The 72,089-nt window shown below is 40.3% G+C and overlaps 2 protein-coding genes and 1 long non-coding RNA gene across 3 annotated transcripts in view; 2 read left to right on the top strand and 1 right to left on the bottom strand.

The window, feature by feature from the left end:
- Ca2 (carbonic anhydrase 2) overlaps window positions 1-13,684 on the top strand; it is a 14,735-nt gene extending 1,051 nt beyond the window's left edge. The window contains exons 2-7 of the mRNA XM_038347490.2: window positions 199-396; window positions 6,901-7,019; window positions 7,464-7,556; window positions 8,782-8,844; window positions 9,926-10,081; window positions 12,940-13,684. Coding sequence (XP_038203418.1) covers window positions 199-396; window positions 6,901-7,019; window positions 7,464-7,556; window positions 8,782-8,844; window positions 9,926-10,081; window positions 12,940-13,059 — 749 coding nt within the window. The 3' untranslated portion in view covers window positions 13,060-13,684. The remainder of the gene's footprint in view (window positions 1-198; window positions 397-6,900; window positions 7,020-7,463; window positions 7,557-8,781; window positions 8,845-9,925; window positions 10,082-12,939) is intronic.
- A 20,251-nt stretch (window positions 13,685-33,935) lies between these two features.
- LOC119826470 lies at window positions 33,936-53,562 on the bottom strand. Its single transcript, XR_005287430.1, has 4 exons — window positions 53,498-53,562; window positions 49,022-49,120; window positions 47,699-47,903; window positions 33,936-34,489 (listed from the first exon to the last, which is right to left on the bottom strand). It is a non-coding gene; the product is annotated as an uncharacterized LOC119826470 (long non-coding RNA).
- Window positions 53,563-61,381: 7,819 nt separating this feature from the next.
- On the top strand, window positions 61,382-61,830 carry LOC119826629 (60S ribosomal protein L27-like). Its single transcript, XM_038348050.2, has one exon. It carries the CDS (start codon window positions 61,382-61,384, stop codon window positions 61,790-61,792), a length of 411 nt encoding a protein of 136 aa, XP_038203978.1. The 3' UTR covers window positions 61,793-61,830.
- Window positions 61,831-72,089: the final 10,259 nt, after the last annotated feature.

Raw genomic sequence — 72,089 nt, 5'->3', positions numbered from 1 at the left:
AAGACTTGAAATATTACTGCTTCATGTTACTAATATGGAGACTGAGGAACATTTTGTTTTTGTAAATGTTACAGTGCTATAAAGTGTCACCTCCAAATTTGGAACTGAGCAGACTATCTCTAGAATTACTGGTGGCTTCTAGTTGCTAGTGTCCCCTTTCCCACACTGATGGCTTCTCGGTGTCTTTTTCACTTTCAGGACCAGATCACTGGTATAAAGACTTCCCCATTGCCAATGGAGAGCGGCAGTCCCCAGTTGACATTGACACCAAGACTGCCCAGTATGACCCTGCCCTCCAGCCTCTGAGTGTATGCTATGATCAAGCTACTTCCAAGAAGATTCTCAACAATGGCCACTCCTTCAACGTTGAGTTTGATGACTCCCAGGACTGTTCAGGTCAGTTTCCGTTTTAATGGAAGATACAGGGACACTGACAGGAGGCCCTTGCCACCATGGTTTGTTTCTAGAAGCTAAGATGTCATGCTGATTTCTTTATTATGTTCAAGAAGCAGGCAAATGTGAACTATCCTGGGGCTGTTTGCTACTTTGTCAGATTGTGAGATCTGTAGGGCATCAGGCAATGTGCCTGCGAGAAGTCATAGAAGGCAAGCCAGGTCCTTAGCAGTGCCGAAACCAGGGAATTTTTGAAACTTTTAAACTTTTAAGATTCTCTTAACTTTTAAACAGCTTTTAAAACATTTATCCTCCCGAGCTGATGATGTCTATCCTCGATAAGTATGTCTTTGGTGTCTTCAAGTAAGCAGTATGGAAAGTGATGTGTCTGATGACTTAAAATGTTGAGGTTCCTGGTAAACATCCTGTGTATTGGCCAGTATCGGCATATTGTGACAAAGGCAGCAGTGTCTCATTCAGAAATTTGCTTCACAAGTGAAGAGTTTTCAGAGTTAGTTGGCTATGCTTAACCAGTTACTGAAAAGCCCAGTTACCATAATTTATTTGTAATTGGGCTGCTGACAGGATGTTGGTGAATGCTGTTCTTTATTTAGAAAGAGGACACTTCCATTTAGACATGGTAGCTGTTTTGATTGCTCACTGACTGATTTAATTGCCAGTGTCCTATCTTCCTGGGTGTTTACCTTTGAAGGTCACTGAATGAAATAGACCTGTAATGCATTATGTTTGGTGGTAGTTTGGAGAAGGGTTGGGTTAGAGGAAAAGAACAAAGACAGAGGAAACAGTTACTATTGCTGTCACAGGTGAAAGTAATGCCTCTGCTAAATACTAACATGTATATGATGTGTAATTAAAATATTATGTTTCAGTAGCAGCAGAAAAATCTCAAATACTTCAGACAGAAGGAACAGTTGAAAAAGGTGCACTTATTGGGGGGGGGGGGGGTGAGGTCGCATACATATACAGCAGATGCATGGAGAAAAGACCCTCGACAAGAAAATGGAAAATTCAGAATGCCAAAAGGAAAAAAAGCCAGTCTCTTCTTGAAGGCAGGTTTTTTTTTTTTTTTTTTTTTTTTTTTTTAAAGCCTCTGACGAATTTTCCTCTCCTGACTTAAGGTTGGTCAGTTTCAAGAAAACTAGGTGGTTGATTGGCCCACAATTGTCTGGCGGGCCTGTCCTGAGCAGCCCTTGGGACTTGTTGAGTCAGACGATCAACAGGGGCCCTGCTGGTGGGAGACAGAAGTCTTGCAGAGCCTTTATTTTTATGTCAAGTCACGGGGGTGATGAAGAAGCTGGTCACCTTTATTACCTAGCTATGGCCTCTTCCCCGTGTCTGCCTTACTATGAGTCTTTCTGTCAACATCACTAACAACATGCCTCCTTAAGATAAGGGTCACGAGGGCAGTTGAGGTCTGATTCCTTTCTTGTATCCTCAGAGTCCAGAATGTACGGAAAACGTCTCAAATAGAAGGCTATAAAGATGGCTATAAAACAATAGGCTTTGACGGTAACCTCGATGCATGCAAAAGTAAACTGTTCAAGGAACTGATATAGGATCCAAGGGTCTTGAAATGGATTGTTTCGTTTAAGAATTCTCTGAGGAGTGTTTAAGACCCGAGCAGAAGCAAACAACATGGAAGAGTGTGTGTGTGGGAGGGAGGTGGGTGTTGTTTGAAGAGAGGAATGAGGATTCCGGTGGCACAAGTCCGGGTTTGCGAGCTCTTGGAAGATAGGGTAAGGGGGATGGTTTCGAGGCAGTAGCTTGCCCGCAGGCCCCAGGCAGGGAAGTGGGTAGGGAACAGGATACGTGGCTACCAATACTTTTTTTGATTTAAATTTGTTCCCCAGGTGGGAAATCCTGACATTTGGAAGTCTGTTAGCTGGAGACTCACAGACAATGTTCTCAGTTGGGTATCTGTCAGTATCTGTGAAAAGGGAGGGCTGTCACTTTGGTACTTGCAAAAATGATGTGAGAAAAATAAGAAGACTTAGGCGTCCACATGACACCCCAGTAAATAGTTCCCAGAGTAAATTCCGTTCCTTCCGAGGAATAAATGATTGGGTTGTGCTTTAAGAGACTCCAGCAAAGGGAATTAGGAAACTCCAGGGGGTTAAAGAGAGAACAGAATGTGTGTCTTTGTGCCCTAGATAGCAAAAAGGTCTAGGAAAAACAAGGGTCAGTGAAGATTAGAGGGAATTGTTCTCCCTTACCCATGAAAGATTCTTTTGTACTTTTGCCAGCGTCTCCTATCTCTTTCAGTGACTTTGGTTAAACAAGAATGTAGAATGTATTAAAATGTTGATATAAAAGGAAAACCCACTTACAGAATAAGTTAAAAAGTTATGCAGCGCCTGGAAAAATACTCTTTAGATTTTCTTTTTAATAATTCTTAAATTCTCAAAGTAGAAGAAATGGTACTGCTGCTCTAGTCAGCCCACAATATGAAGAAAAAGAACCATTTGCTGAGGCTTGTCCTTCTCAGCACCACTCTCCCGTGAACTAGTGGCCTTTAATATTTGTGTATATGAATACTCAAATGATAAGCATTGTCAATGTTTAATTCTACATACCATATTTTTTAAAGGTGATGTAATTTTTCTGTACACGTAAGTCTCAAATGAATTCATTTTGGTTACTTTATATTTTGACAATTAACATTGAAGATTCTTTGTTGAGCTATTTTTAATTTTTTGCATTTACATGCATCAGTCATTTACCCTGACCCCCACTCTATTTATCCCACTGAGATTACAGCCTCATAGAATTAAATCTTGAATTCTGGCCTTGAAGTATGTTCTAAATGTTATCTTACACATAGACTTTAGTACCTGGTGTCAAAACTGAACTAGCTGAGTTTGATGTTGTGTCTTTTTACCTGGAGGTATTTCTTTTAGCACATGGAAATAATAGGTCTTAACCTGAAACTCCTAGTAAAGTTTTCAAAATTCCTTTAAAGTCAATAATCTTAAATTAATGGAACATTTGCTAATAATCCCTTTTTAAGTTCTTTTAAAAGGTATTATGAAGGAATAACCTCTGCTTGATGTTTTCCTGCCAGCTTTTTCTGGTACTAAACGAGTGAAAGCATTAACCACTTCTAACTTATTAACTCTCGTTAATAAGTTAAAAACTTTATTTATTTATTTATTTAAAGCTTTATTGCAAAGTTACAGAAGAATATTGAGTAATGTTGGAATTTTTCGGTCAGCTCACACATCATATTCATTCCCGTTAGGGCTTCGTTTTTTTTTTTTTTTTTTTTTTAAAAAGAGAAACAATGTTTATTTGTTTATGCTAGCTCAAGAAGAAAGAAGGAAGCTGAGTCGTTCCCCAGTGTGCCTTAAAGCTGGCCATTGTCTGGCTAACATAATGGAGCTTTGTACCTGGGTTCTGTTTAACTTTGCAGGGACTTAGTTTTGAAGCTGTAAATTTACCTTCCACAAACAATCATAAGCAACCAAGGAAGGTTCCATGTGTGTGGTTAATCATGTCAGCAGAATCTCTAATACTCAGAACACTGATCATTGTTTCCTAAGCGCACTGAGTAGTGGTGCCACTCTCTCCTAAAAAGGGTCAGACGTAAGCCTAAGTAATCCTACATAACTTAAGCTAAAACAATTGATTTTTCACTGTGCTACTCTAATGAAGTTGATAGCTAAATGTTTTATTGCTTAGCAGAAATGGAATATGAGCTCCTCTCAGATATGCATGCATGACTATATATAGTCTTAGGATTATTTGGTACTGTCAATGGAAAAGTATGTATAGTTTAATAAGTACTAAAAATTACAAGCATGGATTAAAAAATTTCGCAGTTTATGCAGAGAAAAGTCTTTAAGTATTAACGTTGACATCTTATCTGTGGAAACTTTTCATTTGTCTGTTTGGACAGGAAATCACTAAATGTTGGTTTATGTAAACCGTATTGGGATGTTTACTTATAATTTTGGATTAAAGGAGATTACTTATCACAGTGGTCTTTAGTTTGTTGTTCAAATACATCCTAATTAGCAACAGTGACTAGGAAGAAAAATAGTGAAAAATGGTAAATTTCCAGTTATTTTATATGGGTTTCTAATTGATTTAAGCAGTATAGAATCTCCTATTTTGACAAAAATATGATTTAATAATTTATCTAGGTATTCAGCATAAGAAGACATTATTATATAGTGTTATGGTATTTATACTCTGTTTAACTGGTAACAGATTATAAAGTTAAAATTGGGACAAGTTCTGGTTTTAAGAGTTGAAATTTAATTTGATATTTGAAAGTCTTGAGTAAACAAGAATAGAGCACCCTTTATCCTCCCGCCTGGTGAACAAGTTTCTGTGGCATAGCGAAAGTATGAACTCTTTGGAAACCCCTTCCCCCCAAATACCTGGATTTTTACAGAGGATAATAGAATTACAGCTAGTAATTTCTACCACACTGAAAATTGTTTGCATGAGAAAAGCAGGCAAGACATTTTTAAAAATGGGGTATCATGGTCAGAATAAATAAATTTATTTAGGAATATAGTGTAAATTAATTTTTAACAAAGTGTTATAATTTTTATTTCTTAGACAAAGTGATACATGTTATATTTATCCAAGATAAAGGCATTGTAAGATTCTGAAAATGTTTTCCAAGGATTTAATCAACTAAATTCCATGTTAACAATTTCTGAAACCAGAACAGTTGCTGTCTGTAGCAATTTAATATTGAAGATTTAATAATCTTTACTAATGGCAATGGATTTCTATTCTACATAGCAACAAGTTTTATTTTAATGTGGGTTAAAACTACTGGGTATATTTAACATTGACTCATTTCTTCTAGTGTTCACAAAGCCTTTAAAAATAAAAGTGCACCCAAAACATATTTGTGTTTAAAATATTCCCTAAAACAAGTTGATGCAATTTCAATGTCTGAAAAGGAGGGAATAAGAAATAGTGGGAAAGTATATTCACTTTAAAATATGAGGTGGCAGTATGATTTTCCTCTCGTGGAATGCAAATATACTTAGATTGGTGATGCCTAATGCTTAAGGTAAGTTCATTGAATTGTATTAGCCCCTTGACTGATCTAATGACATTATGCATGACATTTGCTGCATATGAGCTTTGCAGAATCAGGGTAAAGAAATCTTTTTTCCTAGCACTAAATTGCTTCTTCAAAATGATGGCATTTTTAAGTGTGTATTTGTGATGGTGTATGTCTGGTCTTATTGTAGTTTGTGATGCTGTATTTGGTTGATATCCCTGGATATCTTGTTGGAGGGGAGGTAGAGGGGAAGTGTGTGGGGTGGGAGGTGAATCTGGAGGAGAGGGGAGGTTGTGGGGAGAGACTGGTGGGAGGAGAGAACTACAGTCAGGATAAGAGAGAAGAATAAAAAGGGAAAAACCATATCCTTTCATTTCTGAAAAACATAGCATAAAGGCCTGGTCTCAATACTTTCTTTCCACACTCATCAGATAAATAAACACAGTCACTTCTGTGCTTCAAGGGACACAATCTCAACATAGTACATTTGAGTTCATGTTTCTTCACATATGAGTAATATAACACCATTTATGATTCATTTTTTTTTCTGTTTTCATTCTTATATTTTCTTGGTCCATTGGTAAGTAGCCAATGATTGCACAGTTACCGTGGAAAGGCCACCCTTTACTTTGAATAGATGAATGGGCCTTGCTACAGGCCAAATGTATTTAAGTGAAATGAAGCAAATGATATTTATTGTACAGACTTTGCCCTTGTGTTTTACAAAGCCCTGTGAATTTAAGTTCATTATGTTATAGAATTATATAGTCCAAGGCCAATAAAACGTACCTAAAGCAGCGGATGCTTTTCATCCTAGAAAGAAAGACTAGTAGAACAAAGTTACTTCTGAAACCATCTAACTGTATTGTTTAAAGGGCATAGATGCATACACTAAAGTAAAAGTTTTAGTTTGTTTGCTTCTATTGTAACCCTCGTTCAAAAAACACTTGTCAAGTGTCTCTAAATGACGCAGTCCAAGCCTGTGGCCTCTAGGATGATTTGTTGACTAAAATGAAGTTAATTCCAGGATAGAGAATCCAATAGTTTCTATAATTTAAATTTCAGCTTCTGCAATATAATAAAACACCTTGCACTACACATAGAGATATTGGATAGGTTATTATTAATGAAATAAACAATTGAACTACACATTTTACAGATTAGAAAGTTCCAGAGGTTGGATACAGATTTTCAGGCACAAAGTTAGTTGGCGTAAGCACAGTTAAATTTTATAATATTTTGAATTCTTTCACAAATCTGGTGTTTGGACTGTCAGGACAATATTTGGGCCACATGGGAAGATAGGTCCCTAGATTTGCAGATCATTCCATTAGTCCTTTGGCTAACTGTCCATCAAATCTCCCCTCTCCGGGCCTGAGAGCTTACAGGAGACATACCAATGTGCCTGGCAAATGTGTGTGTGTACCTGGAGACATTATATGCATGTATTGTCATTTCAGTGCTGAAAGGAGGACCCCTCAATGGCACCTACAGATTGATCCAATTTCACTTTCATTGGGGCTCATCCGATGGGCATGGCTCTGAGCACACTGTGAACAAAACAAAATATGCTGCAGAGGTGAGATCATTTCTTTGTCACAGTGAAAAGATTATTTAGCATAAATTTCCAAGACTTGGTTTTATATAAAGTCTAACACATACCAAGTCAACAACCTCTTCGCAAAAGACCTTTATGTTGGTTCTTTAGGGGCTTTGTTACCATCCAGTTAAGTCTGTCAGAACAGCACTGAGTTTATTTTATTGTAAATCCATAAATAAAATCTCTGCCTTTTCTTTATTCTACATTTTCTCATCTTAGAGTAGTTTTTAAGGTGATGTATTATTATAACAAATATAGCCAGAAGCAAATCAAGTTTTTTTTCTTAAAATTATCCACATTTTCTTTTTAATAAACTTTTTAATAAAGCTATAAAAAGAAGAGAGGGAAGAGTAGCCACTAGATGAAATCTGTTCACTTTTATCATGTGAATCACGTACTGTGGTTTTTCTCCCCTGACTTTAGCTTCACTTGGTTCACTGGAACACCAAATATGGTGATTTTGGGAAAGCTGCACAGCAACCAGATGGACTGGCTGTTTTGGGTATCTTTTTGAAGGTTAGTTAATGGCCCAGTTCTTTGTTTCTCTGTGTTCAAGAGTGATTGGCTAGACAGACTACTGATAACAGGAAGAACATTCTACTAAAATTCTGAGAAAATGCTTTTGGCACTAAAGTATTTCCAGGCTCAATTCTCTCTCCACCACTCCATTCTTTCCTTATGGATATCTGAAAGAAACTTTGAGTGTGCCAGTTAGAAACCAGTTAGATATTAATGTGATGAAAAAACAGATGTAAACTGAGTGTGACCAGTAGGATATGATTTGCTTTAATTAAACTGTCAGCTAAGGTTCCTACTTGATTAGTTTAGGACAGACAGTGCTAAAGTGAGATCAAGTTCTGGTGGGGTGGTGCTGGGGTTCTGGGTCAGGTTCTCGATGTTGGCTAATTTCAAGAACTGTGGGCTCTCAGAGTTGAGCTGCCCCTCGCAAATTGGAAAGGGAAGTCTAGAACACTTTGGGATGAACATTCAAGAGTTATGCCCCACGCTGAGGAGGAAGATGCAGCAGAAGTTCATGAAGCTCATCCAAAGGATGCTCATGCAAAGACAGAAGAAAGAGATGATAAAAATGCTCAGGATATAATCCTGAGAAACTGCTAATGCGAGAGGCCTTTAAGCCCTGAGAACATGGTTACTAATGATTGAAAAGAAACATAGGAGTTGAGATAGGAAGGCGAGAAAATGGGGAGAGCAAAAGGAGAATTTTTATAAGGAGGGGTAGGCAAGAGTGTGAGTTCCTTCAAAGGCATCAACTGACGTCAGCTTTTGAGTTCATTCAGCTTAGCAGTTGGAGGTGATGGGGAACAGGGCAAGGCAGTTCAGGGGAGCGAGTTACAGAAGCAGAGGTAAGCTGAAGATTCAGTGACAGCTGAAATGCTATGTTGTCAATGTTTACAAGGCACAAATGACATGTGGCATGTCTAAGGAATAGCTTCTTCTTCTTCTTCTTCTTCTTCTTCTTCTTCTTCTTCTTCTTCTTCTTCTTCTTCTTCCTCCTCCTCATCCTCCTCCTCATTCTCCTCCTCCTCCTCTTCCTCCTCCTCATTCTCCTCCTCCTCTTCCTCCTCCTCATTCTCCTTCTCCTCCTCTTCCTCCTCCTCATTCTCCTTCTCTTCCTCTTCCTCCTTCTCCTTCTTCAGAAATTTTATGATTGTGTTGCTCAAATCAAAACTGGTGAGTGCCAACTGGCTTATAGGGTCTTGTAACTCCTGCTTTTCCATAGGTTGGACCTGCTACACAAGGCCTTCAGAAAGTTCTTGATGCCCTGAGTGCCATTAAAACAAAGGTAACTCTAGATTTTAAAATATTCTTTTGATCAGAATGAGTAGTGTTTTTGATGATGTGGTGGTTGGATGAAAATTTCAGTGAAGGCAAATAATTGCTTATATTATTTTTCCTTCTGCAAAAATGGATTCTAATTTTGGTAAATAGTTTGTCTTGTATTGACTTTCTATTAGAAGCATACATGTTCAAGACCCAGAGGACATTAAAGGGCCAGAAAGATCATCTGAACAAAGCATTCAGTGATTCACACAGTATTTGTGGGAGGCTTGCTATGTTATGGTCTCTATGTTAATCTAGGAGATCCAGAAATATTTGGGGTGGACAAGCTTGCTCTATGGAGATTCATATTCCATGGTCTGAGTTCATCCATTCTGTGTATAAACCCTCTATGCAGCATTGATATGTTGAGGTTTTGGGGCATCTGCTTATGTGCAACATTCACTTGCAGTCATTGGCCATCCCTATGGAAGCCTGGTTGCACAAAGCCATCTTCAAACAGCACTCAGCTTATGAAATGCACACCCCCCCCCCCCCCGAATCATATATGATAAGACTGATCTGTCTTCTTCACGGTCCTTGCTAATTATCCTTGGTTCCCTTCATTTCTTTTTTTCTAATATCACTTCATTTCAGCAACAACTTTGAAGTGCCATCCAGCTACTGGTTTAAAAGTGCTGCATCAAGATCTGAAGATTTTGATTTCATGTAGCTCTGAAATATTATAGCAAAACCATCTTTTTTTATTACCAAAGATCATTTATTTCTGTTCATATTGCAACCTAAGTATGTTTACCATTTTAGTGGTAACAATATAGTTTTAAATAAATGCCATATATGATCAGTTAAGGGCAATGGAAAACTTTGTTTTGATGACAAGATGAAGCACAATTTAATTTGTCATGATCTCACTAGGCAATCTATGTTTTCAAATGAAATGCCTTCTGTTAGTGCTCTTCATTTTGTCTGTCACTAAAACTGGCACTTCTGTACAAAAGACTTCCAGTGAGAACTGATGAGGCCTGTGGCTGATAGTCTCCTGCTGTAGATCTGGTGTTGACTTTCTTCTGTGCTTTTGCCTGCAGGGGAAGAGTGCTGCCTTCACTAACTTTGATCCTCGCTCCCTTCTTCCTGGAAACTTTGACTACTGGACTTACCCTGGCTCTCTGACCACTCCGCCTCTGCTGGAATGTGTAACCTGGATCGTGCTCAAGGAACCTATCACCGTCAGCAGTGAGCAGGTTGGTTTTCTAGGGAGAGTTCTCATTTAGCTGAGGCAGAAAAGCTGCTCTTCCCAGTTAGACCTGGGATATAAGCCTCCTGTGACTTCTCACCCTGTAGCTAATGTCGCAGAAGTGTTTGGCAGTTAGTAAAGATTTGCTGTCATTGCCAGCACCGCAGGCAGTTCTTAAGCAGTTTGTTTAATCTGTGATTGTTGGTTATTGTGAGATTTACATGAGAAAGATGTCTGCTTATTAATGTACTGCTTTTGACAGCTAAGAGGAAATAGAGGCTTTGAAAAATGAGATTTCATATTGAGGGTTACATAGATATCAGTGATAATTCCTAGCCTCCTGCTCAGTGATGAAAGAGCTTAGTGGAATCCTGTGCATGTGAGATGCCCTGGAGGTGCTTGGAGAAAAAATATCTCTCAAAACACTCTACCCAAGCTTGCTTCAGAGGCTCATGCCAGACATTCTTACATTTCCTGAACAATTTGTGATGTTTGAGTTCTCGATGCAGCCCCTAAGTCACCAGTGAGCACCCATACATGCAAACACAAATGGGTGTTTCTTCTGACTTCCTCAGCATATTCTGAGATGTGGAAAATAGACTTTTCTCAGGAATCACAAAAGGTCAGGTCTTGGTAATATAAAAAACAACTGCAGTCAGTTTTGAAGTGACAATTATTTGAATAACTGTAATTTAAATTTGAAAAATTTTTGAAGTCATGAGGGTTCAGACTTGCAGTATGCAAGAGAGATCACATTGCCAGACTTTCTTATGTCATCATCTGGGATCTGCTGATTAAAAACTGTAAGCACAGGAAATAACAAGTGCATTCCACCCAGTTTTTTTGGGCAGCTCCAGCTATGACTGGGAACATACTTTCTTTTCGGGACTCTCTTTTAGAATATTAATGTATTAATTTTAAGAATAGTTCACATCCAATCCTTGAGGAAATCAATATACAACTAGAAACTCGCATGGAGTAATTTCAAAATGGGCCACCCAATGGCATGGTTGGCTGGTATATGGCTTGAAAATTAAACTGGGAGTTGAAGAGTTGAGCAAGCGTCCTGAAGTAGCACGAGGGAAAGGTTAAAATGCCACTTCTGGCTGTAGATGTGGAGCTTGAGATACAATGTAGAAAAACATCAGCGTTCTTCTCTCTCCTCCACTAAGAACAACTTATATCAGCTCAGAATCTGGTATCAATAGCTGCTTCAGCAGGTATATTTATTGTCTACACACATTTTAATACCGGTAAGTACAGTCAATGAATTTCCCCTTTGCTGTAGAAAATGGTATAAACTACAAATATGAATAGCATGTTTTGGTGAGATTCCATAGTAAGGGCATATTTGCATATCATGGAACACAGGATCTGGAAGTCTTGTCATGATCAGTTCAGAGCACAGCTCTGGTTCTTCCTCCAAGACTTCCTTCGCTTTGCTATGCTTCTTGGCTCTGTACAACCTAGGTGGTTGAAAAACCTCTTGAGCCTCACATCTTCCGAGGCAGCCTCCACTGCTTCCCTGCCCTGTTCTAAAGATCAAAGATGCCCAGCAAATCCTTCACATCTCTGACTAGCATTGTACTGCTTGTTCATTTCTAAGCTATAGTTTAGGAAGAGAAAGTGTTCTCATGAAATTTTCTATATGTTGCCTTGTCTTTGATTCTAAAATGATGATGAGTCAAATTTACCAATATTTGAACACGACATGAGTGATGGAAAGGGACCATAGTGTGCTATCCATCCAACTTGATACAAACACTTTAGGACTGAGGAGATGGCTTATTCAGGCTCTGAAGTACTTATATCAGGACCTGAGTTCAAACTCCAGAGAACACATGAAGAAGCTCAGCATATTGGTGTTAATTTGTATTCCCAATGTTAGGGAAATGAGAACTGAGTATCCTTGGGGCCTGAAGGCTAGCCAGCCTGCTTTAGAAGGCAAGCTCTGGACAATAAGAGCCTTTTTCTAAAAAAAAGAAAAAGAAAAGAAAAAAAAAGCGAACAGGTGGTTAGCACCTACTAAACAACAGACCTCCCCACGCATGCGCACACATGTGTATATGTATACCTCCCCCACACACACACACAATGCTCTGGAGACTGTTATAAGCAAAACTTGCACATTTGAGTCTGCCTGTGTCTGCCTTGAGACAGGAAACCAAACAAGGCTCAAAGGAGACTAAAACTGAGCTAGTTTCCAGGGTCAGAGCAGCCCGAGTGTCTACGATGTATGAAGCAGGGATCCAGTCTTTCCGGGGAGATGGTAGCCTGGCCCTTTACACACTTGAGCACTTGCTAAGTTTTGCCTTCTCCGAGGCAGAAACCAAAACTTTAAGAAAGATCTAAAACTGTTATCATTGCTTCACATGTCAGAGGTATTAATTTACAGACTTTTGATGTTTTCTTTAAAAGGAAAACAAGAAAAGCAAGCTGACAAAAAAGTTTATTGGAGAAAGACCCCAGTGGCTTTGTGTAATAAATAGATTTCTCATGAAAGCATATGTCTCATCTATCTACATGTAATATATAACTTCGAAATTCATGATAGTGTGAATATTGGATGCTGCATTTATATTTTCTTTTTTCTTTGTGTGTGTGTGTGTGTGTGTGTGTGTGTGTGAGAGAGAGAGAGAGAGAGAGAGAGAGAGAGAGAGAGAGAGAGAGATTCTCTGTACTGGAACTCGTTCTGTCAATTTTACTAGCTTAAACTCAGAGAGCTGCTTGCCTCTGTGTGCTGGGATTAAAGGTGTATGCTACCACTGCCAAGCTTTGGAGGTGTCATTTAAAGATAAAACATGAAACATAAGTACGTAATATTGTGACACTATTTATTTTTTTAATTTCTTTGTGTCTTTTAAGATGTCTCAGTTCCGTGGACTGAACTTCAACACAGAGGGAGAACCTGAAGAACCGATGGTGGACAACTGGCGCCCAGCTCAACCACTGAAGAACAGAAAGATCAAAGCATCCTTTAAATAAAATGGTCCTGTAGCGGGAGTCCAAACAATAGAAGTGTGGCCGCCTCTCTGTAGCTGAGCACAATTCTACCTTGGTGATTTGGATCCCACCTTTGCATCTCTCACCTGTTGCGCTTATTAATCAAATGTGAAGAAGACTCAGGTGTCTCCCATGGTGGAAGTGTGGTGGTGGCTGACTTATGGCACACCCAATCAGTCATAGCAATTTAATGCAAAAGACAGAAATGGCTTCTTGCCTTTCTTCACAGCCATAGGATAATGAGTACTCAGGCTTGTTTGCTAAAATGCTATTTTTAAAACATAGGAAACTAGAATGACTGGTTACAAGTCCATATCATGAGACAAACTGAGATAATTTAAACAAATCAGGTAAAATAGTTACAGTTTTATGATTATAAATTATATAAATGTTCACTGTTTCAAGATGTTATATTAGAGAAAAACTTTTAATATGCTTATATATTTGTAGCAATGTTATCTTAAATTTGAATTATGTTGTAACTTAGTGACATGAATTTTAGAGATGCAAATAAAGTGTAAAATTGGTATAGTTGTGATACAGAGTATATCATAACTTAATGGATAATGTATTTTAGATATATTCTCTAATAAAATTCAAAATTATATTCTGGGTTGCCATGATTGTATGCATTACAGGGACAGAAATGAAAGAACAAATGTCTACTTACAGGGGCCTTGTCAGTTCAGATGTGATAGTCAGCCATCACAACTAGCTTAAAACTGAAGGAAAGTCCCTGGAGCCATTCACGGTTTGCCAGCTCTACTTTGGCTGTTTTCTGAGCACTTGTGTGATTCTGTGACATTCCTGTGGAATTCATCCTGCAAGAGATGCAGGACTGACTGTGCTAATTCTCACAAGGAGGAAGGAAGGGTCCCTCCCGCAGTCTATACAAGCTCATTGCAAATAAAGCCCATGTGTTTAAAAATTGATACCTGGGATTCAAGCTGAGGCTTAAAACACCAAATTGTATCTACTGCAGACAGGGAGAAGTAAGCCAACCATGTAACATTCTCTCCCTCTTATCCCTTCTTCATTTAGTCTTCTGCCTTGACCATGAAATGTTTGGCTATGAGTTATTCTGGAATGCCAAATTTAACCTGCCTTGGGCTCTATACTTAATATACAAATACCTCACCATTTTGGACTGAAAAGTTTCATTTTTTAAACTCAGGTGAATTTCCTTCTAACTTAACTGTTTCTCTTTCTTTCTTTCTTTCTTTCTTTCTTTCTTTCTTTCTTTCTTTCTTTCTTTCTTTCTTTTTTCTCTGTAGCTTTGGAGCCTGTCCTGGAATTAGCTATTGTAGACCGGCTGGCCTTGTACTCACAGAGACCTGCCTGCCTCTTCCTTCTGAGTGCTGGGATAAAAGGTGTGCATCACCACTGCCCAGCTTTAACTGCTTCTTAAGCTTTACTCTAATTTTGTGTAGGAGCTGGGTGATAATCATCCAGCTCCAGTTCTCCCAGACTCTCTGGTCCAGCAGATAGGTCCTCATTTATTCACATAGTGCTCACTTCTCATCTCCACATTTCCTCAGAACCACATTGTCTGTAGTCTCTGCTTAGTGGAAGGAAGCTGGAAGCTATACTATTAAAACACTGCATCTTAATCAGGTGGAAGCAGCTTCTCCAAGATTCTTCTTAATCCCTACAAATACCAGACCTCATAGACGGTGCCCAAGCCAATGGGATTGCTCCTTTGGGAAGGTGACTCCAGAGCCCTTTAGGTTCCTGCTGTAGAGTAATTGATTTGTGCTTGCCACAGCTTGATTCCCATTCACATCTTCCCTGGTGTTTGGAGGCACCATTAGCTGAATACTGATCATTATCACTAGTCTAGTAGCAGTCTTGTGCTCTCTTCTCAAGACTGAAGGAAGTACCCAGTGGCACATAGAAGCCCCTGTCACAATGGTAAGGGTCATCCAAGGACAGTCTTTCTCATCTGAGCAAAGTATGTTGCTTTGCCTCAACACCAAGGTCTGAGGAGGGGTGGAGACCAACAGGAATATTAGTGATTGGTTTCTGTGCCTTCTAATTTTTACTTCTTCTGTGTCCCAAGTCAGGGAAAGTGGGCCATCTCTTCTGGTATAGTGCTTTACCTTCTACTTTGTTTCTTCCTGAAAGCAATATATATTTGGTTCCTTTCCCAGGAACATAGCAGATACAAGATATGGGTGGAAACCAGTCAACCAACAAACACTGCCCCTCCCCCCCAAATAAAACCACAAACCTACTTCACAACAGGGACAATCCACTAGAAATTATCTCCATACTAGTATCCACATGACTTTGGTCATGTTCCTGGCAAAGATCAAATGCCTTCAGCCTACTTAGTAAACTAGAAGCAATTTAACCTGTATCCCTGTATCCATATCCCCTCTTAATCTCCACCTTTCCTTTCTGTTTGAGAAAAGATACCAGGGTAGTTTGGATCTAGGCTGTCCCCCATAGATGGATGTGTAATGTTTGTTCCCAGTGTGACACTATTGGGAGATGATGGAAACTGTAAGAGGTGGGGCGGGGTGTGAGGTCACTGAGAGATTTTAGTCTTTTCCTTTTGCACTCTTTGCCTCTCATCTATCACAAAAGAAAGTGCTTTTTCCCCAAATGCTCATCTATGGTGTCTTGCCTTGTCATATGGCCAAAGCTGTGGATGAGGGGGTTAACTAACTCTGGACTGGAAATCTCTGCAACTGTGAGCAAAGAAAACATTTTGTTTTGTCTATATAACTAACAGGTAGCTTGCTTTTCAACTTGTAAGCTGGCTGTCTTATGGACCAATGGGTTAATAAAAGAGAACTGATGATTCTGAACCTGAAAGATTTATTTTTCACAAATAGAAAACCATACGATTTTCTGTCGATGTTCTGTCATGCTGGCTTAAAAACCGAAAGAAAAGAAACACTCCCCTTGCCTTCCATTAAGTGATAATTTTGTAGAACTTCAGGGTGTAACACTGGTAAGGACTTGCCTCAGACATTAGGGAAGCCTGTAGGAAGGGTTGAGAATGGAAGGTGCCCTTTCTGACAGAGGCCTAAGGTTGCAAATGGAAAAAAAATTTGAATAGTTCAGGTAACCTTGTATACTCTAGGCAAGGCCACAGATGTTGGGAGTTTCCCACCCACATCTGTTTTTGGTAGGAAAGTTATTTATTGGAGAATGTGTGTACCTCAGTTCTTAGCACATAATGTTGGTTTGTTTGATAGAGACTGTGTCCATCCAAGAAAAGGACTGTTCAGTGCTTTGTTACAAATTATTCACTCCCAAGTCCCTTGCTCTTGAAAGCGTTAAAGTCTGTATGCTTCATGGCCCAAAGTCAACCCTTCTACAGGATTAATGATATCATTCAGCCAAGAAACCTGAACATTTAATGCCTGGAGAAAACCAAAAGCAATTTAAACACACACACATACACACATACAGTACAATTGGCAAAATGTGTGTTTATGCTATTTAAGATTTTTATATAGTGTATGGCTCTACTGGTTACTTAACTGCAGTAGGATTTACCATTGTGTTCATACCTTTTTCCAGTCATATCCTACAGCAGAAGATCTGTGCATTTTAAATAGGGCAGTGTGGGCTGCAGGTATCCAAAAGTAGTGTGGATGTACTCCACACATGTACAATACTCTGTGGCCCAAACTTCATTTACTAACAGCTTCCTTTCTCCTCAAAAACTCTAAGCTTACCTTTTCTACAATGCCGTATACTTAGGGTATTAGCTTGGCCTCATTCTCTGTATTTGTGACACATATACATTTGTTTTAATTTGCTTACTTTTAGGTGATTTTGCTGAGTAATAACAAAATGGTCAATAAAGCCTTAATTTTACAATGTGCGTTATTTTAAAAATGCTATTGCCTTTACAGTAATTATCTTACATTTAATATATGTATTTATTTTTATGTACATGTGTGTGCTTGTATGAGTTTATATGCATCACATGCATGAAAATGTGGGCACTGATCTTCTGGAACTGGCGTTTTAAATGCTGGTAACCTGCCATATGTTTTCTGGGAGCCAAACCTGCAAGAGTTTTTAACTGCTAAGTCATTTCTTTATCCTTTAATATTTACATAAACATTAAAATGTAATTCACATAAATATTTACATAAATATTAAAATGTAAAATGCATTTAAAATGTATACTAGTAAGATTATTATATCCAAGTTTGCAGACAAAAGAGAAAAAATTTATAATAGTGTTATATATATAATAGCTATCATTTTACCCGATGGAATTTCAGGATGTTTTGTCTGTGAAAGAGTTTTTTCAAATACATTTTCAGATCTGAGATATGCATACACTTATTTTTAAGATATTCCTTGATCATAGTTTGATGTTACTACTTGCTAACATAGTATGGAATCAAGAAAGTCAGTATAAGTAATCTGTAAGTGATGGACTGATTCAGGTTCCTGGTTCCGGGTCTACTACCTCTGCTACTAGTCAGGGATGAGGACTGAGAACCATGGACGTCTCTGTCAACTTCGTAGCTTCCAGCAGAACCTGATAGCTACACGGCCTTCATACCTACATCCTTTACTCAGCTCAGCAACCTGGAGGGTTGTTCTTGACAAACAGTCGCATCCTATCTTTTTCTGTACTATCATGGCTGTGTGTGTCCTTGGAACTGTATGTGCTAGAATGCTGCAGGTCAGTTCTTTCAACATACACACGGACATGCACACACGCACACACACACGTATACACAGCATCATTGGTTGCTAAGGTTCTCCACAGCATGGGTCCATAGGATCCACACTCTCTCTCCTCACAGCACTTGCCCTGTTATGGTACATTCTGGTTTTAATCACTTTTTACTGCTGTTGTTTTGGAAAACTGGAATCCCAATGGAAGTCCGAGTTCCCATGTCTTTTTCCACAGGTAGGAATATTTCAATTGTTACAAAACCTAATTTATTTTAACATATACAGATGAGAATGTCCAACTCTGCTCCACAGTATACCAGTTTACAATCTTTTGGATTCACAGGGCAGAGGGTAGTCCTTAAATCCACACCCCAGCAGTGCTTGGCCATCTGTACTGGTTGGCTAGGATTTCTGCAGCAACCAGCTACAACCTGAGTGAACTAATACAGCTTTGTCTCACAGGTGGGTAGACTGGAGGTGTGAAGGGATTGGTCAACCCTCTGAAGATGGTCGAGGAAGGCTTGTCTCATGACCTCCCACTTGAAACCTCATCTGAATAAAGATTCACTCAGATTGGATTTCCAGCATACCTTCCCAAGGAAATCTAAACAAATTGACACCATTTGCAAACAAGGGAACTCTTGGAGAAGCAGAGAGGACTTCAGCTCCAGTACTTTATTTTTTATTCTTAGACTGCAAGTCAACATCTAATACTGTCTAAAATAACCTTTTTTAAAAAAGCTGTTTTACATGAAAGCGAAGTTATAAACTATATTCCCTACTAACTCCTAAGTAACTGATTTGTTACTTTTTGAGAAAAGTTTTTTATGGATTTTGTAAGATAAATTTTAGTCACAGCAATAGAAATCCAATATTAAGTGTAAAAAAAATGTACATTGTAGTGCTCTGTGCATTTATATTGTATAAACTCAAGTCTTTTGCCACAGGCAAAATTATTCAACAGAATATTTGTGTAAGTACCATGCTAGAAATAACAACATTGCCAAGATATACTCATATCCCTGACACCTTTAAATGTATTTTGCTACACATTTTTATGTTTTGTAAAGCAAAGTAGGTGTCTCTTGCCTGTATCTTATGCCTTACCAGCTTGTCAGTTAAGGACTACATAGCTAGGAGATAGGTTCTTTTCTAATGAGGGCAAACTATTTCTATAACATGATCATATGACATTACTGCCAGTTTGTGAAGTAAGGCCCTAAGAGTCTTGTTAGTTAACAAATACATTTTGTTTAAAGTCAACAGAAATTTGGATTTGTACCAACTCAGTATAGGAAACCTTCACTTTTGAACTTTTTAAAAATCCTGATATATTGAATAAATAATTTAAATAGCTTTCCTTTGTTCTACCAGAACAAAAATTAAAGTGTCAAACTTGTACTGAAAAATGTGTGTAAAAAGTTGACTAAACAATGTTCCATGAAGAAGTGAGCGTGCTGAGAAGACCTCCTGTATGTGCTGGGCTGGAGACTAGAGGATTTTCTAGACTAGAGGATTGTCTAGTAGAGAGAGAATAAATCATCATGCAATGCCTATAAGACAAAGGCCAGTAGCACCCAGGAGAAGCTAGTCCTTAGAATTTTCTGGGTTTCTACTCTTTGTATTCTTCTTTGTGAATTAAGGTGGCCTAGGTTGTTACTGTTCCATGAAGTGTGCCTACACATACAAGCAGATAGCATTTTATAATAATGGTCAGGCCTTCCATGGACTCTGAAAACACTGTGCCCTCATGAGAACTGAGTTCTGAACTGGGATGGACAATCTTCTCTGTACACAATCAAGAAAAATCTGTTAAGATAATTTTTTATGTAAACAGAAGTCACTTACACGTGTAGCTCCCACTAGCATAGTGCAGAGGTACTATTTCCTTCCTGTCCCTGTGTTCCTGACATTTGAATGCGCTTCAGACTGAATAAGGAGTAAACACTTTCTTCCAATATGTATCATGGAATCCCATGTGACAAACAATCATAGCTAAAGGACAGTGCATACAGTTTAGCAGAAGTCATATAAATTTTCACAAAATTGCTTTCTTCTCAAAACAAAGAAACAAACAAACAACAAGCCCACCAGGAAGTAAAGTAACATGTCATAGCCAAATGACAAGATTTTGCTATTTTGGCCATTATATTATTCTTTATTGTTATAGTTAAAATTTGATTTGCCCATGAATGCACTGACTCTGCACGTCACATATTATTTTAGGGAACTGACTAGTCTAAGTCTTACTTTTGCCATGTTGGAAAATGTAGAAAACTGCTTTGAAAGTCCTTTTGTGTGAACTGAGAAGATCATGGATTTTAAAGTGCTTTTCTCTGTGTTGGAACATATATGAGTAATAATTTTTATGTTCCCTTCTTTCATGTTCTTCCTTTTCTTGATATTAATAAATTCTCATTTGTTCTTAAAGCCTACTTTCAGTGTTGCATTTAAGAACAACTGTCCCAAACCTAAATGGCAAAGCAATTTATTATTCCGAGATAGTCCTACTTGGTATTGTGATTCTCATGGGATGAGGACCACACCTCCCAGAAGGATCAGTTTCACCCCTCCTGACTGAAAGACTACATTTCCCAGGAACACCACAACAGACAACCACACCTACGCGGATTCTTATATATACCAGTGTTAAATCCATCTCCTTCCCTTTTTCCTCCTTCCCTCCACCCGTCCCTCCCGCACTGTGGAGCACTCCCTTCCCTTAATAAACAATCCTCCCATGCATGTGGTCGCGTCCTAGGCCTCCTCTCTCTGACTCCGCGATACACACCACGCCGGAAAAGAACAGCATTGGTGCCGAACCCGACGGCTGTGTCCCCCAGATTTCGGGACTGGGACTCTGGGCTTGGCGCCAGCCTGGTTCCCCCGGACCCTGCCAGGACTGGCTGAGGACCTAGAGATCTAAGACCTGAGGACCGGAGACCCTATGGACTAAGCCCACTTGCTCAACATCTCAACATCTGCCTGTACGCGGCTCTGCGACCAACATCGGCTTCAACCGTGAGTTTATTCCCTTCCAGCTGGTCGAACGACCCTGGCCCACCCACTGGTCGTCACTGAGTGCTCGATGGCCTGTTGGTTATTTCTAGGGTCGGGGGGGACTTCTCTGATCCCCTTCTCCAGCCTTCAGTCCGGCTTGCGTTCTTGGCCTGCCCGTGCCTGAGATGGCAAAAAAGCCTCTCACTCCGCCCGCACCCGGGGCTCAGGGCTCCCAGCTTTCTTTTCTTCTCTTTTCTTCCTTCCCCGCTTCTGACTCTCCACGTGATCACTACGGTGTGATTCCCCCCGTCCAGGACGGTAGCTTGGTCTTGCTGCACCCCTCCTGTCTGAGGAACGGTCCTCTTGTAGACTTGAGGGTTCAGCCAGCCAAGCATAACATTCCGCGCATGGCACCTGGACGCTGGGTCATGTGCCTGAATGTTCATTCCATCTTCACACACTTCACCTACCAGGTACGGTCCTTGTAAGGTTTGGGGTGCCACGGTTTTTTTGAGGGCGTGTTCATGGTCTAGCTATGGGAACCAAGCCATCCAAACCGATTCCCCCCTCATCCCCGCTGGGGCAGCTCTTAGAAACACTCAAGCCCCACGCTCTAATGCCAAGTGTTCGCCTAACGAAGTTAATATGTCTATGCTCAAAGAAATGGCCCACATATTCCTTAGAGAGAAATTGCAAATGGCCGCCTAACGGCATCTGTGACCCCGATATTTTACGGGAGTTAGCCAATTACTGCTATCGTACAGGCAGATGTAAGGAACTAATATACATCTGTGCTTTCTTTTACCTAGCTCTCAAGACAGATTCTTCTGCCCTTTCCCGTTCGTCTGCCCACATGTTTCTAGCTATGCCACCTGCTGCTAATTCAAAACCAGCCACTCCCACAATGGATCCTGCGGATGAACCCCCACCTTCCAGGCCCAGGAGAACAGCCTCCCTTCGCTCTGCCAAGCAGACGACACTCCACCTAAATCCCCTAAGGTCTCCTTCAGGTCCAAGGAACGACCTCCCGAGGCTAAAAAATCTTCACCTAACCTTGCTTCCTCCAGGTCCAGACGTAACAAAACTCCACCTAAACATTCTTCTTCCCACCCCTCTCCTCCCAGCAGGTCCTCATCTGGCTCCACCAGCTCCTCCTCCTCCCCCTTCCCTCCCCCCTTTGCGCAGACGGTCCCGGTCTTGGTCTCGGAGAAGATCACGTGGGGCTTCAGGTGCTTCATCCTCCCCATCGCCCGCCCGACTCCGCCTCCAGGTCTTCTAGTGATGGAGGAGTGTCTATGTGTTACTTTCATTATTAATAAAGAAAACTGCCTTGGCCCTTTAAGAGAACAGAAAATTAGGTAGGCAGAGTAGACAGAACAGAATGCTGGGTAGCAGGAGTGGGGAGACGCTTCAGGCATTCACCATAGTGAGTCTCCATGCTTCTCCTCTCCGAGATGGACACAGGTTAAGATCTCTCCTGGTAAGCGATCCACCTCGTGGTGCTACACAGATTACTAAATATGGGTTAAAGGAAGATGTGAGAATTAGCCAATAAGAGGCTGAAACTATGGGCCAGGCAGTGTTTTAAAAGAATACAGTTTCCATGTAATTATTTTGGGTAAAGTTAGCCGGGTGGCGGGACACGGCCCCACCGTTCCTTCTACAGATTGGCGCCCAACGTGGGGCTAAACCCACTTAAAAACCTGAGAGGGCTTTAAATAAAGGAGAGAGAGAGAGTTTAATACAGCTTTTTGCTGTTTATTAGGACGTGCCGTAGAGAGATTTCCTGTTTCGGCAACAGCAACAGAGAAAACGCTGAGTCATTTTAAAACGTGGCTTCCTGCGCTGTGCCGCCAGCGTGAACTCTGTCTTTAAAGCATTTCAATGGCTTTTATGGGCCTGGATATTTGTGTTCCCGCTTGGGATAGAAAGGAGAATGCGCTGAGACCAGGCCAATGGCTCAGAGCTCCCCGCCTGCACCTGAACAGATGGAGAAATCAGGCTTAGGCGAGCGGGAGAACATGGCGGATTTCTGCCACCATACAGAGAGATGTTTTCAGACTACACAGTGCTCTGCATGTCAGATTTGATTGTAACTTGGATAAAAAGAGTTTCTGTGCCGCATGCTCAGTTTCAGAGTTAAAATGCTTGTAACTGTAATACTTGCTTGATAACTGTTATATGTAATTTTGCTATGTTAAAGTTGAAGCCTTTCTTTTTTGTTTAAACAGAAAAAGGGGAAATGATGGAGGAGTGTCTATGTGTTACTTTCATTATTAATAAAGAAAACAGCCTTGGCCCTTTAAGAGAACAGAAAATTAGGTAGGCAGAGTAGACAGAACAGAATGCTGGGTAGCAGGAGTGGGGAGACGCTTCAGGCATTCACCATAGTGAGTCTCCATGCTTCTCCTCTCCGAGATGGACACAGGTTAAGATCTCTCCTGGTAAGCGATCCACCTCGTGGTGCTACACAGATTACTAAATATGGGTTAAAGGAAGATGTGAGAATTAGCCAATAAGAGGCTGAAACTATGGGCCAGGCAGTGTTTTAAAAGAATACAGTTTCCATGTAATTATTTTGGGTAAAGTTAGCCGGGTGGCGGGACATGGCCCCGCCATTCCTTCTACATTCTAGGGTATCGCGGCGCTCTCCGCATTCCCACGCTCTAGCACCTTCATTCACCGGTCCCCTTACACGTGCGTGGGCGGTCATGGGGCCAGATCCTGATCCGGATCAAATTAAGCCTGCGGCCATCCTGCCGCTGCGAGAGGTTGCTGGCATAGACAGTCTAGTAAAGGTCCATGTTCTGTTCTCATTGTCCGAGCTCTCTCACGTGGCTAACTTACTTGGGTCTTACACATCTAACCCTACCACTTTTATTAAGGAATTTTAATATATAACACAGTCTTATAATATGACATTCCACGACGTGTACACCATATTAGCCAATAATCTCCTGCCCAAGGAACGCAGATGGGTTTGGGAACAGGCAAGACAATACGCAGACAAGGTTCACCAAACTCTAGCATCACATCCCCTTGGAGCAGAGGCGGTTCTGGAACAGGACCCCCATTGGGATTATAACAGCCCAGGGGATATCCTGGCCAGAGACCAATTCGTAACATGTCTCCTGGCAGGCCTACGTAAGGCTGCCCTCAAACCGGTAAATTATTCTAAACTCTCAGAGGTCATTCAGGATATGAAGGAAAATTTTCTTCATTTCTGGACCGTCTCACAAAGGTTACAGTTCACAAACCTAGACCCCGAGAGTACGGAAGGCAGAAACATACTAATGACTCATTTTTTTAATCAGTGCTATCCAGATATCAAAGCTAAACTCAAGCATTTGGAGAATGGCCCTTTAACCCCGCAGGTGGAAGTTCTAGAGGTAGCCTTTAAGGTATATCACTCGAGAAATGACAAGGCCCACGGTCACTGCCACGTGGTAACCGCAGCTGCTCAACCGACCGACATGATGGGCTATTCGTCCCGCCCCAACCGGGCACCACCCCCGCCTCCCGGAAGGCGTGATTCACTGGGTCCATGCTTCAAATGTGGTAAGATGGGGCACTGGGCCCGAGCATGCCCCAATCCCCAACGCAGCCCCAAGGTGTCACAGGGAAGGTCACTGGTCTGTAGATTGTCCTCGTGTGCTCGGTGATGCAGACATGGAGAATGCCCAAGTGGACCTCTTGGGTCTGGCCTTGGATGACTGAAGGTGCCCGAGCTCCACCCCAACTGCCATGGTCATCTGCAGCCAGGAGCCACGGGTACTTCTCACTGTATCGGGAAGGCTCATCTCATTCCTCTTGGATACTGGAGCTACGTATTCGGTTCTGAGGGAATTCTGGGGGCCAACCTCTCCTTTAAATTCCCCTATTGTCGGGGTAGGGGGACAGCCCTATTTGCCCCAGCAGATTCTGCCACTCAATTGCATGTTTAGAGGTATTTTTCTCACTCATTCATTTTTAGTCATGCCAACCTGTCCCGTGCCCTTAATGGGAAGAGATCTTTTAGCTAAATTGGGAGCCTCCATTTCTTTTGCTCCCCCACTCGCTTTGTTCCAGACTCGCCAACGACACAGTTACTGCTGCTCCTGGCTCCCCAGCCTTCTGACACTAATGCCTCTCTTCCTCTTCCAGCCTCCCTGGTGGATCCTCTGGTATGGGACACTCAAAATCCTGCTGTTGCTAAACACCATTTCCCTGTGGTCATTCAATTACAGGACCCCACCAGATACATTACTCAAGCTCAGTACCCTCTCTCTTCCCAGAACCGTAGAGGACTTAAACCGATTATCTCTGACCTTTTGAGGAAAAGACTGCTCCGCACCACCTCCTCCCATTTCAACACCCCTATACTGGCTGTTAAGAAACCTAATGGGACTTATTGCTTGGTCCAGGATCTCCGGCTTATTAACTCAGCTGTTGTTCCTCTTCACCCAGTGGTTGCTAATCCCTTTACACTTTTATCCACTATTCCTCCAGGAACCTCCCACTTTTCAGTTCTAGACCTTAAGAATGCCTTTTTCTCCATTCCCCTTAGCCCTCAATCTCAAAACATCTTTGCCTTCACCTGGACTGACCAGGACACTAATTTCTCCACATAGCTCACCTGGACTGTCCTTCCCCAGGGATTCTGGGACAGCCCACACCTCTTTGGCCAGGCTTTGGCCTCTGATCTGCTTTCACTGTCCCTGCATAAATCAAAAATAATTCAATATGTAGATGACATTCTCTTATGCAGCCCGTCTTTGGAGATCAGCAAGACCCTATTAAATTTCCTGTCCAAAAGGGGCTATAGAGTCTCATCCTCTAAGGCCCAGCTGTCCACTACTGAGGTAACGTATTTGGGTTTAACCATAACCCCAACACAAAAGGCTATTACTCTAGACAGAAAAAAACTAATTCAATCCCTTACAGTTCCTTCGACCAAAGAGGAGGTCTTATCATTCCTGGGAGTGGCCAGTTTCCTGCGTTCCTGGATCCCTTCCTTTTCCCTTTTAGTTCGTCCCCTGTACGAAGCAGCTCTGGGCTCCCTGTGTGAGCCCTTACCCCATTCGATCATAAAGCCCTTCCAGAGACTCCAACGGGCTCTCATTCAAGCCCCAGCTCTTCATCTTTCGGATTTAACTCGTCCCTTTTCTCTTTATGTAGCAGAGAAGGAGGGATACGCCCTCGGGGTCTTAGGACATCAACTGGGACCTTCTTTTGCGCCTGTAGCATACCTGTCAATGAAGATGGACCTCACCACTCGGGGCTGGGCACCCTGCATACATGCGCTGGCGCTTCTGATTCGTGAGTCAAAAAAACTGACCTTTGGAGCGCATACCACAGTCTTCTCTCACCATAACTTGTCCAATCTCCTAACTTACAAAGGCTTACAAACCCTACCCCCTTCTCGAGTTCTTTCCCTACAGGTGGCGCTGGTGGAAGATGCCAGTCTCACGTTTCAATGCTGCCCACCTCTTAATATTTCAAACCTTCTACCTCGACCTAAGGTTGATGACTCCCCATCCCACTCCTGCATTGAAATCCTAGAGGATCTACTACCTCATCCCTCACATATACAGGAGGGCAAACTGTCCCAGGCCACTTACACCTGGTACACAGATGGCAGCTCCTTTTTATGTGATGGGACTTGTAAAGCGGGTTATGCTATAGTATCAGATACAGAGATAATTGAGGCAAAGGCACTCCCTGCTCATACTACCAACCAGCAGGCTGAACTAATAGCTCTCACCCGTGCCTTTCAGCTAGCGGAAGGACAAATTTTAAATGTTTACACAAACTCTAAGTATGTATTTCATATCCTCTTATCCCACGCAGCTATCTGGAAGGAGCATGGGCTTCTTACGACAAAAGGTGGATCCATAACTAATTCAGATCATATCATGGACTTATTAAAAGCCTCTCATCTCCCTAAAGCTATAGGAATTATTCACTGCCGGTCTCATCAGTCCGACAGTTCTACTGTTTCCAAGGGAAACAATCGGGCTGACAGGGCAGCTAAGACAGCAGCACTCCAGAGCCCGGATCTACCTCAGGCTCTTACAGTACAGCCCACACTCCCACAGACACCCGACACCCAGCAGATCCTGTCCTACCTACACTGGCTCTTGCACCCTAATAATAAGGCCCTGCTCCACTTTGTTAAGGCTCATCTCCAACCTACTCCTGAGGATATAAGATTTCTAAAGGCCATGACTACCTCCTGTCAGATCTGTCAAAAGTCAGATCCTAAGACTAAATACCGTAGCTTCCCCTTTCCTACCCATCAGGCTAGGGGCTCTCTTCCAGGAGCTGACTGGCAGCTGGACTTTACTCATATGCCTACAGTCAAAAGAGTTAAATATCTTCTGGTTTTGGTGGATACAATGTCCGGGTGGGTTGAAGCCTTCCCCACTACTAACAAGAGAGCCCAGACAGTCTCCGATATTCTTCTCTGAGAAATCATCCCCCGGTTTGGGATTCCAACCTCTCTCCAATCAGACAACGGTCCTGAATTCACCTCCCAGATTTCTCAAAACCTGTCCAAGGCTCTCAACATTCCTTGGCATTTTCATATCCCGTACCATCCTCAGTCTTCAGGTAAGGTAGAGCGTGGCGACCACTCTCTAAAGGGCACCCTTCTTAAGTTGTCACAGGAACTGCATCTTGACTGGATAAAGCTCTTACCTTTGGCCCTTCTTAGACTCAGGGCCCTACCAAAGAGCCCGCTGTTTATTTCACCCTTTGAACTCATGTATGGACGGCCAGTTCTAACCCCTGGCCTTCCACCTAAAACCTCCCCTCTACCTGATCACCTGCTCATGCCATTACTAACCCACTTACGCTCGCTACTGTGGGATTTCACTGATCACTCATTACCTCGACCATGTGCTAATCCATGTCCACCTCCAATTAAGATTGGCGAACAGGTACTATTTTCTCCCCCAGGTCAACGTCCCTCACCCCTTTCCCCTAAATGGCAGTGTCCCCTCAGAGTAATTCTTCTAACTCCCACAGCTGCCAAGCTCATAGGACTTAGTCACTGGATTCATCTGTCTCACCTTAAACTGTTTACTCCTCCAACTCAAGAAGATTCCTCATTCACAGTAACTCAGACAGGACCTTGCTCTCTCAAGTTCCAGAGGACACCAACTTCAGTCCAAGAAAAATAACGGTTCCATCTACACTTAACTCTTTCTTACACTAACACACCCTCTTCCTTTTCCTTTTCCTATGTATGACCTCTAAATTCTAAATAATTACTTAGTTGTCATTACAGGAATCATCACCACTCACAGAGACAAGGGATTCAGGTGATAAATGCGGTCAAAAAAACTTATTTCTCTTTTAAGGCATTTTCTTTAAGTTCTAGGAAGCCAGCTTGACACACCTGAATGGACTGGACACGAACAAAATAAGTATTCAAACAAAATAAGTATCATTTAATTTTTTATCACTCTTGGCCTCAAAAAAACCCTAAAGCCCCCCACTACCTCAAATCCTTAAGCTTCTTAAGCCTCATATTCCCCCCCCCTTAATCTTTCCTTTCCTAATGTGATTCTTGTTTTCCAGCACCTAACAAAAACCCAGTTCCTCAAGACACCAACGGATGCAGTTTCAATCAGCCATCCCTGGGACACGGACCACCAGGACATCCCAGGACGTCAGTAAACAGGACATCATTACCAGGACACACCGGAACCATCCCAGGACGCCAGCAAATGGGACCAGGACACCAGGACATCAAACACCCCCACCAAAAAAAATCCCTCGACTCCCACAAAGTCAGCAGGAAGCAGCTATGAGACCGGGCTACGCCCCCATTCCCTACCCACTAAGACTCTCCCCCCAATTTTTTCAATAAACCAAAAAGGGTGGAGATGTGATTCTCATGGGATAGGACCACACCTCCCAAAAGGATCAGTTTCACCCCGCCGGACCGAAAGACTACATTTCCCAGGAACACCACAACAGACAACCACACCTACGCGGATTCTTAAATATACCAGTGTTAAATCCATCTCCTTCCCTTTTTCCTCCTTCCCTCCACCCGTCCCTCCCGCACTGTGGAGCACTCCCTTCCCTTAATAAACAATCCTCCCACGCACATGGTCGCGTCCTGGGCCTCCTCTCTCCGACTCCGCAATACACACCACGCCAGAAAAGAACAGCAGGTATTACATTCATTTCATGCATGGTGTATACACTGACCTTAAGCAGAAGCCAAGAAGAAACCATTTCTTGGATGTGTGCATCAGACATGAGCTTTCAGATGAAGTTTGATGGTATCACTTTTAGCTTGGCTTCTTCTACAATTAGTTAGGAAAAGAAAAATATTTTTTTTTTCTGGAAATGGCCCCAACTATACAATGTGCAGTTGTTTTCCTTATGGTAAGTGTGGGTCTTATCACAAGCCTGTACCATACTTCTGCAGTCATGTCTGAACCTATCTCAGCTGGCAAGCTGCTTCTCCAACAACTGATTCTGATACTTTCTCAATTCAGAAAACTGTGAGGATGACTGCAGTATTGTTGCTTTATGAAATTAATAGTATGATGCCAAGTCAGCACTTAGGAAATACTCTAGATATCAACCAAATAGCTAAAGGCTTGTCAGAACACTGGAGGGTGTAGTCTGCCCCATTGCCTTGAGCTCTTTCACACCTGGGTGAGTTTCATCATCAGGTATCCAGCTGAGCCTGCAAATCTGTGTCTTCCTGGCAGATTGTGGTAGTGCTGTCCATACTTGTCTTCACTTCCTCATTCCCTTCCCTCTGTAGCTCACTTAAGTGAACATTCTGCTGCACTGAATCAATTAAATGGAAAAGACCATAAATACATAAAGGAGATAGCTCTTGTTCCACTATCCTCTTCCTTGTCACGGCATACATCTAATACTGCAGTGGTTAGTCTTTCGTTTTTGCTGCTGGTTACCATGTCCTTTTGGGACAAAACAGTAATTTGCTATCTATTTCATATTAGCCTCCATGACTAGCCCCTTGTTCTGTTGAGTCAAGAGGGCTCACGCAAAGATGGGAACACCACCAATGTCCCTACCAGCGGGACATGAACAGAACCAGATCTGCCCTGGAGGGGAGGAATGAAAGGGACAAGAGACACAAGAAATGGACAGCAAGTCTGTATTCTGATCAAGTTGCCAACTTTATTTTTCCTTGGGAGCATTATATAGCAAACAGGCAGAAGGTAGATGCAGGAATATCAGGTCTGGAGGCATCCCTAGCTGAGAGGAAGAGATAATGAGATGCTGGGGGTCTGTAAATATTTACAGGGGGAAATGCTAATCACTTCCAGTGCCTGGGATCCACAGGTCTGCAGGCATGTAGGCACTCTTACCTCACAGGGAGATAAGAAGGCTTCTGAATATCTTATTTAACTTGTGATGGCTATAACCAAAATACAGGTTTTTGCTCTCAGCAGGTCCGCCCTTTTTATAAGAATTAGTATGAGGTGAGTTAAAGGTCATCTAGTAGATGAGCAGGCATTAATCAGTTGGGGGAGGCAGAGGCCCAATTCTCCCATGTTTACTTGGTGGAAGAAATTTCTTTCCAACTTGGTGAAGGAAATTTTCCTTCAAAGTCACAGGTGTCTTTTTGGGGAGGAGAGGGTCTAGGTTTTTATATCAGTACCTCTGGACATCAACCTCTATGCAATCAGTCATGTTCCTCAGGAGACCCAGAGACAGAATGCATGGTCCTCTCCCTGCAGTGCTTTGCCTTTCACCCCTTGCTGATGTCCATGTCTGTTGTGGACAGACATATCTCTGGGTTTTATGTGGCTCCAATAAGAGACTTGCTCTCAAGGGGCTCTTGTTGTTCTTCTTTTTCCTTTGGCGTGGGGTGTATCGCGGAGCCGGAGGAAGGGAGACCCAGGACGCGACCACGTGCGTGGGAGGATTAAGACTTAGTAGCTGGATTGCGGCGAGTTAACGGCACAGACACAGAAAATAGACATAAAGCTTTATTGAGAGAGAGAGAGAGAGAGAGGGAGGGGGAGAGAGAGAGAGAGGGAGGGGGAGAGAGAGAGAGAGAGAGGGCGCGTGTGCACACGCAAAAGGGGGCAGTGAGAAGAGAGAGAGAGGGAAGAGATTCAGGATGACTCCAAGAGACCAGAGGTCGCTGGGAGTGGGCGTGGAAAGGGGCGGGGACCAAAAGAATAACATTCTCGGGTATTTCTTACAATAAAAAGCAAAAATTAGACATCACTGTTTGAAGGAATTGGGGCGGCGAATTCTCAAGACTGCTTCCGGCTGATTGTGGGCGTCGTCTTTGGGTGGGGGTAACCCGAGAGAAGGCTGGGTGCCGGTCACATCCTGGCATAGCTGGTCTCTTTGCTTCTGACTGGTGTCTGTGGCATGGAAATGTCTGGTGTCTCTAAGGTATTGGCAGAACAAAGAACAAAGTTAAATAAAGGAAAAAAAAATTTTTTTTTTTTTGGACCAGGGAATTGAGCGGGTATCTGACCTGTTTACGATGGATTTTTTAATTTGACTCCCTGGAACTCACAAGAACTCCTTGGGTTTGTGAAAACAGAAGTTTTAAGAGATAAATTTGTTTTGAAATTTGTTTGGTGAGGTGACCTGGTAAAACCTCAACCTGGTAAAACCTCTTAGCTGTCAAACTGTCAGAGATCTTTGAGAAGGATAAGATTTTACTTGAGTTACCGATTAAAAAATGACAGAGAACTTACTTGGTTGGCACCCAGAGCTACTCTTTTTAGGTCCTCCATGGTCGCTGAAGGTTGTGCTTGACCTTTTTTATTTAGCGCAGTCCTGCCAGGTTCCAGAAGACTCTGTGGGCTAAGAAATCTGTAGGAAGACAGGCCTACCTTGACCTGAGCAGCTAGGCTGTCAATTCCAGTGATTCTGTCCACGTCTGGAGGTCTTTGGATGAAAGGCAGTTTTGCCTAATGGTCAGCGCTTGGCAGTTGAAGCAAACTGCAGGACGTTGTTTCGTGCGCGTCTGTCTTCTTTGGAGGGAGCAGAGAGCTGCTGCTAGGAGCCAACCTGTCTCTTTTTGCTATGAAAAGTTTTTAATAATTAAATATTTAAATATCACATTCCCCAGATCTCTGAACAGTTGAGGGCTGGATTAAATATATAGCTGCAGTATACTGGCTCTTAACAGGTAAGATCCAGACTTGTAAAAAGGCAGAAAGAAACTGCTGGCAATGGAAGGTTAATGTCAGAATTGACAATGGTAGAGAACAGCTTAAGGCATTTTTGTAAGAGACTTAAAAGTACATACCAGTTTAAAATATGAGATTTAGGATTTTGTAATCTGAAATGAGATGTAATGAACAATTATTATACATAGAGTGAACAGGAATTGAGCAACGTGGATGACTCTGATGGGCCCTATCAGAGACATACCATTTGCACAAAACACATGTAGCAGAGTTAACAGGAGAATTTTAGTGAAGACCTGGTGAAGAGGCAGGGTGAAATTGGGAGAGCTTGGTCACCTGACCTGGCTCTCAGCCAAGATGGCGACGAGTCACCTGATCCACCTGGCCCTCAGCCAAGATGGCGGCAGCCACGTGTTGCGGGGAAAAAAGTTACAATTTTTGAGCTGTAAGGACTTTAAGTTTAATGAGAGGGACCTAAAGGCATGATCTGCTCTGTTGCTGAGCCGCCATGACATAACAGAAGCCACAGAGGGGAGGGACAAAAGGCTGAAACCAAACGGCTTGGACTGCTTGGCTCCCATAGCTAGACCGTGAACACGCCCGCAAAAAAACCGTAGCACTTCAAACCTCTAGGACCGTTCCTGGCAGGTGAAATGCATGCAGATGGAACGAACATTCAGGCGCGTGACCCAGCGTCCCGGTGCCACGCGTGGAATGTTACGCTTGGCTGGCTGAACCCCAAGTGTACGAGAACCGTTTCTCAGACGGGAGAGGTACAGCAAGGCCAAGCCTCCGTCCTGGACGGGAGATCACACCGTAGTGATCATGTGGAGAGTCAGAAGCAGGGAAGGAAGAAAAGAAAAGAAAAGAGAGCCGGAGCCCCGGGCCCCGGGTGCGAGCGGAGTGAGAGGCTTTCTTGCTGTCTCAATCACGGTCAGAGCTGGGAACGCAAGCCAGATTGAAGGCCGGAGAAGGGGTTCAGAGAAGTCCCCCCCGACCCTAGGAACAGCCCACAGGCCGCCGAGCGCTCAGTGGAGACCAGTGGGTAGACCAGGGTCGTTTGACCAGCTGGAAGGGAACTAACTCACGGTTGAAGCCGGTGTTGGATGAAGAGCCGCGCACAGGCAGGTGTTGAGATGTGAAGCAGGTGGTTTAGTCCATAGGGCCTCCGGTCCTCAGGTCTCAGGTCTCCAGTTCTTCAGCCGGTCCGGCACGGTCCGGGGGAACCAGGCTGGCGCCAAGCCTGGAGCCCCAGTCCCGAAATCCGGGGGACACAGCCGTCGGGTTTCGGCACCAATGTTGTTCTTCTTTTTCCTTTGGCGTGGGGTGTATCGCGGAGCCGGAGGAAGGGAGACCCAGGACGCGACCACGTGCGTGGGAGGATTAAGACTTAGTAGCTGGATTGCGGCGAGTTAACGGCACAGACACAGAAAATAGACATAAAGCTTTATTAAGAGAGAGAGAGAGAGAGAGAGAGAGAGAGAGGGAGGGGGAGAGAGAGAGAGAGAGAGAGAGGGCGCGTGTGCACACGCAAAAGGGGGCAGTGAGAAGAGAGAGAGAGGGAAGAGATTCAGGATGACTCCAAGAGACCAGAGGTCGCTGGGAGTGGGCGTGGAAAGGGGCAGGGACCAAAAGAATAACAGCTCTTCTAGCCCTTGATTAGCCAGATCAAGCCAGTGATAATGAACTTGAAGTCAAGGAGTTCACCTGTTTGGAGAATAAACCTAGTGACCCTATTGAAGGCCCATGCTCCAAAAGCTATCAATAATAAAAATCCTAAAAGGGGTCCCAAAATGGAGGGTAAGAGGGTGATGACCCAGGGGGAGGTGGAAAAACCAATTTTTAAACCATCCCTCCTTTTGCTCTTTCTGCTTTTTTCTATGCTCTAATCCTTTCCTGACCTTAGTCATACTGTCTCTATTCCACTGTGATCAGTATAGAAGCAACATTCCTCTTTTAAGGCAGCACAAAGGATCAAAATCTGAAATTCTTAACATTAAGCCCAAACATTTACAAGGTGTGTCAAACTTTTTTCAACATCTATAAGCAGTTACAAATATCATTAGGTCAATTTCAGTAAGAGTACAATGACATTGCTGTTATCAAATACCAGTTTTAGTCTCTGAACAGCAGTTAAACCCTTAGTCTGCCCCCTTTTTAAGTGAAGAGAAGTTAGTTCAGTCTGAATTTCAGCTCCAAAGCAAAAGGGATTTAAACTGTGGAAAATTGTAGTCACTGCAGTCAGGTCATCTCAGCAGGGCCTCTGGGTCTGTATTCCAAGTCTGGAAGCAGCTCAGCATCTGTTCCTCAGGGCAGGTGACATTCCTGGGTGAGGTGAGCTGGATTCAGCTACCAGAAGCAGGTAACACATCTCGGCAATTATCTCAGCAGGGCCTCTTTGTCTGGAATCTCCGGCAGAATGGAACCCTGCAGTGTAGAGTATCTAGTAGCAGGTCCTGTGATTAGACACTCCTCTCCTTGGGGGCAGGAAAGACTGGATCATGAATTCCTCTCCAACTGTTTCTCGAACTCCTCTATGGGGTGTTTGCAGCTATGATGTTATCATGTCTGTCATTCCTTTGCTGTACATGCAGTCATCTTATTTAGCTTTTATTTTCTTTCTGTGTAAAAAGAACATAAACACATCCATGACTCCAAATATAGGCCGGGTCTTTTTATAATTCATTGCAAGGGCTTCTTTACCTTGCCTTAGCAAAGGACAGCTTGGTGTCATTATGTCAGATCTGTCTGCAGCAGATCTGTCTGCAACTTTTATCCCTTAAGTTGTTTTCAAGGAGCCATGGTATGCTCCACAATTCCTTTTCATTACTAACCATGTATGCAGTTCTTCCACTGGAAGAGCCATTTGGAAAATTTAGCATAACATCCTTTAAGGGATATTTAGCTATAACATTAGCAAAATACAGTTGCATCAATTGCAGCAACGCTCATCTGGGTAAAGATTATTATTACTCTGGCCTTTGAATTGAGCAAATATAATTGTCTAAAAATTATTATCTTAAAAATGCTCAAACATAACATCCTTTAGCCATTAGAAAAATGCAAATCAAAACAACTCTGAGATTCCATCTTATCCCTGTAAGAATGGCCAAGATAAAAAAAATTGCTAACAACTTATGCTAAAGAGAATGTGGGGTAAAGAAAAAAAACCTCCTCCATTGCTGGTGCAAGTACAAACTGGCACAGCCTCTTTGGATCCTAGTATGACAAATTCTTTAGAAAATTAGGCAACAAACTATCTTAAAACTCAGCAATACCCCCTTTGGGCCTAAATACAAAAAATGCTCAACCATACCATAAGGACATGTGCTCAACTATGTACACAGCAGAATTACCTTATCATAGCCAGAATCTGAAAACAACCCAAATACACCTCCTCTACACATATGATAAATAAGAGACATCATCTTATACAATACACATAAGCACTATAAAATATTTTGGAATAACTTTAACCACACAAATGGAAAAACCTGAATGATAAGAACTTTAAATCTTTTAAGAAAGAAATTTAAGACATCAGAAAATGGAAAGATCTCTTATTATCTTAGGAAAGTAGAACCAACATAGCAAAAATGACAATCTCACCGAAAGCAATCTACAGATTCAAGGCAAATGCCCATTAAAATCATAGCAAAATTCTTTAGAGACCTCGAAAGAACAATCCTCAACTTTATAAGAAAAAATAAAAAGTCAGGATAGCCTAAACAATCTTTTTTTAATTTATTATTTATTATTTATTATGTCTGCTTGTATGCCTGCAGGCCAGAAGAGGGTCCCAGACCTCATTACAGATAGTTGTGAGCCACCATGTGGTTGCTGGGAATTGAACTCAGGACCTTTGGAAGAGCAGGCAATGCTCTTAACTGCTGAGCCATTTCTTCAGCCCCCTAAACAATCTTAAAATCCTATACAATCAAGGAATTTCTGAATGCATCACAGTCTCTGATTTTAAACTTCACTACAGAGCCAGAGTACTGAAATCAGTCCACCTTGGGTACGGATTCACATGTCTACAAACAGCAGATTTTTGACAAAGAAGCAAAATTGTGAAATGAAATAGAAGCATATTTAACCTGCTTATTTATTTTTAATTGTCCTGAAATTGCAGCTCTCAGAGGCTACCTTATTTCTTTTTTTTTTTCAGTTTGCTTACCTTCTAGATGTAGAAGGAAATTTTAATGTTATTTTAATATCTGCATAACATGTTTAGTACATTTACATTTTAGATCATTTACTATTTAAGTAGTTGTGGTGCTGGACACCAAACCTTTGCATACGCTGTGTAAATCTTGAGTCACTGAGCCGAGCTGTCCATCCTTCCTTCCTTGTGGGTTTGTAATTCAGTTTGGCTATAAGACTGCTACCAAACAGGATTAGCTTAACTTTTCTCAATCATAAGGAGAAATGTTTCCCAAGATAGGTCAGATTTTTTTTCCTCATTTTTTTATTAAAGATTTCCATCTCCTTCCCTCCTCCTCCCCCTTCCCTCCCCTCCCTTCCACCCATACCCACACTCCACCCCTCTCCAAGACAAAGAGCCATCAGGGTTCCCTTCACTATGTTAAGTCCAAGGTTCTCCCAGCTCCCCCTAAGTCCAGGAAGGTGAGCAACCAAACTGACAAGGCTCACAGTGAGACCGTCCATGCTGTAGAGTTCACGTTCATTGCCGTTGTCCTTGGTTTCTCAGTCCTCCTCCACTGTCAGCCACATTCAGAGAGTCCGGTTTGGTCCCCTGTTCCATCAGTCCCATTCCAACTGGACTTGGTGGTCTCCCGTTAGATCTGTCCCACCATCTCAATGGGTAAACACACTCCTCACGGTCCTGACTTCCTTGCTCATGATCTCCCTCCTTTTGCTCCTCATCAGGACCTTGGGAGCTCAGTCCGGTGCTCCTATGTGGGGCTCTGTCATTTTCTCCATCCAATGCCAGGTGAAGGTTCTATGGTGATATGCAAGATATTCATGAGTATGGCAATAGGATCTGGACATTTCTGGCACCCTCTCCTCAGGTGCCCAAGGACCTAGCTGGGGGCATCTTCCTGGACACCAGGGAACCCCTCTAGAGTCAAGTCTCTGCCAACCCTAGAATGGCTCCCTTAAGTAAGATATATAATTCCTTGTTCCCGTATCCACCCTTCCTATATCCCAACCATCCTATTCCCCCAAGCTCTTCCCATCCTCCACTTCACACTTTTCTCTCTCCATACCCCCCTCCCCCCATCACACCCCACCCCCAAGTTCCCATTTTTGGTCCGGCAATCTTGTCTACTTCCACTATCCAGGAGGCTAACTATATGCTTTTCTTTGGGTTCACCTTCTTATATAGCTTCTCTAGGATTTTTTACGAATTATAGGCTCAATGTCCTTTATTTATGGCTAGAACCCAATTATGAGTGAGTACATCCCATGTTCATCTTTTTGGGCCTGGATGGTGTTTTCTATTTCCCTCCATTTGCATGCAAAATTCAAGATGTCATTGTTTTTTACCGCCGAGTAGTACTCTAATATGTATATATTCCACACTTTCTTCATCCATTCTTCCACTGAAGGGCATCTAGGTTGATTCCAGGTTCTGGCTATTACAAATAATGCTGCTATAAACATAGTTGAACAGATGCTTTTGTAATATGATTGGGCATCTCTTGGGTAAATTCCCAAGAGTGGGATTGCTGGGTCCTGGGGTAGGTTGATCCCAAATTTCCTGAAAAACCTCCACACTGCTTTCCAAAGCGGTTGCACAAGTTTGCATTCCCACCAGCAATGGATGAATGTACCCCTTACTCCACATCCTCTCAGGCAAAGGCTATCATTGGTGTTTTTGATTTTAGCCATTCTGACAGGTGTAAGATGGTATCTCAACGTTGTTTTGATTTGCAGTTCCCTGATTGCTAAGGAGGTTGAGCATGCCCTTAAGTGTCTTTTGGCCATTCGAACTTCTTCAGTTGAGAATTCTCTGTTCAGTTCAGTGCCCCATTTTTTAATTGGGTTCATTAGCATTTTAAAGTCTAGTCTCTTGAGTTCCTTATATATTTTGGAGATCAGACCTTTGTCTGTTGCAGGGTTGGTGAAGATCTTTTCCCAGTCAGTAGGCTGCCTTTTTGTCTTAGTCACAGTGTCCTTTGCTTTACAGAAGCTGCTCAGCTTCAGGAGGTCCCATTTATTCAATGTTGCCCTTAATGTCTGTGCTGCTGGGGCTATATGTAGGAAGCAGTTTCCTGTGCCCAAATGTTGTAGAGTACTTCCCACTTTCTCCTCTATCAAGCTCAATGTGTTCAGATTGATATTGAGGTCTTTAATCCATTTGGACTTGAGTTTTGTGCATGGTGATAGACACTGATCTACTTTCATTCTTCTACAGGTTGACATCCAGTTATGCCAGCACCATTTGTTGAAGATGCTTTCTTTCTTCCATTGTGTGCTTTTAGCTCCTTTATCAAAAATCATGTGTTCACAGGTTTGTGGGTTAAGATCTGGGTCTTCTATTCGATTCCATTGGTCGATTTCTCTATTTTTATGCCAATACCAAGCTGTTTTCAATACTGTAGCTCTGTAATAGAGTTTGAAGTCAGGGATGGTAATGCCTCCAGAAGTTCCTTTATTGTATAAGATTGTTTTGGCTATCCCTGGTTTCTTGTTCTTCCATATAAAGTTGATTATTGTCCTCTCAAGATCTGTGAAGAATTTTGATGGGATCTTTAAGGGGATTGCATTAAATCTATAGATTGCCTTTGGTAGTATTGCCATTTTTACTATGTTGATCCTCCCAATACAAGAGCAAGGGAGATCCTTCCATTTTCTGGTACCCTCTTCAATTTCTTTCTTCAAAGACTTAAAGTTCTTGTCAAATAGGTCTTTCACTTCCTTGGTTAGAGTTACCCCAAGATATTTTATGCTATTTGTGGCTATCGTGAAAGGTGAAGCTTCTCTGATTTCTTTCTCTGCTTCCTTATCCTTTGTATATAGGAGGGCGACTGATTTTTTGGAGTTGATTTTGTAACCTGCCACGAAACTAAAGGAGTTTATCAGCTGTAGGAGTTCTTTGGTGGCGTTTTTCGGGTTGCTTATGTACACTATCATATCATCTGCAAATAACGAAAGTTTAACTTCTTCTTTTCCAATTCAAATCCCCTTGATCCCCTTGTTTTGTCTTATTGCTATTGCTAGAACTTCAAGCACTATATTGAAGAGATAAGGAGAGAGTGGACAGCCTTGTCGCGTTCCTGAATTTAGTGGGATGGCCTTAAGTTTCTCTCCATTTAATTTGATGTTAGCTGTTGGCTTGTTGTAAATTGCTTTTATTATATTTAGGAATGACCCCTGTATCCCTAATCTCTCCAAGACTTTTATCATAAAGGGGTGCTGAATTTTGTCAAATGCTTTTTCTGCATCTAATGAGATGATCATATGGTTTTTACCCTTCAGTTTATTTATATCATAGATTACATTGATAGATTTTCATATGTTGAACCAGCCCTGCATCTCTGGGATGAAGCCTTCTTGATCATAGTGGATAATTTTTCTGATGTGTTCTTGGATTCTGTTTGCCAGTATTTTATTGAGAATTTTTGCATCGATGTTCATGAGTGAGATTGGCCTGTAATTCTCTTTCTTGGTTAAGTCTTTGTGTGGTTTAGGTATCAGGGCAATTGTAGCTTCATAAAAGGAATTTGGCAATGACTGTTCTGTTTCTATATTATGAAATACCTTAAGGAGTATAGGTATTAGGTCTTCTTGGAAGTTCTGGTAGAATTCTGCATTGAACCCATCAGGTCCTGGGCTCTTTTTGGTAGGAGGTTTCTGATAACAGTTTCCAATTCTTCGCGACTAACAGGACTATTTAGAGAATTTACTAGGTCCTGGTTTGACTTTGGTATATGGTACTTATCTAAAAATTGTCCATTTCTTTTACATTTTCCAATTTTGTGGCATACAGGCTTTTGTAGTAGGATCTAATGATTCTCTGAATTTCCTCTGTTTCTGTGGTTATGTCCCCCTTTTCATTTCTGATCTTATTAATTTGTGTGTTCTCTCTCTGCCGTTTGACTAGTTTGGCTAGGGGTTTGTCAATCTTGTTGATTTTCTCCAAGAACCAGCTTTTTGTTTCATTGATTCTTTGGATTGTTTTCTGTGTTTCTATTTTGTTGATTTCTGCCTTCAGTTTGATAATGTCCAGTCTTCTACTCCTCCTAGGTGAGTCTGCTTCTTTCTTTTCTAAAGCTTTCAGGTGTGCTGTTAAGTCTCCAATGTGTGCTTTCTCCATTTTTTTTAAGTGGGCACTTAGTGCTATGAATTTTCCTCTTAGCACTGCTTTCATAGTGTCCCATAAGTTTGAGTATGTTGTGTCTTTATTTTCATTAAATTCAAGAAAGACTTTAATTTCTTTCTTTATTTCTTCCTTGACCCAGGTGTGGTTCAGTAGTTGATTGTTCAGTTTCCATGAGTTTGTAGGCTTTCTGGGGGTAGCATTCTTGTTGAATTCTAATTTTAATCCATGGTGATCCGATAAGATGCAGGTGGTTACTAATATGTTTTTGTAACTGTGGAAGTTTGCTTTGTTACCGAGTATGTGGTCAATTTTCGAAAAGGTTCCATGAGCCGCAGAGAAGAAGGTATATTCTTTCCTATTTGGGTGGAATGTTCTATAGATGTCTGTTAAGTCCATTTGGTTCATTACCTCTATTAAGTCTCTTAATTCTCTGTTAGGTTTCTGTCGAATTGACCTGTCCATTGGTGAAAGAGGAGTGTTGAAGTCTCCCACTATCAGTGTGTTTGGTTTGATGGCTGTCTTGAGTTCTAGTAATGTTGCTTTTATATAAGTGGGTGCTTTTGTATTAGGGGCATAGATATTCAGGATTGAGACTTCATTCTGATAGATTTTTCCTGTAATGAGTATAAAGTGTCCCTTTCCATCTCTTCTGATTGATTTTAGTTTGAAGTCAACTTTGTTAGAAATTAGTATGGCCACACCAGCTTGTTTCTTAGGTTCATTTGCTTGATAAACCTTTTCCCAACCCTTTACTCTGAGTAGATGTCTGTCTTTGTGGTTGAGGTGTGTTTCTTGTAAACAACAGAATGTTGGATCCTGTTTTCATATCCAATCTCTTAGCCTGTGCCTTTTTATAGGTGAATTGAATCCATTGATATTAAGTGATATTAATGACCCGTGGATGTTAACTCCGGTTGTCATTTTTTATTTGGTAGTAGAGATTGTGTGTTTCCTTTCTTTGCGATGTGCTGTTGAAGGGTCACTAGGTGTCTGAGTTATTTTGGGCAAAGCCGGACTCCTTTGTTTGTGAATTTCCTTCTATTACTTTCTGTAAGACTGGATTTGTGGCTATGTATTGTTTAAATTTGTTTTTATCCTGGAATATTTTCTTTTCTCCATTTATAGTGAATGAAAGCTTGGCTGGGTATAGTAATCTGGGCTTGCATCCATGGTCTCTTAGTTTCTGCAAAACATCTATCCAGGACCTTCTGGCTTTCATGGTTTCCATAGAGAAGTCAGGTGTTAATCTGATAGGTTTACCTTTATATGTTACTTTACCTTTTTCCTTTGCAGCTCTTAATATTCTTTCTTTATTCTGTATGTTTTGTGTTTTGATTTTAATATGGCGAGGGGATGTTTTTTTTTTTTTTTTTGATCCAGTCTATTTGGTGTTCTGTAAGCTTCTTGAACCTTAATAGAAATATCTTTTTTTAGGTTTGGGAAGTTTACTTCTATAATTTTATTAAACATATTTTCTGAACCATTGAGCTGTATTTCTTCTCCTTCTTCTATACCTATTATTCTTAGGTTTGGTCTTTTTATTGTGTCCCAGATTTCCTGAATGTTTTGTGATGAGAATTTTTTGGATTTGCTGTTTTCTTTGATCAGTGCATTTATTTTCTCTGTGCTATCTTCAGAATCTGCGATTCTTTCTTCTATCTCTTGTATTCTGTTGGTTATGCTTGTTTCTGTAGTCTCTGTTTGTTTACATAGATTTTCCAAATCCAGCTGGCCCTAGGGTTGTGTTTTCTTCCTTCCCTCCATTTCAGTTTTCAAGTCTTGCACTGTTTCCATTATCTGTTTGATTGTTTTTTCTTGGTTTCCTAGGATATCATTTACGGATTTACTCAGTTCTTCAAACTTTTTGTTATTCTTCTCGTCCATTTCCTTAAGGGAGTTTTTCACCTCCTGTTTAAGGGACTCTATTACTTTCATAAAGTCAATTTTTTCTACTTCTTCTTGATTAGTGTGTTCAAGTCCTCCTGTTATAAGTTCGCTGGGTTCTGGTGCTTTCATGTTGTTTTTCAAATTGTTGGAGGAATTCTTGCATTGGCGCCTGCCCATTTGTTCCTCTGAATAATCCCCTTTGGGTCTTCTTTTAGAAGTCCAATTCACCCCAATGAATTAAATTCACTCACCCCAATGAATGATGGATCCTCTGGCAGACTGTCAGGTCTCCTTGCAGGCCAAGCAGCTCACTGACAAAGGGCCTACCTTGCCTCAGGGAGGGGACCTCCCACCGGCCTGGGTGCACTCAATTCCAGGTCCTGGTGCCCAAACAGGCTGAGCTGTGGGATTTTGTGGCTCCAAAGACGGGAGGATGAGGGGGGGTGGATTCTGGGTGCAAGCTGGGAAGGGACAGGAAGAGAGAGGCAGTATCGGTTGAGAATAACCCCTGTAGGAAGAGCAGGAAGTGTGCGGGTGGTGGTGGGGGGTGAGGGGAGTTGGGGAATGTCGGTGGTCCCTCTCTGGGCAGCTGCCAGGGTTCGGGCACTCACTCCTCACTCACCCCAAAGAATGATGGATCCTCTGGCAGACTGTCAGGTCCCCTTGCTGGCCAAGCAGCTCTCTGACAAAGGCCTACCTTGCAGCAGGCAGGCTAATGAGGGAGGGGACCTCCCACTGGCCTGGGTGCACTCAATTCCAGGTCCCAGGCGCCCAAATAGGCTGAGCTGTGGGATTTTGTGGCCCCAAAGACGGGAGGATGAGCCGGGGTGGGGGGTGTTTCTGGGTGCAAGCTGGGAAGGGACAGGAAGAGAGAGGCAGTATCCGGGGAGAATCAGGCTACCTTATTTCAAACCTGCCTTTCAGCTTCCATTTGAAGCTGTGCCACAGGGCAGGGGGTAGGACAACAGCTCTCTCCATCTGCCAGCCTGCTATCCCAGGCTCTGGAGGGTGGATTTTTAACTATCTTTTTAAATTTAATTTGTAATTATAAAATTAAGAAAATTTTTGAATATTCTCATTTGTTCTACTGGCTGACTTTGGGCTGACTGTGTGAGGTTAAATTTGTTGTCTAAACTTACTCTGTCTTTTGTTTGCTTTTTACCCGTTGGTGGGTTACATTCAGGTGGCTACTGTGCCTACCTGTTTAGCAAGCAATAAAAGTTGCATTTGTGCATCTATCACACTTACAGATTCTAAATATCTCTACCTTTGTTTCTGCTCCACTCTAACTAAAGCTACCAACATGTATAACTGAATACTTTTTCCTTTAGCATATATATAACTATTTACAAATCTTTACTCCCAATTTAAATTTTGTCCTGCTTCCCTATACTGCTTTAAAATTTATTTTCTATTTCTGAGCACTCAATACTCACGTATTCAGCTGTGGCAAAATTTTCTTTTGCCGGTTCCTCATGTCTGGTCACTTCTTTCTAGCAAACTTTATTCCAGAAACCAGATCCCAGGAAAACCAGGAGCAAACTTAAAAGTAAAAAATAAAAAAACACCGCGGGGCACAGATGCTCATCAGCTAGTTGAGACCACAGCCAGAGATGGTATTTGTTGGGCTGTGGCAAAAGGCCAGTTTTTAAACCCACTTTTTATAGTAGGGCACCAAGCATTAGGTCTGAACAAAGGAATTTTTATGATCTTGCCCTGACCAGTTAACATAGACCCTAAGGAGGGGAGTGAGTTTTAATGCCAATGGGTAACTAGGCAGCAATCATGAACTATGTTTCAGAGTAGATTACAGCGAAAGTCACTAATTGCAAGAAAACAGTTGTCTTAAGCAATTAGTCAGAAAAGGGACTGCTAGTAATACAAGAAGGTTGATAAATCAGAATAATTGATTCTTAGGCTGAGAACTTAAAAGATAGCATAAAGCTTTCCACACTTTTCCAAGGTAAAACTCAGACACAGATTGCCATACTTTACAACCTCCATTATCAGAGCTCATTAATCAAACCTGTGTTTCTACCTTGTCCAGTGTGTCTCCTGGTACCTCCAGGCAGTGTATACTGAAGCCCTATGCCTCCCCTTTGATGGTGCCAGTTTCCTATAACAGAGACAGTGCCTAACCCAGAGGTCACATATCTCTGTTTCCTTGAGGTTAACTCAGTTCACATCTGTCATTCATCAAGGATGGCCAGGACACTACTCTCAGTTTGCAGAGAGAAGCTCCAGCCTTGTAAATAGGACAGCCAGTTGCAAAATGAAATGACCTAAACTGATGGAGGCTTCTTACTTGTCTGAGAAAATAGCCCACTGTGAATGATTAACCCTTGATCTACTGAGAAATCTGCTGACAGTCTGTTCTCATTCCTTTAGACATATAACTTTATATTTCTTTATTACTCCATTCTTATTTTTGGAATGTATATATTTATTTTCTTATTCTTGGACTCTTCAGTTCTAGATTTTTGTTTTCCTGTGTTTAAATACCCTGACAAAAAACAATATAAGCAAGAGCAGGATTTATTCCTTGTACTTCTAAGTTGTAGTCCATCATTTTGGAGAAATCAAGGCAAGAACACAATCAGCTTGACTTTTAAATTCATAGTTAGGAAGAAATACAAAAAAATTCACTCGTGCTTGATTACTCTCAGCCAGCTTTCCCCTCCCCTATCCTACTCATGACGTAGGTACTGGAACCACCCACAATAGACTGGTGTTGGTTGGGGGGGTCACAAAAAGATGGGGACTGACCACAAAAGTCTAATAAAGCAAACTTTATTTCAGAAACCATATTCCAGGAAAACCAGAAGCAAACTTTAAAATAAAATAAAATAAAATAAGCCATGGGGCACAGAAGCTTATCAGCTAGCTGAGACCACAACCAGAGATGGTGTTTTTTTAGGCTGTGACAAAGGCCAGTTTCTGAATTTAGAAATTATAGTACGGGCACCAAGCATTAGGACTGAACAAAGGAATTTTTACAATCTTGCCTGAACCCAGGGATTAATTAACAGAGACCCTAAGTTGGGGGAGGGGATGTGTTCTAATGTCAATAGGTAACTAAGCAGCTATCATGAAATATGTTCCAGAGGAGATTACAGTGAAAGTCACTAATTACAAGAAAACATGTTTTTAGCAGTTAGTCAGAAAAAGGGACTCCTAGTTTTTGTTCTTAAAAAATGTTAGCAGTTGAGCTGCCAGCCCAGCAGAGATGGTTGTGGGTCCCTGCAAGATCCCTGGGCGGTAGTGGATGGTGGTGGGCTGGTATAGCTGCGCGGAGACTCGCGAAACACGTGTGACCAAGGCGGCGGGTGAGCACACGTGAACAGGCAGCAGCGGCAGCCGCAGCAGCAGATTAACAGCGGTGGCGGCAAATTAACGGCACAGACACAGAAAATAGGCATAAAGCTTTATTAAAAGAGAGAGGGAAAGAGAGAGAGAGAGAGAGAGAGAGAGAGAGAGAGAGAGAGAGAGAGAGAGAGAGAGAGAGAAAGGGGAAGAGAGAAAAAGGCATGTGTGTACATACAAAGGGACAGTGAGAAGAGAGAGCGGGAAGAGAATTCAGGATGACTCGAAGAGATCAGAGGTCGCTGGGAGTGGGCATGGAAAGGGGTGGGGACCAAAAGAATAACACTAGTAATACCAGAATGTTAATAAATTAGAATAATTGGTTCTTAGGTTGGGAATTTAGAAGATAGCAAAAAGCTTTTGGTACTATCTCAAAATAAAACTAACACACAGATTATCTTACTTTACAACCTCCGTTATCAGAGTTTATTAGTCAAACCAGTGTTTGTACTCAATCCTCTGTCTCTCTTGGTACCTCCAAGCAGTGTTTACTGAAGCCCCATGCATCCCTTTGATGGTGCCAGTTTCCCATAGCAGAAACAGTGCCTAACCCAGAGGCCACACATCTCTGTCTCCTAAAGGTTAACTCAGCACATATCTGTTGTTTATCAAGGATGACCAGGACTCTACTCTCTGTTTGCAGAGAGAAGCTCCAGCCTTGTAAATAGAGCTATGGATTGTAAAGTGAAATAGCCCACTCTTAATAGCCCACTCTTAATAGTCAATCCTCAAGCTGCTGAGAAAGCTGCTGACAGTCTGTTCTCATTCTCCAAGACTTACAACTTTTATATATTTTTTTTATTTCTACAATCTTATTTTTGGAATCTACATTTTTATATTCTTATTCTCATACTTCAACTGGGTCTTCCTGCATCAATAACAAGACAATCCACCATAAACATACCCCAAAACCATTCAGATCTAGATGATTCCTCCAGCAAGACTCTTCCAAGGTGATTCTAGGTTGTGTAAAGTTGACAGTTAAACCTAACCAACATACTTCTTTCTTTGTTGGGCCTCTTATTGATTGAATTCTCCATAGAATTTTGTTTCTTCTTGAGTCACACACTAGGTTATCAAGACTTTTAAAAATAACTTTTAATCTCCTTTAAAAAGTTCCTTCCCATACCATAAACACTAGTCAATAGAAGTGAAGGTTCTAGGTAGGCACCAGTTTTATTCTTAAAAAATGTTAGCGGCACAGCTGTCAGCCCAGCAGAGACGGTTGTGCAAGTTCCCCAGGCGGTTTACAAGTGGTGGCCCATCCCGGGCGGGCAGGTGGCCTTGCCAAATGGTGACAGGGCAGCCAAGTGGCAGCCAACCCAGCAGGAGGTGTGCGCCCTCCGGGAGAGCTAAGCAGGCAAGTGTAAACCAACGGTGGGTAAAATACACATAGACACAGAAAATAGACATAAAGCTATATTAAAGGAGAGAGTGAGAGAGGGAGGGAGAGAAAGAGGGAGAGAGAGAGCGAGAGAAAGAAGAAGAGAAAGAAAGAAAGAAGGGAGAAGCAGGGGAACACACGTGGTCTCCTGGAAGAGAAGGGAACAAGAGAGAGAATTCAAGGTGAGGACAAGAGATCAGAGGTCGCTGGGAGTGGGCGTGGAAAGGGGCGGGGACCAAAAGAATAACATTCCCACATATTCCTTATAATATAAAGCAGATTAGACACCACAGTTTGAAGGAATTGGGGCGGTGAATTCTCAAGACTGTTTCTGGCTGATTGTGGGCTTCGTCTTTGGGGGGGGGAACTGGGAAGGCTGTGTGTTGGCCACATCCTGGTATAGCTGGTCTCTTTGTTTCTGACAGTTGTGTGTCTGGTGTCTCTAAGGTATTGGCAGAACAAAGAACAAAGTTAAATTAAGGAAAAAAATTTTGGACCAGGGAATTGAGCGGGTATCTGACCTGTTTAAGATGGATTCCTTAATTTGGCTCCCTGGAACTCACAAGATCTCCTTGGGTTTGTGAAAACAGAAATTTTAGACATATAATGACTAGAGCATAAGAGATAAATTTGATTTGAAATTTGTTTGGTGAGGTAACCTGGCAAAACCTCAACCTGGTAAAACCTCCCAGCTATCAAACTATCAGTGATCTTTGAGAAGGATAAGATTTTACTTGAGTTACCGATTAAAAAGTGACAGAGAACTTACTTGGTTGGCACCCAGAGCTACTCTTTTGGGTCGTCCATGGTCGCTGAAGGTTGCACTTGACCTTTGTTGTTTAGCGCAGACCTGCCAGGCTCCAGAAGACCCTGTGGGCTAAGAAATCTGTAGGAAGACAGGCCTACCTTGACCTGGGCAGCTAGGCTTGTCGATTCCAGCAATTTAGTCCACGTCTGGAGGTCTTTAGTTTAGATGAAAGGCAGTTTATCCAATGGTCAGCGCTCGGCAGTCGAAGTGAACCACAGAACCACAGAAGGGCGTTGTTCTGCACGCATCTGTCTTGTATTCTTTGGAGGGAGCAGAGAGCTGCTGCTGGGAGCCAACCTGTCTCTTTTTGTTGTGAAAAGGTTTTAATAATTAAATATTTAAATATCACATTCCCCAGATCTCTGAGCAGTTGAGGCTGGATTAAGTATAGCTGCAGTATACTGGCTTAACAAGTAAGATCCAGACTCATAAAAAGGCAGAAAGAAGAAACTGCTGGCAATGGAAGGTTAATGCCAGAATTGATAATGGTAGAGAACAGCTTATTATTAAATATAAGGCATTTTTGTAAGAGACTTAAAAGTACATACTAGTTTAAAATATGAGACTTAGGATTTTGTAATCTGAAATGAGATATAATGAACAATTATTATACACAGAAAGAATGAATGGGAATTGGGCAACGTGGATGATTTTGATGGGCCTATCAAAGACTTACCATTACACAAAACACATGTAACAGAGTTAACAGGAGGATTTCAGTGAAAACTGGGGGAAAAGGCAGGGTAAAACTGGGAGAGCTTGGTCACCTGACCTGGCTCTCAGCCAAGATGGCGACAGCCACGTGTTTTCTTAATGAGAGGGACCTAAAGGCATGATCTGCTCTGTTGCTGAGCCGCCATGACATAACACAAGCCGCAGAGAGGAGGGGCAAAAGGCTGGGATAGAAGAAACTGTACCATGCCAGGCCTAGAATTGAAAAAGCCGGGGAGCCAGTTGCTATCCAGAGCTAAAATCATGCAAACCTGCAGCACGAACACCCATGACCATGTGGAAAAGTGTCCTTTGTCCATGGGTGGGGTGCTATGGCCTGACTGGATTCCGGCGACCCAGAAACCAGGGAGGTTAGGGGCGCCGCTCCGAGCGGCGATTAACCGTAACCGACCAGCCTGGTCTACAAGAGCTAATTCCAGGACAGGCTCCAAAGCCACAGAGAAACCCTGTCTCGAAAAACCAAAAAAAAAAAAAAAAAAAAAAAAAAAAAAAAAAAAAAAAAAAAAAAAGAAAGAAGAGAAAAAGGAAAGAAAGGAAATGGAAAAGAGATAAAGAAACTGAGGACCCGGTCTCCAGTCGAATGCATTGCCCAGGAAGTGTGCAGTGCTAATGTGTGGGCAGACTGGCCCCCGGGACCAATCCACATGAAGCAACCATAGGAGAATAAAAGGGGCGGGAGAGACACTCACCGATTGACTTCTTAATGTTCAATGAATATTGTCTTCAGCATCAGGTTGTCCATAGGGCTCCTTTGGCCAACAACTTGATTAAATGTGTGCAACCCATACCTGGAATTGGAGTTTTTGTTTGGTAATGAGAACTTTTTTGTTTGGGCTTTGTCCCCCCATTATTTTGTGATTCCATTTAGATTTTTTCATATGTGTATATTTTAAGATGCATCTACTGTACTGAGTTTCCATATAACCCCTTTAATGGACTTTAGTTTTAGATGCCTTTTCTCAAATTTCTCCTCATGTGATTCTCTTGTTCCAGCCCATCCCTTCATCCATTCATAGCTATCTATTCTATTTTGGAGATCCACACCTCCCTCAGTCCCTTGCTCTTTATGTAAGTAACATCTGTGGTTATAAGACTTGTAGAGCCTGCTTATTGAAGACTTAAAAGCTAACATCCACAAATAAAAGAACACATATCTTATCTGTGATTTTGAGTCTGACTTAGGATAATTTTTCCTAACTTTATACATTCCCCAGGAAATTCCAATTTTTTAAATAGGTGAGTAATATGCCATTGTGTAAATATATCATATATTTTTATCCACTCAAGGTACTCTGCACACTATCAAAGGGAGAAAGACAAACACAGCTACAAACCATTCAAACTACAATGGTGACCTGTCTACAAGATATGCCGGTGCTATACTGGCAAAAGCTTGTAGGAATAACCAACCAATATCTGATTGGATTTAAGGCTTGTTCCATTATTTCAAGATATTTGATTATACTGTGTAAAAATATGTCACTCTGATTAGCCTAATAAAAAGCTAAATGGCCAATAGCTAGGCTAGGCAGCAGGGTATAGCAGGGACAACTGGACAGAGAGAACTCTGGGAAGAGGAAAGGCAAAGTCACCAGCCAGAATAACCAGGATGGGCAAAATGGAGATGAGGTAAAGAGAGCATGGAAGAATGTAGATTTAAAAATATGGTTTAAGTTAAAAGAGCTAGCTAAAACAAACCTAAGCCAAGACCAAACTTTCATAATTAATATCTCTCTATGTCCTTTTTTGTGAACTGGCAGCCCTCCTCCCCCCTCCCCCCCAAAATCTGTCTATGCTCCATGAAATGGAATACATACTTGACACTGCTGAAATGGCCCAGAACCTGAAACTAGACAGGCCAGAGATATATGGAGAAAAAAAAATCAAAGACTACTCTTCTGCTAAAGGAATCTTAGCCATAATATGACTCATAAGGACATTATGCTATATTCAAAGATCAGGTCCTGGCTCAGCTAGCTTCAGAAAAACTTACTCCTGCAGCAGATAAGAACAATAGCAAACCCATAGCTGTACAACGTACAGAGAGTGAGAGACTTTGCAACAATCAGTTGTAAATAGGATGTCTCTGTCAAATCTCTCTCCCCCAGAGTTCAGGGAGCTCTTACAGAAAAGAAAGCAGAAATATTGTAAGAGCTAGTGGGGACTGAGGATGCCAAAGAAATAAAGCCTTCCAGACACAACAGTACTGACACAATACAAATTCACAGAGACCATGGCAACCTACCTGCACAGGGCCTGCATCGGTCAAAATCAGATGGGATCCATTGTGAGAGGGAAAGTGGACTCAAGCCTCTGTCCCTAACCCAAAAGCAATCTCCAATTGAAAACCACTCTCAGTTGTTTTTCAGAGAGTTGTTTTTCTCAGAGTCTTACTGAGCATACAAACCTCTCTTAAGGACAGGTCTCATGCCCAGCAGTAGATGGCCAACACAAAATGAATCAAATCACATTTTTGGAAGTCCTTTTTCTCACAATGCTTTGTCTGGACTTTTTTCTTCCCTTTGTTTCCCTTCCCTTCTTTTATTCCTTTCTTTTTTCCCTCTTACAAGTATTTTGCATGTATATTATGGTTGCTGGTGGTATGTTTTTATGGGGACTATATGCATGTGAACTTGTGTGTCTCTTTCTCTGTATGTGTTTCTTGTGCTTCTTCTTTGGCTCTTTTGGTTCTGTTAGTTTATTTTATCCTATTCTGGTTGTTTGTTTTTATTCTACTACTATTTTTAGGTACCTGTTTGTATCCTAATGAGAAATATAAAAGTTAAAGATTTTGGTGGGTGAGGAAGTGAGTAAGATCAGGGAGAATTGGGAAAAGGAAAACTGTATTCATAACATAGTGTGAAAATTGTTCTATTTTAATTAAAAAATAATAAAAATAACCAGGTGGTGGTGGCGCATGCCTTCAATCGCAGCGCTTGGGAGGCAGAGACGTGGATCTCTGTGAGTTTGTCGTCAGCTTGGTATACAAGAGCTAGTTCCAAGTACAGCCAGTGCTGTTACACAGAGAAACCTTGTCTCCAAAACCAAAATAATAATAATAAAATGTTCTATTATATGGGAAATCTAGGGCCTCATGCATACTAGGCAAGCTTTCTACCACCAAGTGGCATGAAAGGCAATCAGTACAGAATCCCCAATTTCCTTTTTCGCTATCCTCTTACACAAGTGTCCATTTATTCTCTGGCTGTCTAATAGTTATCTAAACTTTATTTCAGCAGAAAGATGATTGAAATCATCTTTGTAATTTCTCTTAGCTTACTCTGGGCATCAAAGGATACTATTTTCTATACATGACTTAATGAAAAATTTAGAAATCACATCCGAGTGCTAATTTTTCTTAACACTTTTCATTCAACTTTTATCCAAACCCTTGTGTTTTCTGTTAATAGCAGTAAAACATTTCCAGATGTCTCCCTGCCTCTATTTTCCAGTTAATTTTCTACACAGAAGCTGTAGTCAGCCATCTAGAGCACAAATCTCATTACATGCTTCCCTCCATGACAACGAGACTCAATTCTTTACCATCAAGGCTGCACATCCTGACTTCAGCCCTCCTCTTCAGACTCCTTGCCCTCCTCCATTTTCCTATTTTGCTATAGTCTCCTATACAGTTGTTTTCACACTTGGTACCCCTTTCTGGGATTTCACATGCCTGTCACTGGTCATCTCAGCTGGAAGAATGCCATAAGGAAGAGCTCATACTGGTTTACAACATTCTCTTGCCAGACGGCACTGACTTTTGCTGTTGCAAACCTCTTTAACACTAGCACTGGCAAGGCAAGTCTGGTTTATAAAGTGATGTCTACATGAATAGGGCTACAAAGTGAAACTCTGTCTCCAAAACAAAACAAGAAACCAAAACCCAAAACCCACAAATCAAAAACCAACCCAATTCCAACACCTTACTCATCACTTTCCCTGTGTAACTTCTATTGTATTTTTGGCAAAACACCTACAATTATTTAGAATGACCTTATTTATGTATCTGTTTATATACTTTATTCATTGTATTTCATGGCCTTCAGTTTGTAGCCTCTGGTAGTGTGCCTCTCCTCTATACATGGCTCTTGCAAGGTTGACTGGACACTTTAATTCTCTGCAAAGGTAGAATAGCTGTGTTAGAAAGGCTTGATGGATTTGAATCCTTTCTATAGTGCTAATTTGTACTTACAGGTTACTCCATACATGTTAGTTATTGTAATTACTAAGACACAGATTTTGACATAGAAAACTAATAATTCAGTATCCATTAATAAATGCTTTCTACCTCTGAAGTGAGCATGGAAACGCATTTTCTCTTGTATTGCCTATAAAAAACATGGAGATTTTAAAGCCAGGGCAGAGGATGTTAGTGATTTTCAATATTGTCTGGCTTTTCAAATAAAAGCACATTTAAAAGCAAGAACAGAAATTCACAGTGGGGCAATAATCATAGTTTTATCTCATTCGTTTTCCTCTTATTCCCAACTTTCTTTTATTACTTATGTTGTTATTGTAAGTGTATAATAGGCAAACATAATAATTTTGGACAATTTAGACTTTTTTAAAGTTAGTTCTTATATCTCTGGTAATCTAGCTTTCATACTCAATTATTTGAAAATTTTCATAGTGAAATAAACTTACAAACATAGGATTCATTTCTCACTGTTTTCTATTAGCAAAACTCAATATTACTTTTTTTGTCTTCCCATCTCAGTTATCAATGAAAAATAGCAAAACACACACACACACACACACACACACAAGCACTAAACGCATGAACACAAGAAAATTATTTTGCTGATTTTGTATTTTTCAGCAGTTTTAATATCACATTGTTTGGCAACCTAGTGCCTTCAAGACCTGTAATTTATTTATTCATTCTAGGCCCCTGATTTTGTAAATGCTATTTATCTTCAACTGATATGTTCTGTCTAGTTCATATCCACAATTAACTTTAAATATGTAGTGAGGAGCTGTTGGGCCGCTTCCCGCCGCCCAGCTCCTGGCCAACCGGCTCCTGCACGGCTAGCTTTACACCCGAAATAACAACACACAAATTGTATTCTTTTAAAGACTGCCTGGCCCATTATTTCAGCCTCTTACTCATATCTTGATTAACCCATATCTAATAATCTGTGTAGCACCACGAAATGGTGACTTACCGGGAAGTTTCTAGCGTATGTCCATCTTGGGCTGGAGCTTCATTGCGTCTGGTTGTAGAGGCAGGGCAATTGTCTGAGCCATCTACCTCACTTCCTTCTTCCTGTTCTGTCTACTCCACCCACCTATTTTCTAACCTATTAGGCCAAGCAGTTTTCTTTATTAATTAACCAATGAAATCAACAGATTGATAGAAGACCCGCCTCCATCATAAATATTTACCTCTGAAATAATATCCATGACCTTACCCTTTCCTCTTATCAAACAACTTCACCTTCTACTTCAGTGAGAAAATGAAGGCCATTTGGCAGAGCCAACTGCTTCCCTTCACTAAGAGCAGAGGTGAACTTGGTGTGAGCATCGCCTCGCTCTGACAAAGCTTCTTGATCTCAGTCTTTCTAGATTCATGTCCATGGATTGACTCCTATTTTGAATACTATCCATGTTACCACGTTAAAACTCACCAGTATTTTCTCTCTTTTGTTTCAGAAGAAGTAAGTCTTATTCATAGGCAAAAGTTTCTACTTTCCTCGTCACTTTTCCCACAAGAACAGAGGCCGCTTTCCTCTCCTGTGACCACCTTTTTCTCTTCTTGTAACATATTTTAGCTCTCATCCTCCCTAAAAACAAGCAAAATTCACCCAGCATGGCTTTAGCTAACCTTCTCTGTTTAAAGTCCAAAGTCACTTGGACAGCTCACAACTGGGTGAGGCCACTGTGAGAATCCTCTGAAACTTTAAGCTTGAGCAAGCAAGTACTCTGGCCTGTGTTGTTTGGGGACTGTTCATGTCTCCCAGAACAATCACTCCTACACATAACCATGCCTGGCAATAGGGATTTTTGTTTAATAATCCACTGCTTCTAGGAGCACTACTAAGGAGCTACACACATTAACTCACTTCAGTCTCTCTTTTGGAGTTTTTAATTGGGTTAAATTCCAGTAATTTTTCATGTCTTTTTCATATATACTTTGGTTTGCTTAACTGGTCTTCTCATCTCTCCCCACCGCTCCACCTTGCAGTGTTGCCATCTCTATTTTTCTTTTGTGGGTGTTTTCCTACTTCTCTGCCTTTAAGGCATTCCCCCAAACTCAGTGTCCCCTTCCTAGCATCCACAAGTAATCTGTTTGCTTACCAGAATAAAATAGTAGAAACTAGGACCCAGATGAAAGTGATCATATGACATTTGTTCTGCTGAATCTGAACTACCCCACTGAAAATATCTTTTCCTGTTCTATCCGTTTTGCTTCACATTTTACAATTTAACTTTTCTTGATAGATGAGCTGAGTAAAATTACATTTCATATATACATTACGTTTTATTATCCATTCATCAGTTGATAGACATTTAGGCTGTTTCCATTTCCAAACTATTGTGAATTGAGAAAGAATAAACATGGATGTGCAGGTGTCTCTGTAGTACTGACCATTGGATATATGACCAGGAGTGGAGTAAATATATACTAGATTAATGTTTAATTTAGTAAACAAAAAAGAATATGAGAATTATATTAAATATCACAATGCCTTTTTGACTATAAAATGCCTTGGGAAAAGACACCAACTCAGTGAATAGGTAGTGAGAAGTGATAGTGCTCTCAATAATACCTGTTTTGTAATGTTTTATTTGCTATTATGGTTATTTGTATTCTCTGCTACTCTAAATGTTTTTAATTTGTAACAAGATAGAAGTACTTTGTGTAAGTAGTCTATACCTTTTCAGTTTAACTGTATTTTGTCAGTGTTGAGGGTATTTGAAATATTTCTGTCTCCAGCCTCTTTCCACAGCCACTTCCTAGAATCCGAGCCTCTTTCCCAACCAACGTTTCCTCTTCATTCTCTACCATGTAATCATTCAACAACAGAAATATGGGCTAATGACTATTTGCTCCCATTCTTATAGTATCCATCTGCCAGCATATATAAGGTAGTATACATATTCCTACTGCATTGTGAACTCCTTAAAGCTATGGGTTCTGTCTCCAGAACTAGGGTAGACAAACACTTATATATTTGCTGCAGTGGTAAGTACCCTGCATGCCAGCATCATATTTAATCATTTAGAGGAAGCTCTAGAAGACAGGTTAATGAAGCAGAAAGCCAGATAAGTTAAGGAAATAAGTTAATCTGCTAATAATTAGGAATACATAAATAAATGGGAGAGCTAGGCTACGTTCAGGTAGATTTTGAGAAAAAATATCATGTTTGCTTCACTTTCTCAACTTTGTACCCCAAGAGTAAAACTTTAAAACTCTTATAAATGAGAAAAGAATTGCATTAATATTGTAGGTAACAAAAAATCAATCAATTTAATCTTATGAATATGAAGCCAATGAGCCCTCATATTATACAGCATGTAATGACAACTCTATATACAGATAGAACATGTGTATTAAATTGCAACTTTATTTCATGCTCAGTTTCTAAAGGGATTTAAGGTAGTGAATAACACACACCTGGGTTAATTGTGAAATAAGATCAAGCACAACACAATTAAATCAGTAAACCTGATTAATAAAAATCCTGTACCTGGCCTGTCAGTTTGGGGATGTCCACTTGTTTTATTTTGGGAAGAACAGAATGGACTTCCGCTCACTGTTTCTGTAGAGCACTGTTAGGAACCCAGAGCTGCCTAGCTTGTTGTTCCTGAGACAACAATGCATGAGAGGGTACATAAGTCACACCCAACTCACCTGTTCTATTGCAATCCCATAGAGGAACAATTTGATGGACAATGCTATTGTTTTGAAATAGCTCTGTTAAAGAAATAGAAGTAAGTATAAGTAATGGCTTCCTCAATGCTGACTTACTGTAGTAAGTGGCCTTCTAAACAATGATTCTTTCTTATTTGGGCAATTTTCTTTTCTTTTTTCTTTTTTACTGAAAAAGAATAGAATTTAATGTTCTTAACTTGTTACTTCAGGCGTTTACTTAACAAATATTAATTGATCAATTAGAAGATGCTGAGCAGTGGGAAACAGAGAAGGTAGAAAGTCCTGCACATGGAGTTTGGGTATTGTTTAGGAAATGCATATGTCAATAGATGTTTAAAATAGTGTAGTCAGATCTCTGAAAGCAAGGTGTTACCTTATTTACCAGGAGGCCTTGGGCTCACAAACGAAAGGATAACACAAGGAACAATAGATGGTGTGAAATCAGTGCTCACCTGAAAACACATAGACAGCCAGTTCAGTTCCAGCCTAAGTTTGCAACATATTGGCAGAGAAGCAAGTTGGAGTTAGACTGGATTAATTAAGACACACTAAAGAGGTCTTAATCCTGAAATCAGTGTGGAATAATTGGAGGAATTCAACATCTTCATAATTGAGTTTTAGAAATGCTTCTCCAGCATAGACAGTGTAGAAAAACATGCTGGAATTGGGAGAGTCAGAAAACAGCAAGGGAACTTGCAAGGAGGAACAATGTAAATTCTGAACAAAAATAACTATGGTAGGCATGGAGAATTGTGAGAATGGATTGAACTATAGCAAACTAATTGTAATTTTCTTTTTATTATTACAATTCCAAAGAAAATTATATTCGTTGGCTGTAATACCCTTGTCCTAAGATGGCTCTTGTCATTTATATCACCACGGTCAAAACTTATCCAATATCATCAAGCAGAAAAACAATTCTTGTTTGTTCTTTCTGGTTATTATCTCATCTCATTTGCTCTTGCCAAATTTATCAGTTATGATTCTGAAAGAAAATACAGAGATTAAAAAAATTTTGATACATATCTTTTATTTAATTCTACAAGGCACCTGAAATGCAATGCTACAAAAATATAAGCATTACTAACTTCCTAATATTGTCTGAGAAATTCAAACTGGATTTGATATTTATGCCTAAAAATAATAATTAAAAATAGAAGCATAACAAGTTAAGAACAATAATGACCTCGTACTCAATTGTGAAAGAAGTTATAGGTACTGAATGTAATTGTTTCAACTTTTAATGTGATTTCAGAAATTAAGGAGACAACATGGACGAATGTTGAGAAGCATTGGTGGGGGACATGTGGGATGAGTCCCCATACTGTCTTTTTTTATTTTGGGTTCTATTTAATGTTTTCTTTTAAAAAATATAAAATCTTCCTAAAGTATTTAGCAGTGTTTTATGGTAAATTTCTATAGCAGAATATTAGATATGCTTTAGTTTTATTAAATCATATGGTTAACTCATTGAATCCCTGGATTTATAGGCCTGTGAAATTCATAACATAGGCTTGCATTATATTATTTTAGTGTTTTAAAAACAGTCTCAAACATCTCCTATAGAAAGCTGTTTACATTGAGAATTCAACTTAACTCAGTTTAAGGTAAAAAAAAAAAACAGTACATTAGTGTTTTCCATCTGAGTAATTTAGTTAGAGGGAAGGGAAACCTTTTGTGTATCAGATAACCATTAACTTATTAGAAGACACCATTTTATTTTGTCTAACTGTTTATGTTCCAAATTATTTCCAGTTATGTGATATGAGCTATGATATAAATATGTTATTTCTTAGCCTCAAAATAATATATTGTTCAAATAAAGTAATTGGTCCTAAGGAGCATTGTCCTTATAAATCATTATAAGGGCATAATTTATTCCTATTGTTCATGTCAACAAGGCTTCTGATAAAACTCAAAATGAAAGTTGGCTTAACTAGGATTGAGATATAGCAGTTAGTAGGAAGGAATTTTTCTTCTTTATCAGAACACAGTTATAAAGCAAATGAAAACTTAGGAAATGCAGCTCAGCAGTAGTTAATGTAAATAAAAAAAATAAAAAAAACAGACCCTACTAGTTGCAAATTTTAGTGCATAGCCTAAGACAGAAAGAAATGATGAGGTCTGTGCTTCCCGAGGCCTGGAAAATCCAACAACCAGCAGCTCTCCATTTCCCAAATTTATGATCACCAATAGAATCAAAGCAGTATCAAGACAATAGTCAAGTTATGTGGAAAAGAAGATACAGTCAAACTGGCAAATTATTTGGGGTAAATAAGCTGTGGGAATTTTTTGCTTAAAATTCAGAAAGCATTTTCTCATGGTAATAATCTTTCATATGGGGATTTGGCCTCAATAAGTTTACAGCATCATTAACACATGGTATGTTTGCAATATATGAGTGCAGTGTGGTGCTGGAGAAATACAATGCGGGTGCCCTGCAGACGTTTAACTCTGGGATTCTTCTGACTGAAGAGGAAGTTCAGTCCACACCTCCTGTATGATGTCCCCTGCTTCCTCTCCCTTACTAAAGGCTTTTGGCTTTGTCACTCTGCTTTGGCCACACTACCTCTCTTTCAGACCCTCCAATATATCAATGCTTAGTTTCACCATCAGACATTTCACTACATTTTTTCTCAGAATGGAATTAGCTCTGATTTTATCAGAATTGTCTCTTTTTTTCTTTTGCTGTTTCAACCATTCAGAAAATATCACTGTGACTACTTGCTGAAACTCACATATTAGGCCTATTCTGATGACCAACATAAGAGACAAATTATATATATATATATATATATATATATATATATATGTATGTATATATGTATGTATGTATATACATATATATATATATATTGCTCTCCTAATAGTATATATATGTGTGTGTGTGTGTGTGAGTGTGTGTAGGTGTGTGTATTTACATTCTGACTGCATTTTCCACTCCCTCCTCTCACTCCAGTTCCCTCCTCACCTCCCACTCTGTTTCCACCCCCCATCCACTCCTCTTCTATTTTTGTTTATGAAAGGGCTGCATTAAGGCTGGGCAAGGTGACCTAGTGTGAGGAGTAGGAACTGTATTAAAGGGTTACAGCACGAAGAAGGTTGAGAAACACTTGTCTACTTGAGATATGATTGGTCTAAATCCCAAGTCTCAGTCTCTTAGAAAGATGGCCCTATTCAACTTAATGGATTTTGTGTAGGATAAGACTTGCTTGATCTTATAGAAAGGATCTTTTCCTGGATGCAGAGGTGCACAGACACTATGCCTGGAGTCTCAGAATCATTTGAGTCCCTGTAGGGAGTACATCTGAGAGCAAAAGTGCTACAGGACAAAGGGATGGGAGCACTGAAGTGACTGGTTCCTGCAGACTCTAGTTACAGGAGTCATCATCACCTTCCTGTTACTGGATTAGTCACTCTGAGAAGTTTTCTCCTCCCACACAGCACATACATTTACCATGGTTAAAATACTTATATCAGCTCTATATAGTGGCACAAAGATATAACCAAGTCCAGCCTGGAAAGCAGAATGAGACCTTGTCTCAAAAATACTTTCTGCAGATTTTCATTTTCCAGTAACAATGGCCAAAAAGAGTTAGTCAAGTGTATATTATATAGTCCTAAGGCTATTGTGCCAGACAAGCACAGCTAAACCGGATACATTAAAAACATTGCTGAAAATATGCCAGAGACATTCAATAATCTAAAATTAGCTTGCTATTTTCATTATCCTTTTCCTTTTGATGCTGGGGACAGAACCCACCTTCGTCTTACTAAATAAGCATTTTACCACCGAACTAAACCCCCAACTCTCACTGCCTTTTCTTGAGAGCTTTTAGAAAAATTTTATTTCTTTTAATAGACTTAGCTAGCAATCTTTTCTGTAATAACTACAAACAATTGACAATCTTAACAAGGTCTGTATTAACAAAAGAATAGAGAGCATGTCAGAATGTGCCTCAGATAAAGAGTCAAAAGTTGAAAGCTCTTTTGACTTCTTTTTGCAGGAAACTGATTACTTGGGGAGACAAATCTTAAAGCTACAATGCTACTGAAGTACAGCCAGGGAAAGAAACCAATTGAGGCTTTAATTGTATCCCACTTGGTACATTTGTTTGCATCATTTCCCTGGGGGGTGGAAAGAAGAAGCTGACTTCAGGAATTTTACAGAAATTGCTTAATAATTAATTCACCTTCTCAAGGGTGGTCAGGGACTCAGTGGATGAGACAGACTCTGGCGAAAAATAGCAACTGAATTACATATTGCTGTTTTGTATAATCTTGACTAAATCTCTTGGCTCCCTTTATGGTTTCTCTGTAGGATAGCATTAGTAGTCCTGATGGGCACCTCTGTCTTACATTTTGGTTCTCTTAGTATATGGAAAATGTCTGTAAAGTGGATTGCACTCCTCTTTTCAGGCTTAGGCTTACCAGCTCATTATTTAGCTGAAAAAAAGTCTTTGAGGATTAATTAATGTCTACAAAGATGTTGAAGACAGTGTAGGTACCTTGTTATATTTTCCTTTCCATGCATTATGGATTAAACTATATAAACTGATGATTTTATTATGGTCAAAGTGTACCCAAAGGTCAGTATAGGTTATGGTACAAGAAAGCAGAATACCAGAGTTGGAATGTTCCTGATTTGGATATTCCTACAAATCATAGATTTGTATTTTTGGCAAGGCTGCTTAGGTAGTAAGGTGTGATATGGATAAAAAATTATAAATATCAGAATAAAAATAAGTTTTTTGCTTTTAAATTTAGAAGTTTCAATATATGAAATGTCTTGAATAGCTCTGGTAATATAAAAGTTTTTAGTAAAGTATTGACATTTAATATTACGTTGACTATATTAGTATGGACTTCCTTGATATAGTATGCCTATTTCCACTCATCAAGGACTTGAATCTGTTTAAGATTATGTATGTTTTAAAGTAACTAAAATAAGTAAGTGAGAGTAAGAGCAAGTGTGGGTAGAACAATACCTATTGTAAAGCTGATATACACAGATATATACGTACAAACCCTAGAGGTGGTATAAGTTGTCTTTGTAGTTCACAGTGACCAAAAAACAAACAAACAAACTTAGGATCAGCTAAAACTGTTGAATGTTCTTGAGCTAAAGCAAAAAATTTATTGAGCTGCTGGGAACCGGAGGCTCGCTGTCGAAATGGGCAAGTTCATGAAACCCGAGAAAGTGGTGCTCGTCCTGGCTGGACGCTACTCCGGACGCAAAGCCGTCATCGTGAAGAACATTGATGATAGCACCTCAGACCGCCCTTACAGCCATGCCCTGGTGGCTGGAATTGACCGCTATCCCCGAAAAGTGACAGCTGCTATGGGCAAGAAGAAAGTTGCCAAGAGATCCAAGATCAAGTCCTTTGTGAAGGTTTATAACTACAACCACCTGATGCCCACAAGGTACTCTGTGGACATCCCCCTGGACAAAACTGTTGTCAACAAGGATGTCTTTAGGGACCCAGCCCTGAAACGCAAGGCAAGGCGGGAAGCCAAGGTCAAATTTGAGGAACGATACAAGACAGGGAAGAACAAATGGTTTTTCCAGAAGCTTCGCTTTTAGATATATTTTTGTTTACATCATTAAAAGTTTAAAAAACAAAAAAACAAACAAAAAAATTATTGAGCAGAAATCTCAAACATGGGTAAGAGACATAGGAATATTTTCCTATATGTCTTCATGCATGCTTCAACTATTTTTAATACTGGGATACTGTATATATGCTTCTCGGAGCACTTTACAAAATCTCTGGGAAGGTATAGACATATTTAATAAAAGTAACCCTTAAAGGTTATTTAAATGTAGTTTATGATTATAGATCTAGGCCATAATCTGTAATTTCAAACTCTTTGGGCTGAAAACGTTTCCAAATAAAATTATGCCATTTATTATATGACCATTCAAATAGTTTACAAAAGATAATCATATATTAGTTGAATAGTAATAGAATCACCAATCTTCCCTGATGGATTCATTATAAACATTATGCTCTGATTACCTAGACTATAGAAATATGCTCTGTTCATTTTTAATAGCTAAATTATTTTTCAAAGATAAAAGTAACCATTTTATTTTTAAACCTAAAATATGAAGCAAAAGAATATTTGCTTTATAGTTACTTGAAAGAAGTCATTATGATTTCAGGCATTTCCATTTCTGGTTTTCTTACTTGTCCCATGACAAGGTAAAAGATAACCCATGAGTATAAGAGCTCCAGAAGGAAGAGATGTGTTGTATTTTTCATTTTTTAAAATTGTCGTATCTCTAAAGAATGGACTTGTGTATAGCACTCTGGAGGTAATAAAGACAGTGTGCCTGTAATAGAAGAAATACCAACATTTACTTCACAGTTAGTGATATAGATAGAAGCTTCCAATTTTTTTCTTTTTCTTTCTTTCTTTCTTTTTCTTTCTTTCTTTCTTTCTCTCTCTCTCTCTCTCTCTCTTTCTTTCTTTCTTTCTTTCTCCCTTCCTCCCTCCCTCCCTCCCTCCCTCCCTCCCTCCCTCCCTCCTTCCCCCCCCTCTCTCTTTTGAGATAGGGTTTCTCTGTAGCTTTGGCGCCTGTCCTGGAAACTATATTTTTTAGATGTGCATCCCCTAGAGAAAACTTCTCATATTAACTTGGTTTGATTCACACTATTTCTGAATTATTACTGAATTATTTACTTCATAGAACTAATCTCTGCTTGGCTAGATCTTGGTTGGGAACAGAGGATGCATGAATTGGGCAAGGTTATTAAATTTAAGAAAAGGTTTGACTCTTTAAAAAGTGTAGACAGGGCTGGAAAGAAGACTCAGCTGTTAAAGTCTTGACTCAAAACCAAAAGAGAGTGGGTAGGCCATGCAATCTACACAAGGCAGGGCATGGAGCGAGTGAGGTCAAAAGGCAGTCTACACTCCCAGTATGGAGAATCCAGGCTCCAGAAAGGTGACTAGATCCCAGAGAGGAAGCTGTAAAGAACCTCCTGAATAGCTTGAGGAGATGAGCCAAGTGCCAGGAAGGTAAGCCTCTGGCAAGACTGTTCCATCAGAGATGCTTTGGCAGGCCTAACAGGAAGGGTCATGGGGAGGGCACTTCCTAGGGATCTATAAGTCCACAGAGAAGCTTGGCAGGACATGCAATGTGAGGAGTGAGTCAGGGAGGAAAACAGACTTTCTTCAGTTCCTGTAGTGATACCTCTAAATCTTCAGAAAAGTTACAATAACAGGGCACACATGCGAAGGGCATCTCTTCAATTTTCCTCTTTTCTGGAAACCAGAATAGAACTGTTCTGGGAAAATAGGGCTGGGTGTAAGAGTAAAACACACAGGAATAAGAGAAAAATATCTGAGGACCTAAGAAATCTTAAGGGAGGCATCATTTTTTTCCTTAATCCATTTAGGTTTTCAAGAGACCAGAATGACTGAGATGTGTTTACATCAAGAATTAGAATGAGCTTATCATTTCTGTTTTAATTGAAATTTTTATGTAATATATATGATTATACTCCTTTTCCTCCTCTAACTCCTCCTAGATTCCTCCCACCTCCCTGCCCATCCAACTGTATGTTCTCTCTCTCCTCTTTCTCCTTTCTCCTCTCTCTCTCTCCCTCCCTCTTTCCTTCAAAATAAAAAAAACAAGGAACAAAAACAAGAATCATAAAATCCACAAGATTCAAAACAAGCAAAAGACCAATAAGATAAAAAAGGCCTAAACAAAACAAAATGAAACAACAAATACATTCACTACACACACACACACACACACACACACACACACACACACACACACTGGGGCTTATTTTGTGCTAGCCAACTTTTTCTGGGCATGGGTCCTGTTTTGGAGTGTGACTGACATACTCAATGACACTCCATTGGAGAAAACTGATTTCTCTTTGCTGGCCAGTACTAATTGTGTTATATTAAGTGTTCAAAAAAAAAAAAAAAAAAAAAAAACCAGCTATAATAGCTTAAAGTAAATAGGTGCGTTTTTATATACACTGTTCTGTTTTCTGAAAAGAACTTGAGCTTCTGTGAACTTTGGACAATGGTCTTGAAACCAATCCCTTCTAGACATGAAAGGACAACTGGGAGAAAAAGCTGCTATTTAAATTCTAAGCTGTTAAATCTTAGAGCAGCTATATCAGGTTAGTACTCTTCTGTCATAATATAGCAGGGAAAATTAAGTTTTTTAATCCATACTATAATATTGTCTGGTAACAATAAGTCTTCCTTTGGTTGACAGCATTCATCCTGTTGGTTCATCGGTGATTATTTGAATACAGAGACATATAGAGAAGACAGACAAGAGGCATAAAAAGAGTCTTATTTAAATGTCCACTAACTAACCAGACAGTGTTGAATAGTTGAGACCTCCAAAGGGGGAGCTCTTTAACTGGTGCTACACCATTTCCTAATCCTATGCCTCCCCTACATCATGAATTCACTGCTCTGATCTTGGTGATAATCAACATTCTACAGTGACCTATGGTACAAAACTTCCAATCCTAGATTTAATCTTAATTTTGTCAGATGAATGGAGGGAATATATGAGACAGATGAACTTTCAATATGAGAACTCATCCTAAGAAGTACACGAAAAACAGTGTTTCTTTTTTAGAGAGAAATTCTTTTAGAAAAACAATTCAAAGAGATGGTAGAAAAAGAACTCAAGAAAATTCACACATCAAACATGTTGATTTCAGTAGAGAAAAAGAAAATACATACCTGATGGAACAGGGAGGGCAACCATAAGAAAAGGGAAACTATAAACAGAGAGTGCACTTTTATTTCCTGGCTGCCCAGATCCGAATAATCATACAAAACTATATTAATTACATCACTGTTTATCCAATAGCTCAGACATATTCCTAGCTAGCTCTTATATCTTAAATTGACTCATTTCTAATAATCTGTGTACTACCACTAGGTTGTGGTTTATCAGAGCCAACGTGTTACTCTTGATGGTTACATGGCATCTCCTTGACTCTGTCTTCTTTCCTCTCTATTTCTGCTTAAATTTTCCACCTTGTTATAGTCTGCCCTGCTATAGGTCGAAGCAGCTTCTTTATTAACAAATGGCAGTAAAATATATTCACAGCATACAGAAGGGAATCACACATTAGGAAACCTCAAACAGAACATGCTGAGTTGTTTCTAATTAATTGATTTGATAATTAAAAGACACTAAATGACCCTTAAGAAACCAAGTCAACTATGCTCATATAACTTGAGTAGACTGACCCTTAAAAGAGATACATTAAGTTGGGTACTTTGAGAAGCAAATAAAGTAACAAGCATTGTTCTTGGAACCCAAACTATAGGCAGCTCTTGAAGTAATAACTGGGAGGGATTTCAAACAGAACAGGACCAGGAAACCTGATGCCTGCTCAAGTATGCTTATGCTGTCTGGTAGGACCCTGAGAAAACAGAGTTCCTACAGAACACCCCTCTTGTTGCCTTATATCTTTTCAGAAAATGATGTTTGGGTTAAGAGGAATGCTACCATCTGTTAAAAACTGTAATTTGTTTCATTTTTTAGTCACATCTAAAGATTTGTGTATGGTTTGAAGTAATAAGGAGTTTGTAGAATCTAGAAGGGTAAATCAAAAGAGCTTGAAAGTAATAGTGACCAAGGAAAACCATGCAGAGTATTTAGGTCTGTAAAGAATAGAAAGGGAGCTCTCAGTTCTTGAGTACTAATGAAAGCTTTGTGAACAATAATGACAACAGAAACATCTGTGTTGAGACAACTGAGAAGGGGCGTGGTCAGTCGGCAATTGGAATTAACCAAACTAGCTTTATTATAAAATACTCAGCTTTAATAAAAGGAGTATAACAATCTGTCACTTTGTTTTAAAACAAGACTAAGATATAAATCAAGTTTTTTATACTAGCTGTGCACTAGAACTGTAGAGAATTTCCTTATGTCATTTAGATGGATCAGAACATCAAAGTTTTTTTAGAAAAGTTATAGAGGTTCCATTTTATACTACTAATAATCACACATACACACACAAAACTATGAAATAGAGGTAATAAATAAACTAACTTTAATATACTTTTCAGGAGGCTCATCCTAACAAGTACATGAAAAAACAGTGTTTCTTCTTTTAGAGAGAAACATGTACAATCCTCAGTAGTAAGGAGAACTGATGATGTAAATCCATATACTTTGACTGACTTTGGATTAAACTGGATTTTTTTTTGTATGTTGTAAGCCATATCATGTCTTGAATGAGATCAAATGACATATTTCTGATTCCGTGCTTTTTAAGAAGACAGAACAATGTCTTCAGTTGATTTTATATTCTAAATGCCTGAACAGATAGTGAGGTCTAGAATTCCTAGTGAAAGAATTAACTTCAGATATTGAAAGTTAAATTTCAACTCTCTTTTGAATTGAAAATCTATTTCGTTACTAGGGGAGTTGAATTTCTGAACACAAGGACTTCTTCCTTGATTGTGACAGTACCCATTGAATTCCTTGGCAATTGTAATGCTTATCAACTTTCTCCTTTGGAGAAAAAGCAGTGCTAGATATCTGTGTTGTAATGTAGCATTTTTTGTTTTGCTCACATTCCAGTGAGAAATAGCCACTCAGCCAGATTTACATCAGCACTTCCTATGCTATCTCTCAGAAATCCATCACAAGCCAAAAATGGTACTGTCTATTGCATTTGGTTGGCTTGTGCAAATGAATAAGATAAATTTTGACTTTTTTTTCCATACCACACTCTGTTTAAAAATATTTTGAGCAAATAATGGAGCACTGGAATTTGGTCATTCTGAGAAACCCATTAAAGGAAAGACCCATGTGCATGCTATGTGAGTTCCTGAGTACTGCTGTGGTACCTCCCCACAAGCCAGGCACATTAAACAACAAATTCACTATTTTCTAGAAGTCCAATCGAATCAAAGTCAGAAATGAAGATGTCAAGGCATTATCATATTCCTTTTATGACCTGGTGGAAAGCACCTTTCCCAGACTCTTCCTGGCTTCTAGTCACTTGCCAGCAAATGCTGGTACTCCTGGGCTTACATGTACATCACACTCACCATCTCCCATCTGTGGTTTGTGGTGCTGTTCCAAGTGTCTTCACAGCATCTTTCCCCAATATGGAAATGTCCCTTGTCTAATGTCCTTCTTTTTACCATGATATAAATGACATTGGATCAGGCCTATCCTAACATGGAGATCCTGTTTTCTTATAAAGTTACATTTAAATGCTGCATGTCAGAGTATCAGCCTATATTTGGGGACATACAGTTCAACTCCTGAAAGATATGGACATACGTTTCAGAATAACAACAAAGTCCAAGGCACTCTGCCCAAATTTATGGAATATAGCCTTTGGATTATGCTTTACGGAGATAGGTTGTAAGGCATGAACAGAAGAACAGGTGGCTGTTCTCTGGGTGATGTCGCTAGAACTAAATGATCACTCAGATCCATTACCTTTTTGGTTGGATTCCTGTCAGTGGTCCCAATAACCTTCTTGTCAACCAACAATGCTCAAGTCTCATTCTTTTTTAGAAGTTTCACTGAGTCCTTGTTAAATGATGGTGGTTTGAGACCAAGTGAGACTATTTAAGCTAGAAAATATTTGACAGGCCCTGTCAAGTGCTAACTTTAAAGGAAACAGCCTAGGTCAGGTCAGAAGGAATTACATGTAGAGTTTTTAGAATAAGGGCTCCTTTTCTACTTGCCCCATTGACACTACTGGTGGGCTGCATTCTGATTTGTGTTGTAAAACTTTACATGGTTTCATGCCTACAAATTACAGTCATATTTTGTTTTAAAAACCAGTTCTCTTCAATATTCTGTAATGGAGGAGGGCCACAGGATTTGAAACTAGAATTGTTTCTACTCTTTCCTTAGGGGAGAAACGAAAGCACAAATTATTTTGCTTATATGCTAAAAACTTAAAGCACTTATTGTCTGAAATAGTCCTTGAGGGGCTACATCAGCTTGTCTATATTGTCTTTATCTTATTTCAAAATGATGATGCATGGATATCTGGAAGACAAACATCAAACCCTATTGCTGCTGTTCTTAAGATACTCTTCTCCTTGTCTATTTTAATATCCTTGACCAGAGGACATGCCTTGTAATTCATGGATTTTTCCATAACCATCATAGCTGAGCTATCATTACCTGCACAAGGGTAACATGTTCTTGGCAATGAATTTCACTTAAGTTATGGGCATTGAAAATACTCCACATCTTGAATTTAGCTGACCCTTGAAATCTATATAGAAATAAATTATAACTCAAAAATTTAAAAAAAAAGCTTTTTGTTCCCAGAGAGACACAGAAGTAGACAATAGTGGCTTGAATTTGACAATAGTGGAGCAGTTATTAGTGAATGTGTTGCTAGTTCATGATTACCATATGTCTTGGAAAGCAAGACCCAAATTCTTCACAAGACCTAGGGAAGAATGAGAGGCATAGTGGCTGAAGCTTTGCAGCACTTCGTATAAAAATGTGGAGGAAAAGACTGTTGATCACATGACAAGAGAAGTCACTGTAGCAAGTAGTCATTGCCAATCAGTTTCAAGTAAAAATAAAGCCACAATGGGGTGAAAATTGATGGGACTGAATCCTTGCACATACCTCAGTATTGTGCTACTCAACAGGCACAGGTGTTTTACCTATTATGATTGACATAAAATTGTCTTGCACTACATATGGTGGCAATACGCAGGAGGCAGGTGGATCTCTGAGTTCAATAACAGCCAGTCTACTAATCAAGTTCTGGCATAGTTAGCTACATGGAGAAACTCTGTCTCAAAAATACAAAGAAACAAAAATATGGTGTTATAACTGATAGCATCATTGATCCAATAAAATGCAATGGTTTATTGCCATTTCCGTGAGTTTGTTGTAAAACAGTAAAGATTTTTGCTTGGTTGCATCAGTTTTACTGATTAAGTAGAAATATCCCATGTTATTGTGGCTGGGAAGGATGGAAGCTGGCTTCATATGGGAGAGGGAGAGGATGCATTCTTTTGTACTTGGGTTCAAGTGTCTTGGTAATGATGTTTAAGTGAAAGAATGGAATAGAAAAGGTGGCTGGTCTGAGAGAAAATAGAGGTACAGAAATTTTAAGTTATTTAAATTTAACTCATCCACAGAAAACAGTGTAGAGATTTGTTTGGGCCAGTCTTCCCTCTGCCCAGACCCCACATTACTTAGTCTCATAAATGTATGCATTTTTGCATTATTTTTAAATAGAGGATCATCTGGCATTATAAAATATCTATTCCTTTATACATTATTGTATTATGAGGTTAGCACTCATATTTCTATGGAACTTTCCTCGGTCACTTTCTTTTGTGTTTGCATTGTATCTCTCCATTCCTTGTGTATGTTGAGGGAAGATCTCCTACCCACACTCCTTTTATTCCCATTAGGTGTGGATGCAGTTAGCAACCCAAGGGTTCATATGTTGGAAGCTTGATCCTCACTGTGTAGAGTTATAAGGTGATGGGACCTTTCAGTGGTTGAAGCTAATAAGGTCATTAGGCCACTTCCTTCCAAAGGAGTTAACACAGTTCTATTGGACTCTGAGCTAATTCTTGAGAATGTAGGTTGTGGTTATCTGGCTTCTGATCCTACCTTGTCTTTCTTCCTTGTTTCCTCCATAATGTATCCACCATAAGGCTCTATTGTCCAAGAGTCCAAGAATGGGAGTTATGCTATTTGAATCTCAGCTTCTAAAACTGAGAACTAAATAAATACTCTTTCTTTAAAAATTTCTTGGGCTGGAGAGATGGCTCAGAGGTTAAGAGCACTGACTGTTCTTCCAGAGGACCTGAGTTCAATTCCCAGAAACCACATGGTGGCTCACAACCATCTGTAATGAAATTTGGTGCCCTCTTCTGGCCTGTAGGCATACATGGAGGCAGAATGTTGTATACATAATAAATAAATAAAATCTTAAAAAAAAGAAATTTCTTATTCTCAGGTATTTTGTTATAGGAATGAGAAACAGACATAGGCACCTATTATTCTGTTGCTAGTACAATTTTCAGTTCCTAAAATAACTATAGAAGAATTTGTATTCACATTGCCTTTGATGAAATGAATGTTAATTTCCTATGTCTTCTTATGGAATTCCTCAAAAAGTTTACTTGTAAGCTTTTATTTATGCATAAAATGAGATTGAATTGATATTTATTCCATATGTAGTGTGTATATCAGTTACTTATGCAATATATTATTCCAGAGTCTGAAGCAACTACGTGAATTTCATATGAGTATCAATACCATTGAAATAAATTATATTTTCATTACAAAAAAACTGAGGCCCAAAGTGCTTACATAAGCATAATGTAACAGATAAAGACGTCTGGTCTCCGTTCTGTCACTTGCCATGAACATGCCTTAAAGATTTTATATATTAATTAAGAAATAAATTTTTAGATAATTAAGAAAGCCTAAATTAACAGATTCAGGATTGAACTTAATAACAGTAATAAGTAGAATAGTATTACACCTGTCGAGGCCCTCTTTTATGTATGCAGTAGACTATGCTAGGTTTTTTTAAAAATGAGTATTCAGTATACAAAACAACTCATAAAGATCAACATCTTTTTGTTTTATAAATAAGGATCTGGGACACCAAGTCTTAAGTACTTAACCCTAGTTTACAGAACAAACCACTGGAATCAGAAATTACACTCATGCCGTCTGTCTCCAGTACCTTGTTCTTAATAACACCAGAATCCAGCTTCTCTCGTTAGACTAGGTAAGTCCAGAGGAGTCTTTGGGAAGCATCAGAGAACCTCAAATGGGAAAGTCTGATATCCAGGCTTTAGGAAGTTGGAACTTCATCCACCCCAGGGTTTCTTTTCTTTCTTTCTCTTTTAGGTACATAAAACAATGAATTTTGCTATGACAGGTCCATTGATATGGCATTGCCCTTTTTTCATATTGACAACCCTAACCCTATCATCCATTCTCTACCCAATTACTTATCTCATTCATTCTCCAAATTTTCCCCTGTCTGACTATATATTATATAAACATATATGAATATGCATATATTCTATATATAAGGGAAAGCATGCAATCTAATTATTTTCTCTTTGTACTTTCTGGTGTTCCCTTCTTAGGTCTCTTTCTCTACCCCACTAGGACCCCTTTCTGCTTTTATGTCACACACATTTTTAAATCTAGATTCCCCATGCACATTGGTATTTCTGATCTTTATGTATGTGGAAAGGAATAAAAAGACAGCCATTAGTGTAGGGTCACTTCTGTTTTCTGTTTGACTCCTTGATTGTATAATAACAGACTTTAAAACCTTAGTTGGAACCTGGGGTGATCATTAATTCTAACCATTCTAGCTTCATTTGCTGTTCCTCATCCCTCTTGTTCCACATTTAGAATCCGACCTTCCCTCCTCCTTCTCTGAAACACACACACACCATATTTATTTGTGCACATGTCATATTCACTTGGATACACTATAATCTCCTAGCACACCCCATGCATTCAATATGAATGTGTGTCTACTTTTCTTCTTCTAGGTCTCAGGTCATGGTATCTTTATTATTTGGAAAATTCTGGACCCAAAAACTGCCTACTTTTACCTCAGCATACTTCCTCATGTCTGGTCACCCTAGTTAAGTTTCCCACACTCTTACCCTAAGTGTTCACTCAGCATCCCAAAGCTTGAATAGGCATCTCTCTGGCATTCCCTGTGATTCTCTGGCTATTGTTATGAACCTCTTTTGACTGTTTGCTGAGAGCCAAAGGTGGTTTATCAGCACCAGGCCTAACAAAGCCCTTGGCAAGTATGCAGTGATTAGGGGATTGGATGCGTCAGTGAAGTGGAATGAAGCTGAAAAACAATAATCACAGTCATGAAGTT

The sequence above is a fragment of the Arvicola amphibius genome, chromosome 11 (assembly GCF_903992535.2).
Source record: "Arvicola amphibius chromosome 11, mArvAmp1.2, whole genome shotgun sequence".
Classification (NCBI taxonomy): Eukaryota; Metazoa; Chordata; class Mammalia; order Rodentia; family Cricetidae; genus Arvicola; species Arvicola amphibius.
This window is presented reverse-complemented; position numbering and strand designations above follow the sequence as displayed.

Bases quoted from the DNA above. Each gene is read 5' to 3' on its own strand.
- LOC119826629 (XM_038348050.2), top strand. From the start codon at position 61,382: ATGGGCAAGTTCATGAAACCCGAGAAAGTGGTGCTCGTCCTGGCTGGA.